The 72089-nt window shown below is 43.5% G+C and overlaps 3 protein-coding genes and 1 long non-coding RNA gene across 5 annotated transcripts; 2 read left to right on the top strand and 2 right to left on the bottom strand.

Annotated features, from left to right (window-relative positions):
* The first annotated feature begins 37501 nt into the window (after positions 1–37501).
* Positions 37502–42101, top strand: LOC123138272 (alpha-mannosidase I MNS5). The gene is made up of 15 exons (XM_044558212.1): positions 37502–37782; positions 38349–38391; positions 38485–38550; positions 38646–38707; positions 38858–38957; positions 39079–39261; positions 39621–39669; positions 39743–39922; positions 40091–40211; positions 40320–40401; positions 40491–40576; positions 40756–40856; positions 40973–41114; positions 41226–41376; positions 41503–42101. The coding sequence occupies exons 1-15, from the start codon at positions 37634–37636 to the stop codon at positions 41728–41730; spliced, it is 1743 nt and encodes a 580-aa protein (XP_044414147.1). The 5' UTR covers positions 37502–37633; the 3' UTR covers positions 41731–42101.
* A 1710-nt stretch (positions 42102–43811) lies between these two features.
* On the top strand, positions 43812–44605 carry LOC123138270 (putative cell wall protein). Its single transcript, XM_044558211.1, has one exon. It carries the CDS (start codon positions 43932–43934, stop codon positions 44262–44264), a length of 333 nt encoding a protein of 110 aa, XP_044414146.1. The 5' UTR covers positions 43812–43931; the 3' UTR covers positions 44265–44605.
* Positions 44606–45160: 555 nt separating this feature from the next.
* Positions 45161–66884, bottom strand: LOC123138268 (nuclear-pore anchor). Of its 2 annotated transcripts, none has more exons than XM_044558209.1 (48): positions 66401–66884; positions 66169–66315; positions 64695–64793; positions 64337–64465; positions 64169–64261; positions 64005–64070; positions 62630–62719; positions 62457–62534; positions 62215–62357; positions 61695–61803; positions 61503–61595; positions 60640–60688; positions 60417–60520; positions 60283–60351; positions 59037–59171; positions 58837–58941; positions 58598–58711; positions 58400–58478; positions 58215–58258; positions 58052–58125; positions 57497–57599; positions 57218–57352; positions 57046–57144; positions 56522–56563; positions 56396–56449; positions 56032–56211; positions 55918–55959; positions 54917–54961; positions 54587–54670; positions 54405–54479; positions 54132–54316; positions 53939–54041; positions 53138–53254; positions 51901–51993; positions 51461–51613; positions 51330–51383; positions 50074–50187; positions 49891–49968; positions 49648–49797; positions 49006–49077; positions 48378–48524; positions 48243–48296; positions 48066–48153; positions 47923–47990; positions 47748–47855; positions 47368–47430; positions 47036–47207; positions 45161–46669 (listed from the first exon to the last, which is right to left on the bottom strand). In XM_044558209.1, exons 1-48 carry the CDS (start codon positions 66704–66706, stop codon positions 45381–45383), a joined length of 6093 nt encoding a protein of 2030 aa, XP_044414144.1. In that variant the 5' UTR covers positions 66707–66884; the 3' UTR covers positions 45161–45380. The 2 variants fall into 2 exon arrangements, with proteins under 2 accessions (XP_044414144.1, XP_044414145.1); XM_044558210.1 differs by having other exon boundaries at positions 47923–47987.
* Positions 50517–51321, bottom strand: LOC123138271 (uncharacterized). Its single transcript, XR_006468959.1, has 2 exons — positions 50851–51321; positions 50517–50757 (listed from the first exon to the last, which is right to left on the bottom strand). It is a non-coding gene; the product is annotated as an uncharacterized lncRNA (long non-coding RNA).
* Positions 66885–72089: the final 5205 nt, after the last annotated feature.

The following is a 72089-nucleotide window of genomic DNA, read 5'->3' as shown; positions in this document are numbered from 1 at the left end:
ACCGGTCGTCCGACAAAGATGAAGATCACATACTGACTTTCAAGAAGTTGTTTGAGCAAGACTTTAGCAATAACCGATGTCCCCCTCTTAATAGTGTGGGATCCTATAGTCAAGAATAAACATAAGATAGTCTTGTTTCTTCGTTCTTGATGAGGTTAAACATTTCCGAAGTCATAATCCACACAAATAATTGATTCCGAGGGGACAAAAAACCTAAGATATACTTGACAAACTTTGTTAGTCCCCTATGAGTATATTGTCATCAACATCAAAATAATATTTAGGGCATGATTGCACTTTCAATATCCCCTTTTTTGGTAGTTGATGACAATAAACTCATAGCACAACAGAAATCAAGTTGCTCTATGCTTTAAGACACATTTATTTTAAGAGCTCCCCCTCTCAACCATAATTATTGCAACATTATGTGGAGATCTCTCCCTCACAGAGAAAACCAATCTAGAGTATATAAGCAAAATATCACAAGAACCATCATCATATAAGCACAGCCACATAATATCATAATATCTCAACATTCATAGAGCATAGAGGTTCAATAAGTTCAACATCACATCATAAGACATAGATATAAGGTTTTTGTACATATGTGCCACTGGTTCCTTAGCTCTACTCATTCATCCCCGCGCTCTTAACTTTTGCTCAATTTTCCCCACTCCCTTGCCAGAAACCCTCATAACTGGGCACAACGGACGTTGCCATCGGGTCAAAGGCTTGACTGTTAACTCTGACTAGTGGGGCCACGCTGGATTGTGTCGTCCGTTCGACCTGACAAGTGGGGCCATGTTGGGTGGTGTCACTGTTCGACCGTCGGGTCGTGGTTTCGTTGGGCCGTCCCTTGCATTAAACGTCTGCGCGCGCCGCTAGGACAGAAGCCTGCTATGCATGCACACAACAAAGCCTGCCTGCATGCATCGATCGAGCCTGCATGCGTCGATGCCACGATCCCACGATGTGCCGACCGAGCCTGCATGCATCGATGCATCCACCATGGTGCACTGACCGAGCAGCTTTCTTGCATGCCAGCCGCCACGGATGCGGCGACGGTCACTACCGCCGGTTCCTCTCTTCTAGATAGATGGCTACATATTTGTGGCTTGTGTAAAAAAAGAGCCACTCCCTTGCTTAGTTGTACTCATTCACCCCTACTAACAAAGCTTGCTTGCATGCACTAGGTGGTTACTAACAAGGGAACCCTACTAACAAGCCGAGCTCTCTAAGAAAATAATCAACAAATATGTAGTCCCAATATAGGGCCAACAAGCCCATAGCTCGATCACTGCTCCTCCGGGGCATTGTCGCTGGGGTACGGAAGAGTGTGCATGCGCGTCACTGTGGGGAAGATGTTGTTGTACTCCGTGAACCTGTTGTGGGTGGTGAAAGCGATGAACTCGGAGCCACACCAAAACACCCTGCCGAGGAGGTAGAAGGCATCGAATGTGTTGGTGAAGTGGGCAAGGAGAGCAACCACCACCCGGTTTTGGATGACCTCCTCAACGCGGAACATCGTTGGAGATCCCCTCGGGAGGTGGTGGTAGCCGGACGCGAGGAAGAACCCGGTGAAGTTCCTTGCGGTCCTCAGCCTTGATATTGCCCACACACGTAGTGTGCGATCAACGTACACTCCAGTAGAGTAGAGCCTCTTCGGACGGTTGGTGGGAAGCGGTAGGTTGGTCCAGTGTACTGCATGGCTGAGGGATGTGCAGAAGACGGAGAAGGGGTCGAAGAGCAAGAAGGGAGATGGGTGAGGGATGGCAGAGGCAGAGGGTGGCTTAAATAGCCATAGTGCTACATGTTATTTGGCTGTGTGAATAGTTTGTGGCCATTTTGCATGGTAAAAATAAATTGCACGCGTGGCCATTTGGCTGAGGCAGAAGAAAAAGAAGCTAATTGCACGTGTGGGAATCCATGGTCATATATATTATATGAACAAAAAGAGATAATTTTTGAATAGTTTATGGCCATTTTGCATGATAAAAATAAATTTGGCCCTTAAAAATGGTTCATTTGCTACGCAATGTCAATTGGTTTCAAATGATGCAAAAATACAGAGCCATCACGTTCATAGAAAACAGAGAAAACGATGCAAAAAATGATGCAAAAATACAAAGCCAACATGTTCACAAAAAACAGAGCAAACGATGCAAAAAAAATGACGCAATTCGATGGCCCAACCAGAGCTTTGTTTCCTTTTGGGCCCAATAACAATGTTTTTTTTCACGGAGTCAGTGGTGGGCGAGCAGCCGAGCACAACCAATAGGATCGCCTTTCGTGGATCGCCCCACGATCCAACGATGCGGAACCGTCCTTGTGATCCAACGGCGCGGAGCCTGCACACAGCCATCCCACCTAGTTCCTTCTAGAAGGCCAGATCTGAGGGTTGTCGCTTGGCGCAAGGGTATGATCGAACGGCTGACGTTGGGATCTAGGGTTAGGCAAAACCCCGCGGGGTTTAGAGGGGTTTTGAGTTGGTCAACGGGGTTTCGATGGCTTTGACTGAGCATAACTAATTTTAAAAAATTGAAAACAATATGAAACCTTCGTCGTTCGTCATTTTATAAGACAAACTAATGAGGAAAAATACTAAACTTGGTCTATGGTCATTTTCATGAAAAAACCCTAGCTGGCACGATTGAGGTCAAATGAGCAACATTAATTGTAAAAAAATCAAAAAATATAAAACCTGCGCACAATGTTGTCTTATGTGACATGTTACCAACTAACAATCATAAACTTGGTCTATGGTCATTTTCATGAGAAAACCTTCACATATATGAGCTATCATGCACATGATTTCATAGAGTTCAAGGAGAGGAGGTGGTGTTACCTTCTGTTTTTGAAATATTAAAAAAAAACAAAAAAATCACTAAAGCTTTATTTTAAAGTGAATAAGGAGGATCTGAAGTTAGTTTTCCATTTTCATATTTCAAAACGTGTTTTTAATAGTTTTTATATTAAAGCATATGTTTTCAAAAGAAAATGTAAAAATATGAAGATTAATTCAAAAAATAGTGAGACTTCGAATCTACACTATGGAAAGTGAATATGTGTTAATAAAAAACATTTGGCTCATTTAGAGTAGGTTCAGAAAAACTTGATTACAAATGGGTTGTTTACCCTAGCCTAGGAGCTCATTTGGAGCACATTTTCTCAAATTCAAATTTATTTGGCCTCCTCTAAATCACTTCAAATTTTGCGCACATGATCTCCTACACAAACATAGATAGTTACCCTAGATAGTTTGCCAAGGTTTTACTTGTTTTTGCATTTTCTTGAATTTGTACTGTCCAGGTTTGCCAAGGTTTACATGATCTCATTTGGAGCATGCATTTGATTTCCTACACAACATGTGTGATCATTGCAGCACCTAAGATCATAGTTCACAACATCTAAACATAACTAACCATAGATTCAGGACAGACAAATATACCACTTGCAAATTTAAGGACAGACAAATATAGATAGCAACCAGATTACTAGCATAACCAACGATAGATTCAGTTCAACAAACCATAACCAACGACATTCAATTCAACAAACCAAAAGTAACCCAACAGTTCAACAAACCAAACCAAAAGTAACACATCATCACTGTTGGAAATATGCCCTAGAGGCAATAATAAAATGGTTATTATTATATTTCCTTGTTCATGATAATTGTCTATTGTTCATGCTATAATTGTATTGTCCGGATACCGTAATACATGTGTGAATACATAGACCACAACATGTCCCTAGTGAGCCTCTAGTTGACTAGCTCGTTGATCAATAGATGGTCATGGTTTCCTAACCATGGGTATTGGATGTCATTGATAACAGAATCACATCATTAGGAGAATGATGTGATGGACAAGATCCAATCCCAAGCATAGCACAAGATCGTGTAGTTCGTTTGCTAAGAGCTTTTCTAATGTCAAGTATCATTTCCTTAGACCATGAGATTGTGCAACTCCCGGATACCGTAGGAATGCTTTGGGTGTACCAAACGTCACAACGTAACTGGGTGGCTATAAAGGTTCACTACAGGTATCTTCAAAAGTGTCTGTTGGGTTGGCACGAATCAAGACTGGGATTTGTCACTCCATATGACAAAGAGGTATCTCTGGGCCCACTCGGTAATGCATCATCATGATGAGCTCAATGTGACTAAAAAGTTAGTCACGGGATCATGCATTATGGAACAAGTAAAGTGACTTGCCACTAATGAGATTGAACGAGGTATTGGGATACCGACGATCGAATCTCGGGCAAGTAACGTACCGATTGACAAAGGGAATTGTATACGAGATTGATTGAATCCCCGACATCATGGTTCATCTGATGAGATCATCGTGGAACATGTGGAAGCCAACATGGGTATCCAGATCCCGCTTTTGGTTATTGGCCGGAGAGCTGTGTCGGTCATGTCTGCATGATTCCCGAACCCGTAGGCTCTACACACTTAAGATTCAGTGGTGCTAGAGTTGTTATGGGAATTAGTATGCGGTTACTGAATGTTGTTTAGAGTCCCGGATGAGATCCCGGACATCACGAGGAGTTTCGGAATGGTCCGGAGACAAAGATTTATATATGGGAAGTCTTTATTCGGTCACCGGAAGTGTTCGGGGGTATATCAGTATTGTACCGGGACCACCAAAAGGGTTCCGGGGGTCCACCGGGAGGGTCCACCTGCCCCGAAGGGCCCTATGGGCTGAATATGGAGGGAAACCAGCCCCTAGGTGGGCTGGGCGCCACCCCCCTAGGGCCCATGCGTCTAGGGTTGGGGGGAACCCTAAAGGGGGGCGTCCCCTTGGCTTGGGGGGCAAGCCTTCCCCCCTTGGCCGCCGCCCCCCTCTAGATCCATCTGGAGGGGGCCGGCCCCCTTCTTCCTTGCCCCTATAAATAGAGGGGAGGTGGGAGGGCTGCCGCACCTTTCTCCTGGCGCAACCCTTCCCCTCTCCAACACCACCTTCTCCTCCGTAGTGGTTGGCGAAGCCCTGCCGGAGAACTGCAAGCTCCACCACCACGCCGTCGTGCTGCCGGAGCTCTACCTCAACTTCTCCTCTCCCCTTGGTGGATCAACAAGGAGGAGACGTCACTGGGCTGTACGTGTGTTGAACGCGGAGGCGCCATCCGTTCGGCATTAGATCGGATCTTCCGCGATTTGAATCGCCGCGAGTACGACTCCCTCATCCGCATTCTAGTGACGCTTCCGCTTAGCGATCTTCAAAGGTACGAAGATGCTCATCCTCTCTCTCTCTTGTTGCTAGAATATCCATAGATTGATCTTGGTGATGCATAGAAAATTTTGAATTATTGCTACATTCCCCAACAATCACATCATCGATCACATCACGTCGGAGTCAGGGCCTTCGCGAGGGCAGCATGCTTCCCCCTTATCATGTAGTCCTCCCCGTGAATTGCCACATCCTCAGCATGAGACAGAAGGTGATCGAAGCGGACATCCCTTGGCTTTGGCTTGGTGGTGCAGTAGGGGCAGTGCCACTTCTTGAACTTGCGGTTGTAGAAGGAAGCAACTCCCTTGGCCTTGATCTTCTCCACCTCCTTGGCTGTGAAGGACGTGACGTTGCCCTTGTGCACATCATCTCCAGAATCATACTGCACACATGAATGAATTACATTAGATTCATATACACCATGTCAAAGGAACTAAATGAACACGGGATATGCTTACGTCATATTGAGAATCATCACTAAACTCCCTCTCGTACAGGTCGTAGTCGGCCAGCTTCCTCTCCCACCCCCCCAACCATCATCCTCCTGAATATACAATTACATCCATCACTAGTAGCCAATTGAAAATTTAGATATACACACACGACACATTGATCATAGGGCTAATATACTCCCAATATCAGAAATGTTTTAAAAGTGGGGTTTTTTATTTCTGTGCCCCTTAGCTCTATGCATTCAAAAACCACATCCATCACTAGTATATCAATGTATTAGATTTGTACACACATTGATCAAAAACCCCAATATGACATTCAAATAACACATAGATCATTGGTCATGCACACACATTGAAGAACAGAGCTAATATATCAAATTTATATACTAATGAATCAAAAACCCCAATATGACAAATTTACACACATTGAATCAAATTTATAATTTCTTAATCAATGGATTCCATTTGGGCATATGACATTCAAAACCCCAATCTGAGTAGCATTCAAAAACATTTAGCATTAAAAAACCCAATCTATGAGCACTAAAAACAAATCAAATAAGCATCATAGCATTAAAAACCCCAATCTGTCACAACATATAGCATTTTTGCAACGAATTTATCCAAATCTAAAAACCCCAATGATTGCAACACCTAAAACATAGTTCACAACATACCATTTTTGCAACGAATTTATCCAGCAAACCCTAGTCCAAAAAACCCCGTCCCCCCAACCCATACCCTACAGAAAACCCCAGCCCATCCGTCAAACCAACTACTCTAACTATCTGAACTACCGTATGAATCACAATCTAACCAATGCAACTAGGGAGCAATTAACTCTACAAGCTAAGCAAGTGCAAATACCTACTCCTCCATGGCAGGCGGCGCAATGGGGGCATCTGGATTGACTGCGCCGCACGATGCTTTCACCTTCTGCAACAATGAGGCGGAGCCCGCCACATCCGCAGCGGTTGCGAGTTTCCCCGCACCACTGTGGATGCCGCCGACATCCGCGGTCGCCGCGCTTGGACCCTGCAGCTCCACCACATCTCCGGCCGCTGCGCTGGTGTCGCCATGAGCGTCGGCCATCTTAAAGATGGAGGCGATGAATGTGAGGAAGAGGATGCAGTGGGGGAGAATGAGATGGTGCGGTGGAGGCAGTGGAGGAGAGCGAGACGACGCCGGTGGGGGAGAGGAAGACGATGCGGCAGGGAGGGGATTTGGGGGTAAATGGTAGGGGCGATGGAGGTGGTTGCCCTCTTTATATGATGGGATACTTCGGGCATGTCCATGGACACGTGGTACCCCACGACCGCGGTCTCGCATGCGCCCATGTATACATGGCCCCACTCATCAGCTAACGGTCAAAGGCATTGACCCGACGGCAACGTCCGTTATAACTTGTTCTGAGGGTTTCGGGCAAGGGAGTGGGGAAAAGTGAGCAAAAGTTAACAGAGTGGGGATGAATTAGTAGAGCTAAGGAACCAGGGGCATAGAAATAAAATCCCTAGATATAAAGTCATACACCCACTCACAGTAAATGGTTCAACATAAGAGCAACATGAATAGAAAGAGCTAGAACTAGTTCTCCTCCTTGGCAACAACTACCTAAAAGGGGGCATAGAGAACCCTCAGACAATCACAGGTCATCATCATCATCATCTGGAGCTCCACTCCCGCCAACTTCGTCGAGGAAATTAGCCCACTCAGGCCCCGAATGAAAACCAAAGTCAGAAGGAGGAGGAGCTGGGAGGCGCTCATCCTCACTCACATCAGTAGCCCCAGAGTCATGGAGACGAGACTTCAAGGCATTCTTAGAGGTGATCAAGCGAGTGAGAACATCATGGTTTTGTGTGCATTTGAAGGAGAAGGCCTTCATCATGGCAGATTGAGCCTTGCCGATAAAACGAGCAAAACGCCCAAAGGGCGCCGAGCTGGCATGAGCAGGATGGGAACTAGCGGCAGACCTAAGAGCAGGAGCAGACTTGGAGGGACCTTTGGGAGAAAAATCATTGGCCATGTGAGGAGGAATAATCCACTTCTCATGCACATGGGTGTGGACAAGGGCGAAGGGAGACACACTCTCAATAAGAGCCTGAATGAATGGAGCATGAGGAAAGGCACACTTATACTGAAAGCTAGCAAGTCAGATTTCATACCAAAGGAAATGAGGAACATTAATCTTGACCTTGGGAGACTCATAGAGACGAGACATGAGATTAATGCAATAGCTGTTGCAAGAACCTTTGTCCCCATCTTAGGATAGATGGTGTGAATGATGCATTGATAGATGATGTAGTATGGAGATCTCCAAATGGACACTTGATTCAGATCCTTCAGCTTTTCCTCCTCGGTTAGTTCATCAATTCCCTTTAGGAGATAGCCACACGCCTCAACCCCTTTGGGTTTGTGCTTTGGATCCTCTTGATGGATCTTGAATCCAGTGTCCAGAAACCCAAGGGCAGCGACAAATTGAGCATAAGAGGTAGTGAGCTCGGTGTCATAGGTCATCCAGGTGACGGTCTTGTTAGGAGCAAAGAAGCAGGTGGCATAAAACTGATGGATTGGAGCCTGATTAAAATCATGTTGAAAGGAAAATGGAGCAGCAAGACCAGATGACTAAATGAGCTCAATGGCACATGGATACTTCACGGGATGTTTCCGAATATACTCTAAGTCAATGAAGTGGTGCAGAGGCAGACCCTTACGGAGGACAACAGAGGTGTGGATGTCAGCCTGAACATTGATGCGAAACCATTTACCCAGAGAATCTTGAACCACTTCAAATTGATCAACATCATGCCAAAACTTAAGATATGCTGGCTTGGGCACTTTGGTGGAGTACTTGAGAATACGCCCATGAATTTGAGGAGCTTCAAGAGGTATGTGGCGACCATCGTCATGCGGCTGATCAGGAGGAGGAGCAGGCATGTGAGATGTTGGAGATCGTTGCAGAAAATAAAACATTTCTACGCATCACCAAGATCAATCTATGGAGTAGCTAGCAACGAGAGAGAGAGAGAGAGGGGTGCATCTTCATACCCTTGAAGACCGTGAGACGGAAGCGTTACAAGAACGAGGATGAGGGGGTCGTACTCGAAGCGATTCAGATCGCGGTGGATTCCAATCTTAACGCCGAACAACGGCACCTCCACGTTCAACACACGTGTAGCCCGGTGACGTCTCCCGCACCTTGATCCAGCAAGTAGGAGGGAGAGGTTGAGGAAGAGGGCTCCAACAGCAGCACGACGGCGTGGTGGTAATGGAGTGGCAGTACTCCGGCAGGGCTTCGCCAAGCTCTTACAGAGGAGGAGAGGTGTTGGGGAGGGGAGGGGCTGCGCCTTGGATGTGTTGCTGCAGCCCTCCCCTCGCCCCTCTATTTATAGGAGAAGGGGGAAGGGGGCCGGCCCCCTCTAGATGAGATCTAGAGGGGGGCGGCCAAGGGGAGGGGGCTTGCTCCCCCAAGCAAGGGGGGCGCCCCCATTAGGGTCCCCCCCCAACCCTAGGTGCATGGGACCAAGGGGGATGCGCCCAGCCCTCCAAATGCTGGTTCCCTTCCCACTAAGGCCCATGAGGCCCTCCGAGAGAGGTGGCCCCTCCCGGTGGACCCCCGGAACCCCTCCGGTGGCCCCGGTACAATACCGGTATGCCCCCGAACTTTTCCGATGACCGTATGACAGCTTCCCATATATAAATCTTCACCTCCAGACCATTCCGGAACTCCTCGTGACGTCCAGGATCTCATCCGGGACTCTGAACAACATTCAGTAATCACATACAAGTCTTCCTAATAACCCTAGCATCATCAAACCTTAAGTGTGTAGACCCTATGGGTTCGGGAATCACGCAGACATGACCGAGACAGCTCTCCGGCCAATAACCAACAGCGGGATTTGGATACCCATGTTGGCTCCCACATGTTCCACGATGATCTCATCGGATGAACCACGGTGTCGAGGATTCAAGTAATCTCGTATACAATTCCCTTTGTCAATCGGTACGTTACTTGCCCGAGATTCGATCGTCAGTATCCCAATACCTCATTCAATCTCGTTACCCGCAAGTCACTTTACTCGTTACATAATGCATGATCCCGTGACTAACCACTTAGTCACACTGAGCTCATTATGATGATGCATTACCGAGTGGGCCCAGAGATACCTCTCCGTCATACGGAGTGACTGTTGGGTAACGTAGCAGAAATTCAAAATTTTCCTATGTATCACCAAGATCTATCTATGGAGAAACCAGCAACGAGGGGAAGGAGAGTGCATCTACATACCCTTCTAGATCGCTAAGCGGAAGCGTTCAAGTGAACAGGGTTGATGAAGTCGTACTCGTCGTGATTCAAATCACCGATGATCAAGTGCTGAACGCACGGCACCTCCGCGTTCAACACACGTACAGCCCGGTGACGTCTCCCATGCCTTGATCCAGCAAGGAGAGAGGGAGAGGTTGATGGAGATCCAGCAGCACGACGGCGTGGTGGAAGTAGCGGGATTCCAACAGGGCTTCGCTAAGCGCTGCGGGAGGAGGTAGATGTGTCACGGGAGGGAGAGGGAGGCGCCAGGCCTTAGGTTTGATTGCTCCTCCTTTTCCCCACTATATATAGGGCCAAGGGAGAGGGGAATGGCGCAGCCTTGCCCCTTCCTCCAAGGAAGGGTGCGGCCAAGGGTGGGGGGGAGTCCATCCTCCCCAAGGCACCTCGGAGGTGCCTTCCCCCTTTAGGACTCTCCCCTTTTTCTCTTCTCTTGGCGCATGGGCCTCTTGGGGCTGGTGCCCTTGGCCCATGTAGGCCAAGGCGCACCCCCTACAGCCCATGTGGCCCCCCGGGGCAGGTGGCCCCACCCGGTGGACCCCCGGGACCCTTCCGGTGGTCCCGGTACAATACCGATGACCCCGAAACTTGTCCCGATGGCCGAAATAGCACTTCCTATATATAATTCTTTACCTCCGGACCATTCCGGAACTCCTCGTGACGTCCGGGATCTCATCCGGGACGCCGAACAACTTTCGGGTTACCGCATACTAATATCTCTATAACCCTAGCGTCACCGAACCTTAAGTGTGTAGACCCTACGGGTTCGGGAGACATGCAGACATGACCGAGATGACTCTCCGGTCAATAACCAACAGCGGGATCTGGATACCCATGATGGCTCCCACATGTTCCACGATGATCTCATCAGATGAACCACGATGTCAAGGACTTAATCAATCCCGTATTCAATTCCCTTTGTCTATCGGTATGTTACTTGCCCGAGATTTGATCGTCGGTATCCAATACCTTGTTCAATCTCGTTACCGGCAAGTCTCTTTACTCGTTCCGTAACACATCATCCCGTGATCAACTCTTTGGTCACATTGCGCATATGATGATGTCCTACCGAGTGGGCCCAGAGATACCTCTCCGTTTACACGGAGTGACAAATCCCAGTCTCGATCCGCATAAAACAATAGATACTTTCGGAGATACCTGTAGTGCACCTTTATAGTCACCCAGTTACGTTGTGACGTTTGATACGCCCAAAGCACTCCTACGGTATCCAGGAGTTACACGCTCTCATGGTCGAAGGAAGAGATACTTGACATTGGCAAAGCTCTAGCATACGAACTATACGATCTTTGTGCTAGGCTTAGGATTAGGTCTTGTCCATCACATCATTCTTCTAATGATGTGATCCCGTTATCAATGATATCCAATGTCCATGGTCAGGAAACCGTAACCATTTATTGATCAACGAGCTAGTCAACTAGAGGCTTACTAGGGACATGGTTGTGGTCTATGTATTCACACGTGTATTACGATTTCCGGTTAATACAGTTATAGCATGAATAAAAGACAATTATCATGAACAAGGAAATATAATAATAACTAATTTATTATTGCCTCTAGGGCATATTTCCAACAGTCTCCCACTTGCACTAGAGTCAATAATCTAGTTCACATCGCCATGTGATTAACACTCACAGGTCACATCGCCATGTGACTAATACCCAAGAGTTTACTAGAGTCAGTAGTCTAGTTCACATCACTATGTGATTAACACTCAATGAGTTTTATGTTTGATCATGTTGCTTGTGAGAGAGGTTTTAGTCAATGGGTCCGAACCTTTCAGATCCGTGTGTGCTTTACAAATCTCTATGTCATTTCCTAGATGTAGCTACCACGCTCTATTTGGAGCTATTCCAAATAACTGTTCTACTTGGAGCTATTCTAAATTGTTGCTCCATTATACGTATCCGGTATCTCTACTCAGAGCTACCCGGATAGGTGTTAAGCTTGCATCGACGTAACCCTTTACGACGAACTCTTTTTACCACCTCCATAACCGAGAAAATTCCTTAGTCCACTAGTTACTAAGGATAACTTTGACCGATGTCCCGTGATCCATTCTTGGATCACTCTGGTACCCCTTGACTGACTCATGGCAAGGCACACTTCAGGTGCGGTACACAGCATAGCATACTGTAGAGCCTATGTCCTAAGCATAGGGGACGACCTTCGTCCTTTCTCTCTATTCTGCCGTGGTTGAGCTTTAAGTCTTAACTTCATACCTTATAACTCAGGCAAGAACTCCTTCTTTGACCGATCCATCTTTAACACCTTCAAGATCATGTCAAGGTATGTGCTCATTTGAAAGGTACCATTAAGCGTTTTGATCTATCCTTATAGATCTTGATGCTCAATGTTCAAGTAGCTTAATCCAGGCTTTCCATTGAAAAACACTTTCAAATAACCCTATATGCTTTCCAGAAATTCTACATCATTTCTGATCCATAATATGTCAACAACATATACTTATCAGAAATTCTATAGTGCTCCCACTCACTTCTTTGGAAATACAAGTTTCTCAAAAACTTTGTATACACCCAAAATCTTTGATCATCTCATCAAAGCATACATTCCAACTCCGAGATGCTTACTCCAGTCCTCAGAAGGATAGCTGGAGCTTTGCATACTTATTAGCATCTTTCAGGATTGACGAAACCTTCCGGTTGTATCACATACAACCTTTCCTCAAGAAAATAGTCGAGGAAACTATGTTTTGACATCCTATCTGCAAGATTTCATAAATAATGCAGTAATCGCTAATATAATTCCAACAGACTCTTAGCATCGCTACGAGTGAGAAAGTCTCACCGTAGTCAACTCCTTGAACTTGTCGGAAAACATCTTAACAACAAGTCGAGCTTTCTTAACGGTGATACTTACCATCATTGTCCGTCTTCCTTTTAAAATCCATATGTACCTAACAGCCTTACGACCATCAAGTAGTTCTTCCAAAGTCTACACTTTGTTTTCATACATGGATCCTCTCTCGGATTTTATGGCCTCGAGCCATTTATCGGAATCTGGGCCCACCATCGCTTCTCCATAGCTCGTAGGTTCATTGTTGTCTAGCAACATGACCTTCAAGATAGGATTACCGTACCACTCTAAAGTAGTACATATCCTTGTCACCCTACGAGGTACGGTAGTGACTTGATCCGAAACTTCATGATCACTATCATAAGCTTCCACTTCAATTGGTGTAGGTGCCACAGGAACAACTTCCTGTGCCCTGCTACACACTAGTTGAAGTGATGGTTCAATAACCTCATCAAGTCTCCACCATCCTCCCACTCAACTTTTCGAGAGAAACTTTTCCTCGAGAAAGGACCCGATTCTAGAAACAATCCTTTATTGCTTTCGGATCTGAGACAGGAGGTATACCCAACTGTTTTGGGTGTCCCATGAAGATGCATTTATCCGCTTTGGGTTCGAGCTTATCAACCTGAAACTTTTCCACATAAGCGTCGCAGTCCCAAACTTTTAAGAAATAACAGCTTAGGTTTCTCTAAACCATAATTCATACGGTGTCATCTCAACAGAATTACGTGGTGCCCTAATTAAAGTGAATGTGGTTGTCTCTAATGCCTAACCCATAAATTATCGTGGTAATTCGATAAGAGACATCATGGTATGCATCATATCCAATAGGGTGCAGTTATGATGTACGGACACACCATCGCACCATGGTGTTCCTGGCTGCATTGGTTGTGAAACAACTTCCACAATGTCTTAATTCTGTGCCAAACTCGTAATTCAGATATTCATCTCTATGATCATATCATAGATCTTTTATCCTCTTGTCACGACGATCTTTCAACTTCACCCTGAAATTACTTGAACCTTTCAATAATTCAGACTCGTGATTCATCAAGTAAATGTACTCAACATCTACTCAAACCATCTGTGAAGTAAGAACATAACGATATCCACTACATGCCTCAGCACTCATTGGACTGCACACATCAAAATGTATTACTTCCAACAAGTTTCTTTCTAGTTCCATTCCACTGAAAAACGAGGCTTTCAGTCATCTTGCCCATGTGGTATGATTTGCATGTCTCAAGTGATTCAAAATCAAGCGAGTACAAAATGGTCCATTTGCATGGAGTTTCTTCATGCATATATACCAATAGACATGGTTCGCATGCCTCAAACTTTTCAAAAACGAGTGAGTCCAAAGATCCATCAACATGGAGCTTCTTCATGCGTTTTATACCGATATGACTTACGTGGCAGTGCCACAAGTAGGTGGTACTATCATTACTATCTTTTGGCATGAAAATGTGTATCACTACGATCGAGATTCAATAAACCATTCCTTTAGGTGCAAGACCATTGAAGGTATTATTCAAATAAACGGAGTAACCATTATTCTCCTTAAATGAATAACCGTATTGCGATAGTCATAATCCAATCATGTCTATGCTCAACGCAAACACCAAATAACAATTATTCAGGTTTTAACACCAATCTCGATGGTAGAGGGAGCGTGCGATGCTTGATCATATCAACATTGGAAACACTTCCAACACATATCGTCACCTCACCTTTAGCTAGTCTCCGTTTATTCTGTAGCTTTTACTTCGAGTTACTAACACTTAGCAACCGAACCGGTATCTAATACCCTGGTGCTACTAGGAGTACTAGTAAAGTACACATCAACACAATGTATATCCAATATACTTCTATCGACCTTGCCAGCCTTCTCATCTACCAAGTATCTAGGGTAATTCTGCTCCAGTGGTTGTTCCCTTTATTACAGAAGCACTTAGTCTCGGGTTTGGGTTCAACCTTGGGTTTCTTCACTGGAGCAGCAGCTGATTTGCCGTTTCATGAAGTATCCCTTCTTGCCCTTGCCCTTCTTGAAACTAGTGGTTTCACCAACCATCAACAATTGATGCTCCTTCTTGATTTCTACTTTCGCGGTGTCAAACATCGTGAATACCTCAAGGATCATCATATCTATCCCTGATATGTTATAGTTCATCACGAAGCTCTAGCAGCTTGGTGGTAATGACTTTGGAGAACCATCACTATTTCATCTGGAAGATCAACTCCCATTCGATTCAAGCGATTGTTGTACTCAGACAATCTGAGCACAAGCACAACAATTGAGCTTTTTTCCTTAGTTTGTAGGCTAAGAAAATCGTCGGAGGTCTTATACCTCTTGACGTGGGCACGAGCCTGAAATCCCAATTTCAGCCCTCAAAACATCTCATATGTTTCGCGATGTTTCAAAAACGTCTTCGGTGCCTCAATTCTAAACCGTTTAACTGAACTATCACGTAGTTATCAAAATGTGTATGTCAGATGTTCGCAACATCCACAGACAACGTTCGAGGTTCAACACACCGAGCGGTGCATTAAGGACATAAGCCTTCTAAGAAGCAATGAGGACGATCCTCAGTTTACGGACCTAGTCCGCATAATTGCTACTATCAACTTTCAACTAATTTTTCTCTAGGAACATATCTAAACAGTAGAACTATAGCGTGAGCTACGACATAATTTGCAAAAGACCTTTTGACTATGTTCAGGATAATTAAGTTCATCTTATGAACTCCCACTTAGATAGACATCCCTCTAGTCATCTAAGTGATCACATGATCCGAGTCAAACTAGGCCGTGTCCGATCATCACGTGAGACGGACTAGTCATCATCGGTGAACATGTTCATGTTGATCGTATCTTCTATACGACTCATGCTCGACCTTTCGGTCTCCGTGTTTCGAGGCCATGTCTGTACATGCTAGGCTCGTCAAGTTAACCCTAAGTGTTTTCGCTGTGTAAAACTGTCTTACACCCGTTGTATGTGAACGTAAGGATCTATCACACCCGATCATCACGTGGTGCTTCGAAACGATGAATTGTAGCAACGGTGCACAGTTAGGGGAGAACACTTCTTGAAATTGTAATGAGGGATCATCTTATTTACTACCGTCGTTCTAAGCAAATAAGATGCATAAACATGATAAACATCATATGCAATCAAATAGTAGTGACATGATATGGCCAATATCATGTAGCTCCTTTGATCTCCATCTTGGGGCTCCATGATCATCTATTACAAGAACATGATCAATCTCATACATTACATATATCATTCATCACATCCTTTTGGCCATATCACATCACATAGCATACCCTGCAAAAACAAGTTAGACGTCCTCTAATTGTTGTTTGCATGTTTTACGTGGCTGCTATGGGTTTCTAGCAAGAACGTTTCTTACCTACGCAAAACCACAACGTGATATACCAATTGCTATTTACCCTTCATAAGGACCATTTTCATCGAATCTGATCCGACTAAAGTAGGAGAGACAGACACCCGCTAGCCACCTTATGCAACTAGTGCATGTTTGTCAGTGGAACCGGTCTCACGTAAGAATACGTGTAAGGTTGGTCCGGGCCGCTTCATCCCACGATGCCGCCGAATCAAGATAAGACTAGTAACGGCAAGCATATTGAACAAAATCAACGCCCACAACTACTTTGTGTTCTACTCGTGCATAGAAACTACGCATAGACCTAGCTCATGATGCCACTGTTGGGTAACGTAGCAGAAATTCAAAATTTTCCTATGTATCACCAAGATCTATCTATGGAGAAACCAGCAACGAGGGGAAGGAGAGTGCATCTACATACCCTTGTAGATCGCTAAGCGGAAGCGTTCAAGTGAACGGGGTTGATGAAGTCGTACTCGTCGTGATTCAAATCACCGATGATCAAGTGCCGAACGCACGGCACCTCCGCGTTCAACACACGTACAGCCCGGTGACGTCTCCCATGCCTTGATCTAGCAAGGAGAGAGGGAGAGGTTGATGGAGATCCAGCAGCACGACAGCGTGGTGGAAGTAGCGGGATTCCAACAGGGCTTCGCTAAGCGCTGCGGGAGGAGGTAGATGTGTCACGGGAGGGAGAGGGAGGCGCCAGGCCTTAGGTTTGATTGCTCATCCTTTTCCCCACTATATATAGGGCCAAGGGAGAGGGGAATGGCGCAGCCTTGCCCCTTCCTCCAAGGAAGGGTGCGGCCAAGGGTGGGGAGGAGTCCATCCTCCCCAAGGCACCTCGGAGGTGCCTTCCCCCTTTAGGACTCTCCCCTTTTTCTCTTCTCTTGGCGCATGGGCCTCTTGGGGCTGGTGCCCTTGGCCCATGTAGGCCAAGGCGCACCCCCTACAGCCCATGTGGCCCCTCGGGGCAGGTGGCCCCACCCGGTGGACCCCCGGGACCCTTCCGGTGGTCCCGGCACAATACCGATGACCCCGAAACTTGTCCCGATGGCCGAAATAGCACTTCCTATATATAATTCTTTACCTCCGGACCATTCCGGAACTCCTCATGACGTCCGGGATCTCATCCGGGACTCCGAACAACTTTCGGGTTACCGCATACTAATATCTCTATAACCCTAGCGTCACCGAACCTTAAGTGTGTAGACCCTACGGGTTCGGGAGACATGCAGACATGACCGAGATGACTCTCCGGTCAATAACCAACAGCGGGATCTGGATACCCATGATGGCTCCCACATGTTCCACGATGATCTCATCGGATGAACCACGATGTCAAGGACTTAATCAATCCCGTATTCAATTCCCTTTGTCTATCGGTATGTTACTTGCCCGAGATTTGATCGTCGGTATCCAATACCTTGTTCAATCTCGTTACCGGCAAGTCTCTTTACTCGTTCCGTAACACATCATCCCGTGATCAACTCTTTGGTCACATTACGCATATGATGATGTCCTACCGAGTGGGCCCAGAGATACCTCTCCGTTTACACGGAGTGACAAATCCCAGTCTCGATCCGCATAAAACAATAGATACTTTTGGAGATACCTATAGTGCACCTTTATAGTCACCCAGTTACGTTGTGACGTTTGATACACCCAAAGCACTCCTACGGTATCCAGGAGTTACACGCTCTCCTGGTCGAAGGAAGACATACTTGACATTGGCAAAGCTCTAGCATACGAACTATACGATCTTTGTGCTAGGCTTAGGATTAGGTCTTGTCCATCACATCATTCTTCTAATGATGTGATCCCGTTATCAATGACATCCAATGTCCATGGTCAGGAAACCATAACCATCTATTGATCAACGAGCTAGTCAACTAGAGGCTTACTAGGGACATGGTTGTGGTCTATGTATTCACACGTGTATTACGATTTCCGGTTAATACAGTTATAGCATGAACAAAAGACAATTATCATGAACAAGGAAATATAATAATAACTAATTTATTATTGCCTCTAGGGCATATTTCCAACAGTGACAAATTCCAGTCTCGATTCGTGCCAACCCAACAGACACTTTCGGAGATACCTGTAGTACACCTTTATAGTCACCCAGTTACATTGTGACGTTTGGTACACACAAAGCACTCCTACGGTATCCGGAAGTTACACAATCTCATGGTCTAAGGAACTGATACTTGACATTAGAAAAGCTTTAGCAAACGAACTACACGATCTTGTGCTGTGCTTAGGATTGGGTCTTGTCCATCACATCATTCTCCTAATGATGTGATCCTGATCAATGACATCCAATGTCCATAGTCAGAAAACCATGACCATCTGTTGATCAACGAGCTAGTCAACTAGAGGTTTGCTAGGGACATGTTGTGGTCTATGTATTCACACATGTATCACGGTTTTCATCAATACAATTTTAGCATGAATAATAGACAATTATCATGAATAAGGAAATATAATAATAATCATTTTATTATTGCCTCTAGGGCATATTTCCAACAGTCTCCCACTTGCACTAGAGTCAATAATCTAGTTACACTGTGATGAATCGAACACCCATAGAGTTCTGGTGTTGATCATGTTTTGCTCGCGAAAGAGGTTTAGTCAACGGATCTGCGACATTCAGATCCGTATGCGCTTTGCAAATATCTATGTCTCCATCTCGAACATTTTCACGAATGGAGTTGAAGTGACGCTTGATGTGCCTGGTCTTCTTGTGAAACCTGGGCTCCTTGGCAAGGGAAATAGCTCCAGTGTTGTCACAGAAGAGAGTGATCGGCCCCGACGCATTGGGAATAACTCCTAGGTCGGTGATGAACTCCTTCATCCAGATTGCTTCATGTGCTGCCTCCGAGGCTGCCATGTACTCCGCTTCACATGTAGATCCCGCCACAACACTTTGCTTGCTGCTGCACCAGCTTACTGCCCCACCATTCGAAATATACACGTATCCGGTTTGTGACTTGGAGTCATCTAGATCTGTGTCGGAGCTAGCATTGACGTAACCCTTTACGACGAGCTCTTCGTCACCTCCATAAATGAGAAACATGTCCTTAGTCCTTTTCAGGTACTTCGGGATATTCTTGACCGCTGTCCAGTGTTCCATGTCGGGATTACTTTGGTGCCTTGCTACCAAACTTATGGCAAGGTTTACATCAGGTCTGGTACATAGCATGGCATACATAATAGACCATATGGCCGAGGCATAGGGGATGACACTCATCTTTTCTCTATCTTCTGCCGTGGTCGGGGATTGAGACGAGCTCAATTTCACACCTTGCAACACAGGCAAGAACCCCTTCTTGGACTGATCCATATTGAACTTCTTCAATATCTTATCAAGGTATGTGCTTTGTGAAAGACCTATGAGGCGTCTCGATCTATCTCTATAGATCTTGATGCCTAATATATAAGCAGCTTCTCCAAGGTCCTTCATTGAAAAACACTTATTCAAGTAGGCCTTTATGTTTTCCAAAAGTTCTATATCATTTCCCATCAAAAGTATGTCATCCACATATAATATGAGAAATGCTACACAGCTCCCACTCACTTCCTTGTAAACGCAGGCTTCTCCATAAGTCTGCATAAACCCAAACGCTTTGATCATTTCATTAAAGCGAATGTTCCAACTCCGAGATGCTTGCACCAGCCCATAAATGGATCACTGGAGCTTGCATACCTTGTTAGCATTCTTAGGATCGACAAAACCTTCCAGCTGCATCATATACAATTCTTCCTAAAGATGGTCGTTAAGGAATGCCGTTTTGACGTCCATTTGCCATATCTCATAATCATAGTATGCGGCAATTGCTAACATGATTCGGACAGACTTTAGCTTTGCTACGGGAGAGAAAGTCTCATCGTAGTCAACCCCTTGAACTTGTCGATAACCCTTAGCAACAAGTCAAGCCTTATAGATGGTAACATTACCATCCGCGTCCGTCTTCTTCTTAAAGATCCATTTATTTTCTATCGCTCGCCGATCATCGGGCAAGTCTTTCAAAGTCCATACTTCGTTTTCATACATGGATCCTATCTCGGATTGCATGGCTTCAAGCCATTTGTTGGAATCTGGGCCCGCCATCGCTTCTTCATAGTTCGAAGGTTCACCGTTGTCTAACAACATGATTTCCAGGACAGGGTTGTCATACCATTCTAGTGTGGAACGTGTCCTTGTGGACCTACGAAGTTCAGTAGTAACTTGATCTGAAGTACCTTGATCATCATCATTAACTTCCTCTCTAGTCGGTGCAGGCACCACACGCACATCTTCCTGAGCTGCACTACTTACCGGTTCAAGAGATAGTACTTCATCAAGTTCCACTTTCCTCCCACTTACTTCTTTCGAGAGAAACTCTTTCTCCAGAAAGGACCCGTTCTTGGCAAAGAAAATCTTTCCTTCGGATCTGAGGTAGAAGGTATACCCAATGGTTTCCTTAGGGTATCCTATGAAGACGCATTTTTCCGACTTGGGTTCAAGCTTTTCAGGTTGAAGTTTCTTGACATAAGCATCGCATCCCCAAACTTTTAGAAACGACAACTTAGGTTTCTTTCCAAACCATAATTCATACGGTGTCGTCTCAACGGATTTAGACGGTGCCCTATTTAAAGTGAATGTAGCTGTCTCTAAAGCGTATCCCCAAAATGATAGCAGTAAATCAGTAAGAGACATCATAGATCGCACCATATCCAATAGAGTGTGATTACGACGTTCGGACACACCATTACGCTGAGGTGTTCCAGGCGGCGTGAGTTGTGAAACAATTCCACATTTCCTTAAGTGTGTACCAAACTCGTGACTTAAATATTCTCCCCCATGATCTGATCGTAAGAACTTTATTTTTCTATCACGTTTATTCTCTACCTCATTCTGAAATTCCTTGAACTTTTCAAAGGTCTCAGACTTGTGTTTCATTAAGTAGACATACCCATATCTACTTAAGTCATCAGTGAGGGTGAGAACATAGCGATAGCCACCGCGAGCCTCAACGCTCATTGGACCGCACACATCAGTATGTATAATTTCCAATAAGTTGGTTGCTCGCTCCATTGTTCCGGAGAACGGAGTCATGGTCATTTTGCCCATGAGGCATGGTTCGCATGTGTCAAATGATTCGAAATCAAGAGACTCCAAAAGTCCATCTGCATGGAGCTTCTTCATGCGTTTGACACCAATGTGACCAAGGCGCCAGTGCCACAGATATGTGGGACTATCATTATCAATCTTACATCTTTTGGCATTCACACTATGAATATGTGTAACATCACGTTCGAGATTCATTAAGAATAAACCACTAACCAGCGGGGCATGACCATAAAACATATCTCTCATATAAATAGAACAACCATTATTCTCGGATTTAAATGAGTAGCCATCTCATATTAAACGAGATCCAGATACAATGTTCATGCTCAAAGCTGGCACTAAATAACAATTATTGAGGTTTAAAACTAATCTCGTAGGTAAATGTAGAGGTAGTGTGCCGACGGCGATCACATCGACCTTGGAACCATTCCCGACGCGCATCGCCACCTCGTCCTTCGCCAGTCTCCGCTTATTCCGCAGCTCCTGTTTTGAGTTACAAATATGAGCAACCGCACCGGTATCAAATACCCAAGAGCTACTACGAGTACTGGTAAGGTACACATCAATAACATGTATATCACATATACCTTTGGTGTTGCCGGCCTTCTTATCCGCTAAGTACTTGGGGCAGTTCCACTTCGAGTGACCGTTCCCCTTGCAATAAAAGCACCCAGTCTCAGGTTTGGGTCCGTGCTTTGGCTTCTTCCCGACAACTAGCTTACCGGGCGCGGCAACTCCCTTGCCATCCTTCTTGAAGTTCTTCTTACCCTTGCCTTTCTTGAAACTAGTGGTTTTATTGACCATCAACACTTGATGTTCCTTTTTGATTTCTACCTCTGCTGATTTCAGCATTGAAAATACCTCAAGAATAGTTTTCACCATCCCCTGCATATTGTAGTTCATCAGAAAGCTCTTGTAGCTAGGTGGGAGCGACTAAAGGATTCTGTCAATGACCGCCTCATCCGGGAGGTTAATGTCCAGCTGGGACAAGCGGTTGTGCAACCCAGACATTTTGAGTATGTGCTCGCTGACAGAACTATTTCCCTCCATCTTACAACTGTAGAACTTGTCGGAGACTTCATATCTCTAGACCCAGGCATGAGCTTGGAAAACCATTTTCAGCTCTTGGAACATCTCATATGCTCCGTGCTGCTCAAAACGCTTTTGGAGCCCCGGTTCTAAGCTATAAAGCATGCTGCACTGAACGAGGGAGTAATCATCAACACGCGACTGCCAAGCGTTCATAACGTCTTGGTTCGCTGGGACGGGTGCTTCACCTAGCGGTGCTTATAGGACATATGCTTTCTTGGCAGCTATGAGGATGATCCTCAGGTTCCGGACCCAGTCCGTATAGTTGCTACCATCGTCTTTCAGCTTGGTTTTCTCTAGGAACGTGTTGAAGTTGAGGTTGACATGAGCGTGGGCCATTTGATCTACAAGACGTTTTGCAAAAGTTTTAGACTAAGTTCATTAAGTTCATCTAATCAAATTATTTAATGAACTCCCACTCAGATAGACATCGCTCTAGTCATCTAAGTGATACATGATCCGAGTCAACTAGGCCGCGTCCGATCATCACGTGAGACGGACTAGTCATCATCGGTGAAACATCTCCATGTTGATCGTATCTTCTATACGACTCATGTTCGACCTTTCGATCTCTTGTGTTCCGAGGCCATGTCTGTACATGCTAGGCTCGTCAAGTCAACCTAAGTGTTTTGCATGTGTAAATCTGGCTTACACCCGTTGTATGTGAACGTTAGAATCTATCACACCCGATCATCACGTGGTGCTTCGAAACAACGAACTTTCGCAACGGCGCACAGTTAGGGGAAACACTTTCTTGAAATTATTATGAGGGATCATCTTATTTACTACCGTCGTTCTAAGCAAATAAGATGCAAAAACATGATAAACATCACATGCAATCAAATAGTGACATGATATGGCCAATATCATTTTGCTCCTTTGATCTCCATCTTCGGGGCGCCATGATCATCATCGTCACCGGCATGACACCATGATCTCCATCATCATGATCTCCATCATCGTGTCTCCATGAAGTTGTCTCGCCAACTATTACTTCTACTACTATGGCTAACGGTTTAGCAAAGAAGTAAAGTAATTACATGGCGTTATTCAGTGACACGCAGGTCATACAATAAATAAAGACAACTCCTATGGCTCCTGCCGGTTGTCATACTCATCGACATGCAAGTCGTGATTCCTATTACAAGAACATGATCAATCTCATACATCACATATATTTCATTCATCACATCCTTTTTGGCCATATCACATCACAAGGCATATGCTGCAAAAACAAGTTAGACGTCCTCTAATTGTTGTTGCATGTTTTTACGTGGCTGCTATAGGGTTCTAGCAAGAACGTTTCTTACCTACGCCAAAACCACAACGTGATATGCCAATTTCTATTTACCCTTCATAAGGACCCTTTTCATCGAATCCGATCCGACTAAGGTGGGAGAGACAGACACCCGCTAGCCACCTTATGCAACTAGTGCATGTCAGTCGGTGGAACCTGTCTCACATAAGTGTACGTGTAAGGTCGGTCCGGGCTGCTTCATCCCACAATGCTGCCGAAACAAGATAAGACTAGTAGTGGCAAGTAAATTGACAAAATCTACGCCCACAACAAAATTGTGTTCTACTCGTGCATAGAAACTACGCATAGACCTAGCTCATGATGCCACTGTTGGAGATCGTTGCAGAAAATAAAAAATTTCTACGCATCACCAAGATCAATCTATGGAGCAACTAGCAACGAGAGAGAGAGGAGTGCATCTTCATACCCTTGAAGACCGCGAGACGGAAGCATTCCAAGAACACGAATGAGGGAGTCGTACTCGAAGCGATTCAGATCGCGTTGCCGAACAACGGCACCTCCGCGTTCAACACACGTGCAGCCCGGTGACGTCTCCCGCGCCTTGATCCAGCAAGGAGGAGGGAGAGGTTGATGAAGAGGGCTCCAACAGCAGCACGATGGCGTGGTGGTGATGGAGTGGCAGTACTCCGACAGGGCTTCGCCAAGCTCTTACGAAGGAGGAGACGTGTTGGGGAGGGGAGGAGTTGCGCCTTGGATGTGTTGCCGCAGCCCTCCCCTCGCCCCTCTATTTATAGGAGAAGGGGGAAGGGGGCTGGCCCCTCTAGATGAGATCTAGAGGGGGGGCGGCAGCCAAGGGGAGGGGGCTTGCCCCCCCCCCCCAAAGAAAGGGGGGCGCCCCCTTTAGGGTTTCCCCCTCCCCCCAACCCTAGGTGCATGGGCCCAAGGGGGGATGCGCCCAGCCCTCCAAGGGCTGGTTCCCTTTCCACTATGGCCCATGAGGCCCTCCGAGAGAGGTGGTCCCTCCCGGAACCCCTCTGGTGGTCCCGGTACAATACCGGTATGCCCCCAAACTTTTCCGGTGACCGTATGACATCTTCCCATATATAAATCTTCACCTCCGGACCATTCTGGAACTCCTCGTGACATCCGGGATCTCATCTGGGACTCCGAACAACATTCGGTAATCACATACAAGTCTTCCTAATAACCCTAGCGCCATTGAACCTTAAGTGTGTAGACCCTACGGGTTCGGGAATCATGCAGACATGACCGAGACAACTCTCCGGCCAATAACCAACATCGGGATCTGAATACCCATGTTGTCTCCCACATGTTCCACGATGATCTCATCAGATGAACCACGATGTCGAGGATTCAAGTAATCCCGTATACAATTCCCTTTGTTAATCGGTACGTTACTTGCCCGAGATTCGATCGTCGGTATCCCAATACCTCGTTCAATCTCGTTAGCGGCAAGTCACTTTACTCGTTACATAATGCATGATCCCATGACTAACCACTTAGTCACATTGAGCTCATCATGATGATGCATTACCGAGTGGGCCCAGAGATACCTCTCCGTCATACGGAGTGACAAATTCCAGTCTCGATTCGTGCCAACCCAACAGACACTTTCGGAGATACCTGTAGTGCACCTTTATAGTCACCCAGTTACGTTGTGACGTTTGGTACACCCAAAGCACTCCTACGGTATCCGGGAGTTACACAATCTCATGGTCTAAGGAACTGATACTTGACATTAGAAAAGCTTTAGCAAACGAACTACACGATCTTGTGCTATGCTTAGGATTGGGTCTTGTCCATCACATCATTCTCCTAATGATGTGATCTCGTTATCAATGACATCCAATGTCCATAGTCAGAAAACCATGACCATTTGTTGATCAACGAGCTAGTCAACTAGAGGCTTACTAGGGACATGTTGTGGTCTATGTATTCACACATGTATCACGGTTTTTGATCAATACAATTTTAGCATGAATAATAGACAATTATCATGAACAAGGAAATATAATAATAATCATTTTATTATTGCCTCTAGGGCATATTTCCAACATGAGAGGCCCGGCGAGAACCGCGGGGGCGGGACAAAAACGTCACACGCGCACCACGCTCCTCCTCCTCCTAAATCTCTTCTTCATAGTTGGAACCTTCGGAAGAGGAGGACTCCGAGATCATGGCACCTTTGCTAGCATGCTTGTGGGGACGCAACTCCTCCTGAGAGTCATCAGACCACCACAATGGGAGGCTGAAATCAAGAGGAGAGAAACATGTACAGCCATAGTGAGCCCTAGATCCGAATGAAGACGGAGATGAGGAAATTTTGAAACTAAGAAGGGCATCATTACCGCGAGCAGAGGTACCCCAGGCATCCTTGTGGGTGGTATGCTTGATTTTCACCATAGTGGGACGAACCACACCTGAGAGATCGTCCAAGAGAGCAAGGGGATCACAACTGTTTGCACGAAAGGGCGACGAAATCGAGAGAGAGAACTGAGAATCAGAACAAGAAGGAGTACCAGATTGGGAGGAGGGGCAACGACGAGGAGGAGAGGGCGCGGCGAGGCAGCACCCTGCAGGTGACGGCGAGGCCCTCCAGGCGGCGCGGCGGCGGACTCAAATGAGCGAGTGGGGAAAAGAGGGGATAGGGCAACCATTCGGCCTGACCCCAGAATTTATATGTGACCCACACAATCATCGGACGACGGACCGTGGTCGGACGTTCGTGCACTGATGGGCGTGCCAGGCATCGGATGACCGGTGAACCACGGACGTCTGAGACCTGGGGGAGGGGTTGATTTTTGGGATTTGAGCAAGATTTGCTGCACAGCAACCGGACCGCCGAGAGATGTCGGTCGACTGGAAAACTGTGAGTCGTCGGACGTCCGATAACCGTCGGACTACCGATGGCAAAGGGTTTGGCAGATGACACATGTCATATCTAGAGGAACCAAAAACCAGGAATAGGTATATGACAAAATGTGATGAACAAACAAATATGTAAAAATACCTCATGGTGAGCCACTAGACATGCAAGTTAAGTACCCAGAACATGATTGGACAACCTCTCATTTTGAGGAGAGTCGGTGGCCAATAGGCCACCATGTGTGAGTATAAGTGTAATGATGCCACAAAAATAGTGTCCTTGGGCTCAATAACATGACTCCATCATTTTAAAGTACCATAGTTCAAAGAACATGGTAACTTTGAGAGCGTTTGTTTTATTTATGCATTATATAGGGTGAGAGTACTCATGAGTTGAGAGTCTCCCCCTAAATATATGCCTACATCTAAGCAAGACATGATGAAAATGCATGAATGGGTACTAGATTTCACATAATGTTGTCAAGCTCCAAGATACCAAGTTCACGCCTAAGTTGACAAAACCTTGCTTCATCCAGTGGCTTGGTGAATATGTCTGCAAGTTGAACATCTGTACCGACATGATCAATATGAATGTCCCCCTTTTCCACATGATCTCTCAAGAAATGATACATAATATCAATGTTCTTGGTGCGAGTATGATTTTGGGATTCTCAGCAATATTGATGACACTTTCATTATCACACAGAAGAGGCACATGTCAATAAGTGATACCGTAATCCTTCAAAGTTTGCCTCATCCATAATAACTGATTTCCACAACTAGCGGTTGCGATGTATTCAACTTCGGCGGTGGAGAGAGCAACACAATTTTGTTTCTTCGAGGACCAACTTACCAAGGAGCGTCCAAGAAACTGACATGCACGAAAGGTGGACTTTCGTCCAACTTTGTCTCCAACCCAATCCTCGCATCTGTGTACCCAATGAGATCAAACTTAGCATCCTTGGGGTACCATAGACCCAACTTTGGGGTGTGAACAAGGTATCTAAGAATATGCTTAATTGCCTTATGGTGAATTTCCCTAGGGAAGCTTGAAATCTAGCACACATGCATACACTGAACATGATGTCTGGTATAGATGCACAAAGATAAAGCAATGAACCAATCATGGAACGGTAAGTAGATGGGTCGAAAGGAATACCATATGTGTCTTCAGTGAGTACAATTTTGGTTGGCATGGGAGTCTTGCACGGACTGGCATCAGACATGCCAAACTTCTCTAGAATATCCTTAAGATACTTTGCTTGAGATAACAATATTCCTTCTTGAAATTGTTGAATTTGGAATCTGAGAAAGAACTTCAAATCCGCATTGAGTGACATCTCAAAGTTCTTTGTCATGGAAGCCACGAACTTCTTGCACAAATGAATGTTAGGAGAACCAAAAATTGATATCATCTACATAGATTTGGCATAAGATCAAACCACACCTGTCCCTCTTAGTAAAAAGAGTGGGATCGATCACCCCTCTCACAAAACCATCATCGAGTAAAAACTTCTTAAGATGATCATACCAAGCACGAGGTGCTTGTTTGAGGCCATACAGAGCCTTATGAAGTTTATACACATAGTCTTTGTGATCGGGATCAACGAACCCAGGTGGTTGTGATACATATACTTCTTCTTGTAGAGGACCGTTAAGGAAAGCACTCTTCACATCCATTTGATATAATGTAAAACCATTGAAAGCAGCATAAGCAAGTAAGATGCAAATAGATTCAAGACGGACAATGGGAGCAAAGGTCTCACCAAAGTCCAAACCTTCAACTTGTGAGCACCCTTGTGCCACTAACCTTGCCTTGTTGCGGATGATTATACCATTCTCATCTTTCTTGTTCTTGAAAATCCATTTTGTTACAATGACATTGTGTTCCATAGTTGGCCTCTTGACTAATGACCACACTTGGTTACGTTCAAAACTGTTCAACTCTTCTTGCATAGCAATGAGCCAATCGTTGTCCATCAATGCTTCTTGTACCTCGAGAGGCTCAATACTAGACACAAACGAAAAGTGAGCACAAAAGTTTGTCAATTTTTTACGAGTGACTCTACCATCCGATATGTCGGTGATAATTTTATCAACATCAACACGACCGACCACCCGAGGCATGATGGATGTTAGGGTTTTGCGAGGTTCAACTTCATGTCCATCATCCACGTCCTTAACATATGGAGCATTAATGCGTGGTGGAAGATCTTCTTCTTCATATTGCATTTGTTGAGGTTCATTATCAATGATTGCACCTTCTTGTTCTTGCCCTTGATGATGAACTTGTTCTTGAATATTATCATGAAGAGAGACTTGAACATCTTCTTGTACTTGGACTATGGGCATTGGTTGAGTAGTAGGAGCTTGAGGAGGTATGGGTGTTGGAGTGGTTTGATGATGTGTGAAGCTTCCATCTTCTTCCTCATCATCATGAGGTTCTTGTTCCATTGGAATAAGTGCACCAACACCCATGGTCAAAATATCTTGAGAAGAATCTTCTTCACCTACATCACTTGGATCAACTTTCTCTCACGTCACAAGTTTCTACAACACATCCAGTGGATTTGTTGTAGACTCTATAGGCGTGAGAGTTTGATCCATAACCAACAAATATGCCCTCAATTATTTTGGATTGAAATTTTCCTAACCATTCTCTTTTGTTGAGGATGAAACATTTGCACCCAAATACACGAAAGTACTTGACATTCGGCTTGTTCCCAGTTAGGAGCTCATATGGAGTCTTTTCCAATATAGTGCGGAGGAAGAGTCGGTTTGATGCATGACATGCAGTGTTGACAGCCTCGGCCCAAAAACTATGTGTCGACTTGTATTCATCCAACATGGACCTTGCCATCTCCACAAGTGTACGGTTCTTCCTTTTGGCTACACCATTTTGTTGAGGAGTGTATGGAGCAGAATATTGATGCTCAATCCCTTCATTACTAAGAAATTCTTCCAAGGTGTAGTTCTTGAACTCTGAGCCATTATCACTCCTTATTGCCAAGATGTCTTTATCAAACTTGCGTTGTGCTTGCTTGGCAAAATCAATGAAGGTGATCTTCATCTCGTCCTTGGATTTGAGGAAGAAAACCCATATATATCTTGAGTAATCATCAACAATGACAAGCCCATACTTTTTCCCACCAAGACTATCCCATGAAGGAGGACCAAAAAGATCCACATGAAGGAGCTCCAAAGGCCTTGAAGTAGACACGATATTCTTGGGTGGGTGCTTTGATTGATGTTGCTTCCCGGCTATGCATGCACTACACACACGATCTTTCTCAAAAGAGACATTGGTTAGTCCAAGGATGTGATTACCCTTTAAGAGCTCTTGAAGATTTCTCATGCCGACATGGCTAGCCGGCGATGCCATAGCCACCCCTTGTCGGCTTTGGCCATTAGACAAGTTACATGGAGTGTTCTCTCTTTCAAGAAATCAACTGTGTAAAGGTTGCCATCCAACTCTCCAACAAAGGCCACTTCGAGAGTACCTCTCTTAAAGACTTTCGCATTCGTTAGTCCAAACAGTGTATCATAACCAACAGAAGCCAATTGGTGAACAGAAAGCAAATGATATTTAAGGGATTGAACAAGCATGACATTTTCTAGAGACATGTCATTTGTGATAGCCACCTTTCCCAACCCGAGTACCTGTCCTTTTGAACCTCCACCAAACATAATGCTCATAAATGGTTGAATAGCTTCCATGAAATCGTAGAGCAATTTGCTATCTACGGTCATATGATTGGTACATCCACTATCAATCACCCATTTTACTCCACCGTAGAAGGCAACCTACACACAATTATGACTTGGTTAGAGGCACCCATTTTGCAATGGGACCTCTCAAGTTAGTCACAAGGGTCTTAGGGACCCAAATAGCATAGAATCGGAATGCATTTCGAGGACCAACAAATTTTGCATAAACTTCTCCATCCTTAGTCTTATGAAGTACTTAGGATGGAGGCATAAACTCTTTTGGCTTGTTGAGAGTGGGCATGCCCCTTGTGGCCTTCCCACTAACAACCTTACCTTTCTCCTTGTGCACTTCTCGTACAAATGTTTCTTTTAGAGGGGTGGTGCACTTTTCAGAGGACGACTTCTTCTTGCTTGTGCTTGGGTCAAACCCGAGCCCCTCTTTGGCAAACACTTCATTGTGTTGGCTCAACACCTCATTAAGGTTCTTTTGTCCTTGAGCACATGTCATGAGACCTTTCTTGATTTGAGCTTTGAGAAAGCGATTCTCCTCAAGAATAGATGCTAGATCACTACTAGAGTTAGTAGTACAAGCATCAATATTGATAATAGGAGAAGAGTAGGCCTTGGCTAGAGTTTCAAGATAAGTAAGCTTGAGCGTCTCAAAACTCTTTGTAAGAAGGGTGAGCTCTTCTTCCTTAGTCTTGAGGGACACGGATAGGAGCTCACAATCCTTAGAGAGAGAAGCATGATACTTCACAAGCTTACTTTTATCATTCATCAACTCTTCACAAGAGTCCTTAGCCTTGTTCAAGGAGGCAAGATCTTTAGCATGAATATCAATGTTTGCACCAATTTTCAAGCATATTTCATCATTTTGTGCTTCCTCATATTGGACTTTCCGCTCAAGGATTTCATATTTTTCCTTTTCCTCGGTGACAAGGGTTTCGAGTTCCTTAATGGTGATGGTGTGCTTACCCACCATCTCCATAAGCATACGAAACATAGTGAGATTCTTTCCTTTGAGGGAGCACATGAACTTATTAAGTTTAGCAAGCATAGGATCATCTATATCATCATCCTCATAACTATCCTCCACATCAAGATACTCATCACTAGGAGTAGAAGGAGTGAAAAGAGGAGGATTTGATCGTGGGGTTACCTTGACCTTGTCCGGAGAGCTTTGGTCCTCTCCATTTTCTACCATGGCCTTTTCCATTAGGCACTTGTGAGCATTGCCCTTGTAGTCTTTCATGTAGTTTTAGGTGACCACATCACCACTCTTGTTCACTAGCCTCAAAGTGTTTTCAGAATCTTGAGCAACTCCGGCAACACCACTAACATTATCCGGATCGGATTCTTCATGAGCAACCGTTGCTTTCCCATCTTTCTTCTTGAGCTTGGAGTTCAAAGGATTGGGCAACTTCTTCTTGGGAAATGTCTTGGGAAACCTTGGTTTATCTTCTCTCTTCTCATAAGGGCACTCGTTGTAGAATTGGTTGGTTTCTTCACAGTTGTAGCATTTCCTCACTTTCTTCTTCTGGAACCTTCCCTTGAATTTTCCCACACTAAACTTCTTGACAAAGAGAGAAATGTCTTCATATGACGGGCTCTCATCTGAGTCAATCTCATCACCATCCTCATCATCATCATCTTCTTATTATTCTTCACTTTTCTCTTCTTCACATACATGCTTGGCCTTCAATGCAAGATTGATCTTTGATGTTGAGGTACCATGCATGGCAAGATGTTTTGTGGCATTTGCCTTTGACTCTTCAAATGGTTGAAAAGTGGATATGATGTCATCTGGAGTCATTTCCTTGAATCCATGGTGTTGTCTTATGTCCCACGCCATTTGATGATGATATAGAGCAAGAGCATGAAGCAACTTATCCATGAGAAATCGCTTGGTCAAGTTGAATCAATCTTGAGTCTTGTCACATTCACATGACTCAATGTTGGCGGTGAGAGTCATGAGACGCTCAAGTAGTTGCTTGGGAGATTCACCTTTCTCCATACAAAAGTTTTGCAATTGACCCTTGGCAATTTCATATTGAGCAAGCCGGAGAGTGGAAGTACCAGTCTTGGTCCTCATAATGTTATCCCATAATTCCTCGGCACTTGTGATATGTATGTATGGTCTCCTTTGCTTGTTAGTCATACCTCTTCTTATGCACATGGTTGCTATGTCATTGAGATTCTTTTCATAAACCTCTCTTGGAGTAAGATTCTTCGGGTCAACGGCTTGGTAGCCATACTCCAAGATCTCCAACATCTCATCATTTCCATAATGAAGATGATCATGCATAGCAACTCTCCACAAAGCAAAATCGGTAGTGTCGTCAAGTAAAGGAGGTTTGCCTTGAGGGTATACTTAGGTTTCTAGCCAAGGAACACTGGAGTGTTCATTACTAGGAGGCCAAGTGGTGGAGTAGGCACAGCTGGCCTCGAAGCCGCACCACCAGAAAGTGGTGCAAGCATCGTGGTTAGTGTGGCTATCCTAATTTGGACCAAGGCCTCAAGAGAGGCATCATGCTCCTCCTTTTGCTTAGAAAGAGCTCGTTCCAGATCCTCTGAAGTGAAGGACTTGTCTTCTGTGGAAGCCGCGCCCGTACTCTTCGGATCTGCAACAAGGGGAGTCCCATCGGGGTTCATCTCGCTCTAGGGCGGTTAAGCCACAAGAATAGAGCACGAGGCTCTAATACCAATTGAAAGGATCGAGATGGACCTAGAGGGGGTGAATAGGTACAATCACAAATTTTAATTGTTACTTAGCAATTTTAGGCACTAATGCGGAATATGAAGTTGAGCCTAACAATTGCAAGTGTGAAGCTATGAGCTAAGCAAGGTAAACAAGTAACACAAGTAGGAGAGTATGTAAACACAATATGATATAAGTAAAGACTAAGAGACAAGTAACCACAAGTAGGGAGTTAGGGTTAGGGATAACCACAACTCTGGGGGATGAGGATGTATGCCGATGTTCACTTCCTTGGAGGGAAGCTACATCACTGTTATCTAGAGAGGTGGGTGCTACCACGAAGGCACACCAACGCCACGAAGGCTCGCCCTATTCTCCCTTTGAGAAAACACCATGAAGGCGTTTCTCAACCACTAGTGGTAGACCTTGAGGTGGTCTCCAAACCCTCACAAACTTTCGGGGGGGGGGGGGTAATCACAAAGAACGATTCCTCTCCGAATGACTCCTACCGCCTAGGAGTCTCCAACCTCCAAGAGTAACAAGAACAATGGGGAAAAGCTCAAGACTTGATCAAATCACGAATTCCTTTGGTGCAAAGAAGGGGAAGGAGTGGATCTATCACTTGGGTGGACAACTTCTCTCAAATGCTCTCAAATCCCTTAGGGGTCTAAGATTTGGTGTTGGAGTGAGAGAGAGAGAGAGTGAAAGTGTGTTCTTGAGGATGCTTGAAGTGAATGGTCAACCCTCTCACGGGATAGGAGAGGGATATTTATAGTATGCTTCAATAAGTGGCCGTTGGAGCCCAAAACAGCATAGAAACATCGGACGTTCGATGCACAATGGACGACCGACAGTATGACAGACATCGGACGTCCGACAGGGACCAGACGTCCGATGTTTTGCCACGGTCTAGTGGGTATCAGACGACCGGAGGATCCGGACGACCGATGTTTCGGTTCTGTGGAGAAGGTACCGGACGTCCGAGGAATATTGGACGACCGAGGGATCAGCAGACAACGGATGTCCGACAAGGACCGGGCGGCCGATGTTTTGGTTCTGGATCGGATTTGTCGGACGTCCGGTGCACACCGGACGACCGATGTTTTGGCTCTGTATGGAAATGGTCGGACGTCCGGTGAGTACCGGTCGTCCGACAAAGATGAAGATCAGATACTGACTTTGAAGAAGTTGTTTGAGCAAGACTTTAGCAATAACCCATGTCCCCCTCTTAATAGTGTGGGATCCTATACTCAAGAATAAACATACGATAGTCTTGTTTCTTCGTTCTTGATGAGGTTAAACATTTCCGAAGTCATAATCCACACATATAACTGATTCCGAGGGGACAAAAACCTGAGATATACTTGACAAACTTTGTTAGTCCCCTATGAGTATATTGTCATCAACATCAAAATAATATTTAGGGCATGATTGCACTTTCAACCACAAACCTCTATCTTCTCATTAACTATTTTCCGCATAAACAAATTTTTCTTGGGATGCATTATGTTACTAGCTAAGTTACTCCCACTATGGCTAATGGGTATAACATAGATGTGGTATCATACAAGCCTTCATTCATTTAGGTGTAGACTCATTTTGCATCAGGATGTGCTATGCTATGGTAACATATTATTTTACCAGAACCATATCTCTGCTCATTAACTACTTGTCTACTTATGACATAAGGCTGACCATAATAGAAGTATGATTTGGATTAGTTCCATAAGATAGAATGTGTAACTTATGCAGTTCATAGTCGGTGCCCATTTCCATCATGTTTAGCCAGGCGGCTTTGTGGCACACAGGACAGCTCGTGCCACTTGCACCCTTAATTTTGAGTCTACGAAGCGCGCGGTGTCTTGTCATCGGCCACGGCAGCGTGCTTCTCAAACAAAACGGAAAACAGCCACGACAGCACCTGCTTCTGGTTGGTTGGTTTCCATGAGTTTGCGTTATTGATGATGCCATATTGCGAAGTGCAAACGGTGGTGTTACCACGGGGATTGCTAATACGGTCATCCCAACTAGGTTCAGTGTACTCATTTTATGGTGCACAGATGCACCTGATGTCATAACATATTTTAACATGTTTGAAAAATCTGGAAAAAAAATCTAACACATTAACACAACATCAATGTTGTTACAAAATTTCATATGAAAATTTGAAACATTATTCGAGATATAGAAATGGTAAATTTGACATCAATGCGATAATGGGCCAAACCTAAAGCCCGACTTGTGTTATGTACAACTAAGTGTCGTATTTGCCATTTCTTTTGTTTTTGGATTTTGATTTAAAATTTTGTGACAACATAAATTGATGTTGTGTGAATGTGCTAATTTTTTCAAAATTTCTCAAACATTTTAAAATGTGCTACGAGAGTTTGGTGCACGGATGCATCAAATATTCTCCCCTTCCTAACCTACTGCCCCACAAGATATCTATACTCAAATGCCAACATGGAACTCAGGTTGTCGCCTCGGAAGGTGTCAGGGTAGACTGCAAAGGTGGTGGCTTCGCAAGTTCCCGACGACCAAACTCCATGGCTAGCCATTGCTTCAAGTCGGGGGGGAGCTTCTCAGTAACTTGATTTGGGAATCCACGCCTCTGTGCTGTATTTTAGAGGGAGGATGAGGTCAAAGTTGTAATTTGGGACATATTTTTCTACCGAGAATGAAACAATAGGGAGGGATGGAGAGAGAGAGAGAGAGAGAGAGAGAGAGAGAGAGAGATGGGGGGGGATCAGAAACAATAGAAAAGATGTGAGAAAGGAGATGATGATAGCGGGCTCCATGAAGCCGCTACTTAATGTCTTGAATTTGGTAAGGTGAAATGAAACTGATGGCCTCATTTTTTTATGTCGAGCAAGATATGTGGTGTTGCTTACTTCAGTCTTGCTCCAGCGAGAGTGAATTTATCCAAAAGTATAATAGCATAACTGTAAAGGTGAATTTTATGATCGGTGTTATTTTCTTTTAAGGAACCAATATTAAGCATCTTTTAAGGAACAAAAAATAATTAATCGCTCACACTAGCTTTTGATTCAAATCCTTTAAGCATAGGATTCGTCCTTCTTATAGCCTTGCATGAACTTACTCCCTTCGTTTGAAATACACTAAAGTTTTAGCTTTGTACTAGATCAAAGTTTTAAAGTTTGACCAAGTCTGCCTAGTTCCACAATGTCAAATTGTTTCATTAGACATCACAAAATATACTATAGTATTATAGATATTAAGTCGTCCTATTACTTTTCTCCGTTTTACCTTTGCACCATTTAGCCAGATTTTCCTTATAAACTAGACCAATTCGCTTTGAGCTGATACATGGGAGGTTCAGTACTAGTCCTAGATGCATAATCTTTTTTAGCTGATACATCATTGATGTATATGTTGTAGCATAAACGAGACATTGATGTATTTTTGTATAATTAAAATTATTTTTATGCATTCTTGTGGAAGAAATGCATGAAAGATGATTGTTGTATGAAGATGTTTATACCCAATGATGTGAGTTCCCGTCAAATAAAACCAAAGAAAATCGAGGGTAGACAAGTCAACACTCCTCCCATCAGCGTCGTCGCCGATCCGCCCCATTTCCGATGGCCACTGGGCCATGGAGGTGCGGAGGATCTCGGCCCCCCGCCGGCGGGAGGGACCCAATTCTTGTTCTTGTTAGTTTCGGCGTCTTGGTTGGGGTTGTGTGACAGCGGCGATGTCCCTTACTAGGAATAATGTCTCCCATGTTCTATTCCTGTTTCGGTGGTACGTCTAGCATCATCGGAGTGTGTGTAGAGGTGTGTTTCCGCCGGATCTCGTGGGATTCGGTCGGTGCTGGTCTTCGCTGGATCTGTTTGGATCCGGTCTTCGTTTCGTCTTCGGTTGAGTGTTTATAGGTTTGATTAGTCTGATCTACGACTTTCTTCATCGACGATGGTTGCTCCTCGATGCACTGATCCTATGGAGCCTTAGCACGACTTCCTGATTGTCCTCTACAACAAGGTTTGTCTGGTTGCAGTGAGGGAGGGGCAATGACATCAGCGCGCCTTCGGCTCACTCCAGTGCTTGTAGTCGTTGCTAGATGGTTCCACGGACATGGTTGTAATTTTTATTACCTCTGTTGTTCTTTGTACCGCCATGATTGAAAATGAATAGATAGAAAGTTTCTCCAAAAAAAAGGTTTTTATCCAATGCCGTCCTCTTTAGCAGAACATGAACGATGGTTCCCTAAGAAAAAACATGAATGATGGATCGATGTTCCACACACAAAGTGTGCAAATATGACGTTTGTAGACCGGAGATAAATACGAAGTTCGCATTGAAGCGCGCGCGTGCACAAACACACGCAAAGTGCGCAAATTATTAGGCCCCTGGTATTATATTTGTATATCCCCCATTTCAGGTTAATATGCAGAAAGAAAAATGAATCCTACGTGGCAGACAACGTGTCGTGCCATTACGTACACGCAGGCATAAAACACGTCAGGTACGAGATCTGAATACGTGTACCAAATCCACGGGAGGAAGGAGGGAAACCATCCGCTCTCGGTCGTGTCGTGCGGGGTCCTGATCCCCATCGGACACCGTCGTCATCGGCCGGCTCCCAGTCCCACCTCCGTCTCCATGCGATCTCCTCGGCCGGCGCGGCTCGCTGCCGTCGCGCTTCTCCTCGCGGCGCTCGCCGCGGCCGCGGGCGCCCCCGCCGCCGCGGCCAGCAGAGACGGGTACGGGCGCGCGAGGAGGCTGCGCATGAGGGGCAAGGTCGTCGAGATGTGAGCGCTCCCCTGCCTTGAGCTACCCTCTGTTCGATTTCTGTCGGGTTTAATCCGAGCTTTGGGATTGGGAAGGTTCCATTTCGTCGCGGGGATTTCTGTGTCGTACGGGGAAGAAGATTGTACTAGCTGCCCTGTAAGCTCCGTCTTCAGACAGAAGCCCCTGTAATTCGGGCCGCAGATAAAAATGCGAACTTTGTTCATCTTGTTCAGACGATAACGACACCTCGTGTTCACGCCTATAACCAACGTTTCAGCCCATGTGGTCAATCAATCACTCCATGATCTCTGTATTTCAGTTCTGCAATAATTTTGCACCCCCCAGTCCCCCGAGCATCAACAATATGATGTCACTGTAAGCTGTGAGATTCTGGCCTCTTCAGTTTCTAGATCAAGGCCTCCAGACTAGAGCCTCGTCTGCACATGACAAAGCATTCAACATACAGAGTTAGCCAAGTAGCTCTGTACTGAAGGCTGTTAACCTGTGTATTGGCACGCTAACAAATCTGTGTAATGCAATGTTCAATCCTTGGATTCTAGTACTGATTCATTTTCATTCATTTCAGGTTTTATCATGCTTATGACAACTACATGGCGTATGCATTTCCTGTATGTTCATCAGCTATCTTAGGAATACTTGAACAAAATTCAGTTTATTTGTTCATGGCCAATCTAATGTTTTCTGTATTGATACCTTTTCAGCATGACGAATTGAAGCCTCTTACTAAAGGCTTCACTGACTCCCTCAGTGAGCTTGGCAACCTAAATGTATTAATGTATCGACAAATTTACAGTTTGCAATTGACATCACGAAAGCTTAAAGATACCCCGGCGTAATATCACCTCTTTGTTTCTTCTTGTAGCTTGAGCACTTGCCACAGGATTATAATGGATCAGCATTGTCACTAGTTGAGTCATTATCAAGGTACACTTTATGAAGTTGTGATGTTTCTGGATACTTTGAGATTTGTGCTGTCTTTTGATGATAAGAATATGAATTACCATGTGTTTCTTCAAAAGGAAAATTGTATCCGTAAGATCGATAGGTAATGCCTCTCTGTTTTGGCTCATGCAGTCTTGTTGTCTTAGGTAACCTAACAGAATTTGACAGAGGAGTTAGTTGGCTTTCAGAGAACCTAACTTTTGATGTTGATGCTCGAGTTAATCTTTTTGAGGTAATGCCATCTGATTTTTATCACCGCTAGAACAAAACAATGACATGTTGCCAGGATTTAAGCAACAATCATTTTCTCACAGTTTTCCCTTTTTCATGGCTTTTTTCCCCTTCTTATCCAGTGTAACATAAGACTTCTTGGGGGGCTTATTTCTGCTCATATTCTCGCAAAGGACTACAGCAGTCAGAATAAAGATGGAGTATATCAGAACCAATTGCTACATCTTGCTGAAAATTTAGGCAGCCGGTTTCTGCCAGCATTTGAGACCCCTACTGGATTGCCGTATGCATGGATCAATCTTAAGGTTCATTTACAAACCCTTGGCCTTTCTTCTGATTTAGAAAGTAGTACACCGCTACAATCACGTTCCCGGATAAAATAAATAGTAAAAGACATGTATTGATAAATTCCATTTATTCAGCACGCCCCTTCCTTCTATGGCACAGAACAGAAGTGTCAAGCCTCCTGCGGAAACTAGATAATCGTTCGACAATTATTTTGTTTCCTTTCTGGATACCCTTGTGTGATGTTACTTGTAACACTCAAGTCATACATATTACATAGCTCACATATATTACAATTCTTTTAATCATGATCTGACATGGCTGTTGAGCTTGTATTTTATTCATACATCATCTCTGATGCTATGACTACTTTTTCCAGTATGGAGTGATGGAGAATGAGACAACTGAAACGAGCACATCAGGATGTGGTGAGTGGCGGAATAGTCTTTATTCTGTTGGGTATCTTGGTAGTGGTAGCTAAGATACATAAATTTTTTGCAGGCTCCCTTATTCTGGAAATGGGTGCATTGTCACGTTTGACTGGTGATCCTATATATGAAGCTGCAGCTCTTCGTGCTCTTCGCAAGTTATGGAGCATGAGAAGCTCACTGAATCTTGTAGGCTCAACACTAGATGTTTTGTCTGGCAACTGGATTGAATATTCGTCAGGCATTGGTGCTGGTACTACTTCTTATGCTAGCCCACTTGGTGCATCGCTTATACCAACGTCAAATTTGTAGCATAATTATTTTTTGCCAAGTGTTTCTTTGTATATGTCGTTTAATTCTGTCTAATTAGAAGATATATGTGCTTGAGACATATTGATGATCTTTCGTAACATATTTGCAGGAGTTGATTCATTTTACGAGTATTTGATTAAGGCATATATCCTTTTTGGAAGTGATGAGTACTGGGATATGTTTCACTCTGCTTACCTAGCAGTGCAGAAGTATTTCCGACATGGGCCATGGTACACCCTTTCTTCGTGCCATATTCATTCAAAAATTTCCATTCCATGCTAGTTACTTGTCGCCGCAATATGCTTGTACCGGACAGTAATAATCATCCGTCTTCTCAGGTACCATGAGGCCGATATCAGGACTGGAGAAGCAACACACTGGCAACTAACTAGCCTCCAGGCCTTCTGGCCTGGTGTTCAGGTCTACTGACTCTGTACATGGTTGATATATCACCTTATTGTGGAATTTTTTATCTTGTATTGTTTGCTTACTGCTATCATCATCACCAGACACTACTAGGAGATGTTGCTGCTGCAAATCTGTCACATCGTGAATTTTACAATGTATGGCAAAGGTTCGGCGTCCTTCCTGAAAGGTATTAATAACTAAGAACTAAGTACCTCTTGACCATCAGTTTGTAAAGGAAAATGGAAGTATTGAGTGACTGTTTCAAATCAATTCAGAGTATGATGCACAAGACTGACAAGAGTATGACCAAAACTTGCTTTCAGGTTTTACACTGTATTTTGTTGATGCATGCTTTGTACTTTGCAGATATCTGTTAGACTACGGAATTTTGCATCCTACAGAGAAGTACTATCCTTTACGTCCAGAGTTTGCTGAGTCTACATTTTATCTTTATCAAGCAACTAAAGGTGTGATCATGAATAACAGACAAATAATATTGTTGGCGATTTTTTTTCTTAAAATTTTAATCAAGCAGATAAAGATAATATGATGTCCAGATCACTAACACCACTGATCTCTATAGATCCTTGGTACCTAGAAGTGGGTGAAGCTATAATTGGATCACTTAATTACTACACCAAAGTGGAAGGAGGTTTTGCTAGTATCAGAGATGTTTCAACAATGAACCTTGAAGATCATCAACACAGCTTCTTTCTTTCAGAAACGTGAGCTGTTAATCTTCCTATTGTTTCTAATATGCAGTTGGAGCAAAACTGTCTCATTCGCGCTGATAGATCCCGTCACTGTTGAGATGACGGTTGATAACTCTTCTGCAGGTGCAAATATCTTTTTCTCCTTTACGACGATTCATTCTTGAGGAACAAAAATTACATCTTTACAACAGAGGGCCATCCCCTTCCAGTAATGAGCACGTGGCACGAGAAAATTCCTCGACTGGATGTTCCCACCAATTGGACAGTTCTTAAGGTGATTCCATACCACCTTACATCCGAACGCAAGTTAGGAAACCATATGATGCCCTAGCTCCTATTTGTAGGAGCATTAATCTTACTTTGTACTGTCATCGTAATGATATCGAGAACCTCTCTGCAGGACGACAACCAACCGATTCGTGTGAGCGCATTGTCATCCAAAGTCTGTCCGGAGACAATTTCCGGGCAGAACGTTGGCTCCCCATGGGAGAGTGCGTGCCACGTACCAGATGTGTTCCCTAGCCACAGATGCAGGGCCGACGACGACTGTGGGATAGAGTCTGTAACATGCAAGAGGAGAACCTGCAGCATGGCTGGCTACTGCGGCTTGTGGCTGGCGGTTTATTAGCCAATGTTGTTGGAGAAATTATACTTTTGCCATTCGTTCACAGAATGATCAAGATAAGGTAAACACCATCATGAAAATAGAATGCTACCCGCCTGCTTCGGCCTGACTTTGTACATTAGAATAGCATCGACAGCAGATTCATGACGTCTGAATTGGCCAAATTAACCTGCGTGTCAAATACTGGTTTGAACTTTCATGCTGATGTATCTGCCATCCAATATATGGGTGTACTTTATTGTGCGATATATGTTATTACTATCTGATCTGATTATTTTAGCACATGTGTGCATGCAAAAAAAAAGAACATACTAAAGACATTGTGTATTCTGGTTAATTTGTGTGGACTTAACAATAAAGTTCAGTCTTTGGTTTGTTGTGAGTTGCAAATCGTTCGTGATTGCACTGCTGTATCTGCCGTCAGATTTGTAATGGAGATTCACACCAATAATGTTAGTTGGGCCACCTTCCCCTAATCCTGACAATGTAGCTGCAAAGTCAAATGTCCGATGCAGGGCAGGAATAATAAAAATTCCTTACTTTGATCTATACAAGATCACTTGGTCTCGTATTAAGTTAAACAGCTTTAAGTCTGATGAACTATTTAGAAAAGATCAACATATGCAGTATGCAATAAATACATATGCAGTGATATTGATTTGGTAATGTAGATGTTCATAAATTTCTACTTGATCAAGCTTGAAACGGACATGCTTTGAAGAGAAGGGGTGATGGTTTCTCAAAGAACAGACAAATAGAATGTGCTAATTTTGTTTATGCAGGGAAGAATCTTTGCACATTATGTATGTAGGGTCGTAAAAAAATCATGTGTAATTTTTCGGTGCCGTGCATCTCTGACACTGAAGTTGCATTGTTTCGCCAAAAAGGATCAAGGTGGAGAATGCCGACTTATGAATTAGTAGTATGTCAGAGTTACAGGAATAGACGAATACACTTCTTAATTTCCTATCGAACAAAAGCTGCTGCCACATTTTGACGTGTATGTTTTTCATATCCCAAATGATAAGTGCCACACGTGTGGCACGAAGTAACACCGTCATGACGTTATAAAAGGGTTTCTCCCAGCTTCATTGATGAAACTCACAGGACATGACACTGCCACATCGACCAGAAGTTTGAGCAGTTTCTCATCCTGATCAGGACCGAAACATTTAGCCGATCAAAGGCTCCACACGGGGTCATTGGTAATAACAGAGACTGTCCACCTGCTACTCTTCGACAATGTTTTTTTTTCCTTGGGCAATGTTGGTGCCCAACCATGCGATCGGCGGAAGACCTCCTGCGCGTCTTCCTTCACAAGTTCATCCACTCGCCGCATCACCTTTTGCACCCTTGGTTTCCTAAACGAAAGTAGAGAATCGCTCCAGCAGCCAGTGGTGAGCCAAACGACAAACATGGTAAATAATCCCACAGGGATCGGATCAGCAGGAAGTTTGTTCTAAAAACGAGCCGCATTTTCGAGTCTTCCATCAAGTCCGGCACAAAGCAATCAAAAAGATTTTGGCTGTCCCTTTTTGCCCACCATGAAAGTGATTACTCTCCAACCAGACCAGTTGTTTCAGGTGGAGTACATTGGAAAATCCCCCACACAAATGTGGCAAAAGGGAGAGAAAGGAAATAAGTAGCCTCCCCGTGGTCGATCGCGGCGGCGCTATAAAGAGCAGGCCAGGGGAGCTGGAGCTTCCGGACCTGGCATGGCTTCTAGACCAACAACCGCGCGGCGCAGGGTCCCTCTTCCTTGCGCGCGCGCCCAATCGAACGATACGTACGACGCAAGCAACCAACACCAACTCAACCGCGCGCGCCCTGCCAGTCGTCCACGTACGGCCCTTTCCCGCGTCCGATCGATCGTCGACGTCATTCACACCCTAGGAGAAGCCCTTTTTTGCTCACTCGCGCGCGCACAATAACGCACGGCCCGGCGTTGGTTACAGCGTGCGCCGTGCATGCGAATTGAACGCACCGCCTTTTCCTAGCTCCCATCCCATCCCGCCTCGCGGCGCGCCAGCGGGCCAACTCCCCGTGGCCTTTACGCCACGCCTCTATATAAGCCCGGTGCGGTGGTCGATCAACATCATCCACCACAACGAAAGCAACAGCCGGCGATCGAGACAGCAGCCAGAGGCTCACTTGGCTACTGCCGCTAGTCGCGATCACAGCTCAGGCTTAGCCACTCGGTCGACATGGCCTGCAAGTCGGCGTCCCTGCTGATCCTCGCGGCGCTGGTGGCCGCCGCGGCGTGCTCGGGCTTGGCAACGGCGCGCGACGTCCCGACAGTGAAGGAGGATGCGGTGAAGCGGCCAGAGACGTTCCAGGAGGGGACGGTGCTGATCCCGGGGATCGGGCGGTACGAGCTGGGCAGCCACTACAGGCCGGACATCGGCGGGCTGGACCACAGCATTCCGGCCGCCGCCAACGGGCAGTTCATCCCCGGCGCCGACGACACCTGGGTGCCCAACCCCGGCTTCGAGGTGCCCAACCCCTTCCGCCCCGCAGCCACCACGGAGTCCCCCTGATGGATCGAGCCGGCCGGCCGGGCAGCACGTCGTCCACGTTACGCCCATCGATCCATGGGTAGCTACTAGCCTGCTCTAAATCAGTTTCCGCTAGCTTTTGGTTGCTATAATAAAAATAGCTACTAGCATGCGTATGCACGTATTAGCGACTGCGTGCGAGCGCGCTGTCGACGTTTTGTGTGTGATCGGAGAGTGTGCCTGTATGGGTATGCATGGATGCGTAGGAAGGAAGCATCCATCGCATACCTCGCTTTTCTTTGTTGTTGCCAATAATGTGTTTTCAGTTCAATGTATTCCTTTTTAGTTCGATAAATTAATGATGAAGTATTATGCATGATGAAGCCTTGCTATGTTAGCCACACACACAAAAAAACAAGCTTGTATAGATGAAAGAAGATCCATTGCTCGGTCCAATCATAGTGAAAACCTGAATTTGATCCTCGTTTAGAAGGGACGCTATTTTCAGGGAGCAGCCACCTATTTAGTAGGAAGGAGGGGTGAGACTTTCTAGGGACTAGCGACTTTTTAATTGGGAATAAAAAAATTCTAAGACTTGTGAACCAAACATCGCCCTGATAACAGCTTTTCTGGGAGTGTAATGTTTTAGATGGATAATCTAGTTGACACTCATTTTTTAGATAGTAGATTTCTATTGCTCAGTGCTTCATATGGCAAATGTAAGCTCCATGTTAATATTTCGAACCATGCACACGGAAGTACAACACAGTCCTAAGACAGAAAAGGAAAACGATAGTTTAAGCATGCCTCTTGTGTACATGCGTTCAAGACGATAACCCACACGCGTCCTTGAGAAAGCCACCGCCTACCCCAGCAACTGGCACGCAACGCCAACAGACCAGAGCTGAATTTAACGCATAAGGTTAACTTAGACAAGATTGATGACCAAGTTTCACGTACAGTAGCAATTAGTGATGTAACCTCACAGAGCAATTCAAGCGCATCATCAATAGGCGCGCCATAACACAGCCGCTTAGTAGCATACCATTTGTAAACGAGTCCGGCAGCACAGCTAGTTCAGTAGTTCATAGCCTACGTAGTTGGGCAAAAGATGCAACTACAAGTTTCCAGCGACGACACCAATTTTTTTCTACCTCGCTATGGCTGACCACCTCGCCGGGCACGTCCACGTCCGCGCCCAGCTTCTCGAGAACGGCCCCTGGAAGAGGAAGGCTGTGAAGTGCTTGTCCGTACAAGTCTATTTTGTCTGTTTGTTCTGTTTTGTATTGCTCTCTCCGTCAAGTTGATTGTTCTCCCCACAGTCTCTGCTGCAGTACCGGGATTCTGTTGGTCAGAAGATGCGCCAGCAATGGCTGGGTTTGAAGGGGAAGGTTCACGTACAGGGGATCCATCAGTGGTTCTGCTTGGTGATGCATCCGCTCCGCCTGACTGTGCTAGAGGGCTTTGGTCTGGCTCCACCTCGGCAAGTTCAGCAGTACCATCACCTTCTACAATCTCCTCTGACATGTCTGCATCGCTCTTTGCTGCTGCCCCACTTGGAGATGCTGCCCTGAAAGCATCACTTGCTTGCTCACCAATATCCAAGGGACTGCTATCTGATTGTTGTTCGGGTTCATCCGGCAACTCCCCCTCCTCCCTCTCATCCTCAGCATCGGTGGCTGTAGTAATCTGGCCCTCTTCCTTCGCATCTTCGAGTTTCTGGTCTTCATCAAACGATTCCACTACTGCCTCTGACTTAAGCGGCACATCTTCCACAGCAACTGCATCACTGTCCATATTAACTTCAGCATCCTGGCCTTCGATGTCCATTGATGCACCTGTATATTCTTCCATGTCATCATTGTTACCCGCTTCATCATCCTTGATGTCCTCAACCTCTTCAATTGGCATGGAAGCCTGATCCGTGTTCATCTCTTCTCCAGCCTGTTGCTGCACATCTTGGTTGTTCATCGAAATAACCACAGGAGCCTCAGTGGTTACATCTTCAGGGGCCGATTGATCAGTTTTTAACTCACTGGAACTCTGTGCAGAATCCTCTTTAGGTTTCTTTGATGGAGGATTGGCATCATTAGCCTCTCCATGTGATGCATCATCTCTCATCTGCGATGATGGCATGAGACGTTTGCGACCAGAAGGCAATACAGACACACTGCCAGAAGTTTCACGCTCCAGTGATGGGCCACCTTTTTCCTGAACTACTGTGGAACCTCGTTCTGTCGACGTGCCACCTTTCTCCTGTACTGCAGAACCATCGACAGCTGGTGTAGCCGCATCAGCCTGGGGCTCTTCAATTCGTTCAAGACTAGGCCGAACGAGCACCCTTCTTGATCTGCGTTGTTCAGTACTTGGCTTGGGCAAAGAAGAAACTGCTTTCTCCTCCAACACTTTAACTTGAGCAGGCCTTGGCGGAGTAGCTACCTGCCGTCCTGAGGAAAAAGAAGATGGATTATTAACTCCCATACTTTAGGATGGGTAACAAAGTAGAAACAACCCCATTGTCAACTACCATTAAGTTGCGACCCTATGCCACCAAGCAACATGCCTGGTAAGTTCAGTATAATGCATTTCAAAACAATGTCTAATACTAACCCTATGCCACCAAGCAACATGCCTGGTAAGTTCAGTATAATATTGCAATTTCAAAACAATGTCTAATACTACCTTTTGCGATAAATAACCGTCATTTTCAGGACCAAATGCATGCGCCTAATCAATTATATGATCTTGCTGCATTTGTTTTAACTACTTAATTCCCATCCTCAGAAGAATAGAAAGAATGAAGAGGGGAGCACCTGTCGCAGCTGCGTCAACAGTGGGAGTTTCAATAGGTGGTGTCTGGCTAGTTGAACCATCTTGGAACGGGCTAGGAGACTCCTCCATTTTTTTAGCCGCGAGGAAATATGAACGGAACTGCTCCTCTACTGCTGATCCAGACGGGATTTGAGATGATTGTCCAGAATAATGCTGCAGAAAATGCACATCGACTTTCAATTATGATCAGAAAGATAATTAAGGATAAATGTGTTAGGTCCCTAAAATGAGCAGAGCTCTGTAATTAAAAGTATATATGCTGTGACTTCCATAACCAACAGAAAAATAAATGGATATTTAAGATAAACTATACCTCAATCACCTCCTTCACAGCCTGCCGGTGCTTCTCAATCGATCCCTCTATTTGTTTTTTCTCCTGTAAACGATATTTGAAAAAATCAATTGGATGACACTTAAAAAACACCCTTTTGGTAAGAACTTACGAAGGCAAAACATATCAAGCCTTAAAAAAATGTCCACTGATTTATAAACATTGAAGATTCTTTAGACTTTTCTTAATATATTCCTTTACAACATTTTAGATAAATCCCAAATTAAAAGCATAAAAAATAGTTATAACAATGCTACATGACATGACTGGCTGACGTTTGTTTATCATGTGTAAACTGACAATGTGGCAAAGCACTACGAATGGGAAAATCCATCGAGAATGAGCACGAGGAAGATATGTACCTTTGATAGATTTTGAACAGCAACGTAGAAAATATTCTCAGCCTTTTTGCGGTTTGCCTTTTCTTTCTTGAGATCATCTCTCTCCTTCTCCAAGATTTTTTCCAGTGTCTGTTAATACATTCAAGTTAGAAGCAGGAAGAAATGTTTTAATGCCATTTAAGCTCAACATGCTAACCTGTATCCTGATGTCCTTCTCTTTTACGGCCTGAACATTTGATGTTTCCATCGGCATTTTCTGACCTGCTATAGTACATCAGATTTAGAACTAGAGAAATTGCAGATATCAATTGACATGAAAGAGAAAGAACGTCAAATTACTTGATTTAAGATCTTCAATCTGCTTCAAAAGGCTTTTATTTTCTTTTATAAGATCCGCCTTCTCCCGCATTAACAATTCAACCTTTTTCTGCATCATTAAATAGGGTCACATAATAACACATGAAAATGGCACTCAACTCTTGACCTCGCAACAGAAAAAAAGGAGGAGATCCTAACCTTGTAGGTGAAGGTAATCTTCTTCTGTTTATCAATTTCAGATTTCAGGCTAGCCTATGGAACAGAAAGGTATATTAATACAGCTGAGAATATGAAGTCATAATATTGGTATCACAAGGATTAATAAATTCAAACCTCAACATCATTCAGCTTCTTTTCCCTAGCTCCCAATTCAGACTGACAGCCAGCAAGCTTCTCATCTAAATTTCTTATGGCAACGTCCCTCTCGGAAAGAAGATTCTTTGCACGCTCAAGCTCAACTGAATTCTCTCTCAAGGTTGACTGTTAGGCACAAGAAATAAACAATAGAAGTTAGTTGACACTACACTTAGATAGCATGTTAATCAATATAAGTCTGTGGTCTGAAATTGTCTCCTTGACACTACACTTAAATGGCATGGCTCGGGATTACATGGCTAATGTGTGTACTCGTACTCTAGAAAGAAGACACTGCACATGGATGGCAAAACACTTATATCCACAAGAAAATAAAAGATTTTTAAAATTTATGCCAGTAGTCCAAAAGAGTATCACTACTACTTTCTGAACTGAAATGGGGTTTTGCAGCATATGATACAACACTAACAATTGTGTGCAGCTTAAGGCAAAATGGGCGGGCTGCTATGCTCTCCCAAAATAGAAAAATAGTATCATTTCAAGTACTTGTGAAGGGAATGTCAAGGGACACATTTGTTTTTTAAAAGAAAGATTTAAAAGTGATATCTCAGAATTATGGCACTACAGAGAAAATAAAACCACTGACTTTGACATTTTGAAGTTCACCCTTCATGGTCTCATATGTGTTCAAATCGACGCCTCTACTGTTTTCAACCAACTGCAGAAGACAGTAAAAGTTCAGAACATAACTGCAACTTCAGAAGAGTCGAACTATAAATATCTGATATACTGGTGTCAATGATGTTAGGGCATGAAGAAAACATTAACTTAGACCATCTGAATGAAGAAATACAATACAGCACAAATTGAGCACCTCATCACTGTTTCCCTTTTTTCCAATACCTACCCTTTTTCTGTGCCACACAGCAAGCCACTAAATCAATCAACTTCCACCGCTTATAACACCACCTGACAGCTAAATTGAAAGCACACATTTTTCACTGCTGAATACGCTCCCATTATTCCCTTGTTAAGACTGCCCCCAGATTTTAAGGGAGGTTGAATCGGGGTGACATGACTGACTAGACTATCATCACCAAGTCCACAACTTGGTATCCATGCACTTGGACGGATAAAATTTATTATATCATGACAGTAAGCATGCACATTCACTTGGACGGATATATTCAGAATGATTCGAGAAACAATATAGTGGTACTTAATACAAAAAATTATATCTGAGGATGTGTCAGACTATACAATGGTAGCAAAATGACCAATAACATACCTCAGAAATCCTTTGGTTGAGATTTGCTATTTCAGTCTTCTTCATGTCTAGATCTTTTGTACATACTTCAGCATATACCTGTTTCTCCAGTAGAATTTTATTCAACCTTTCAGCCTCTATTTTAGCTTTGTTAACTTCCTCACGGAATTTCTGTAGAGAGAAAATCAAGAAACGAATGACTATAGCACATACAGCTATTGGCCATACCAAAACAAAATAGACAATACACCATCATTAGCTGACCTGGCATTCTTCAAAATTGTGTCGGTTCTCCTCTCTAAGCTGTATGTTGCTTTCACGAAGCAAATTAATTTCTCTAACCTGAGCAAAATCCATTTCAAAAACAACAGGGAAAATGAGATACATATATAAGGCACCAAGAGGAAATGTGCAAATGTGTTGAAAATTCACAAGGTAGAATGGCACCTGGAGTTGCAGCGACTTGAATTCTTCATCCTTGAACATTGATGATCTTGCACTATCAGCTTGACTGCGGAGCAAGTCATGTGCCTCCTTGCTGGACTTCAATGCACTTTCCAGCTATACAAGCAACAGAATGAAGTGCATCTGATTACAAATAACAATGACCTTATATACTTCAGCTTTAAGGGCAGAAGGGATTTGCCAGGCTTCATCCACATCACACATAATTTGCCAATCATATAGCAGAAATCAAGTATAGAAGGGACAGTTCTCTCTCAAAATAGACAAACAAATGGCATCACGTAAAATGTGTCAACCGGTAATCATATAGCTGAAATCATGTTTAAATATTGGTCCCCACTTCACACAAACAAACTGATTAAACCCTATGTTTTTAAGGCGGTAAGGCGAGGCGAGGCGAGGCGCTGGGGGGGCGCCTCACTGCCTAAGCGCTAAGGCATAAGGCGAGGCGACGCCTTAGAGACTTGTAAGCAACAGAATTAAGTAGAATTTGGTAGGCATTAGGCAACTAGGCATACAGCCATACACACCTTGCAACTGATGGTTGTAGAGCCCATATGGTTCTGGAGAGGATGGAGAATCTGCAGGAGAGGATGGAGAATCTGCAGGAGAGGAGGAGGAGGAACTGTAGGAGGGGAGGGGGATCTGCCGGGGAGGAGGGGGAAGCTGCCAGAGAGGAGGGGGAGAAGCTCAGATCCAGCCTGGGGGTGGGGGGAAACTGAAAATGGTTACAGGTCTCTCTCTCTCTCCCTCTAGTACCTGTTGGCGCCAAAACAAAGTTTCCCGCCCTTTCCTTCCCTCCCAGTTATCTGTTTCCCGCCTAAACCACCCAGCTCTGTCTAAGGCGTCCTTATTTGCCTAAGGCAGGCAGAGTGGCGCCTAGGCGGACGCCTTAGACACACATGTAAGGCAAGGCCGACGCCTTGCCTCCTGGGGGCGCCCTGACGCCTAGGCGTCGCCTAAGCGACGCCTTAGGGACGCCTTAAAAACAGAGATTAAACCATGCCACTTAGTACAAAAAAACGTACAAGCACAGTGAAAGAACAGGAGCACATGCAATCGGTAGTCATATAACTGAAATCATGTTTAATATTGTTCCCACTTCACACAAACTGATTAAACCATGCAACTTAGCTTGCGCAGAAAACGTATATGACCACATGCAATGATCATGCATCCTGCAGTGCAGTACTCATAGTTGGCAAGTATTTTAAGCAAGAGGGGCAAACTTAACACACCTCTATCTGAAGCCGTGATTTCTCCTGCTTAAGCAACGATATTTCTGTTTCTGCCTGAAATAGTTAACTGAATAAATACCACCCACAAGAAATAACATAATGTAGTAATAAAGGCGGAATCTTGCACTCACTATTTCCTTTGATCTGCGCAAGTAGCTGACAACGCCATGCAAATCATCCTCTCCATGTGAGTCGGTTCGTTGCGATGAAAGCCCAGCAATACCCCGTTCTTGCTCAGCTAATCGAATGTGCAAAGCTTCTAGTCGGTTGTGTAGAATCTTATTCTGCACGTGAAATAAAATGTTACCCAAGATAGTCATAATGAATAACAAGCAGATAACTAAACCATATGGTCACGAACTGATCAACACTGAAATGGGCAACCAAGGAACTGCCAGAAACACACTGTTCCAAGAATTACCAGAACCAATCAGATATATTTTTATTTTGAGAACCCAATACCTAGACTTAAGATAAGCAGCAGGATTTTAACAAAAATAAGCATTACTAAAGAAAAACTTCTTACATAGTACAAGAACAATCATATAGTAACAATGGCAAGCTAAAAAACCTGATCATTTAGCTCGCTATACTTCCGAAGGGCCTCATCCTTTTCTTTCACCAACTCTATCTTTTCTTGCTCACCAGACGTTCTTAGAGCATCCTGAAAATATTACATGTTATTTTTTTACAGAACTAGCTAAGATGGTGCAACTAAGCAAATCACTGTTTTTATGCATCTAACTGCGTGTAATCTACAAATGCAACAGAATTTTCCCAAGAAGAAACCGTGCAGCCAAATTCATACTATGATGTAGAGATTGTAAACATAGATAAAGGGAACAGAATCGATTATTATTCAAAATTGCATAAGTTAAGTTAACCAGCCAAACGTATATGAAATCAAAACATGCCCCCACTAACCAAGAAAATGAGCGATATTGCTCGATCAGGTAAACCTGGAGTACAAAATTTTAGAAGTATCTGCCAGGTAGGACAATATTAACAAAACCAGAGCAGCAAGGGCTTAGAAGTTATTCTTCAGGATTTTTAGGAGAAATGTAGTCTACGAGCACAGCGGTAATATTTTCCAAACAAAATCTGCAGAGTAGGGCAATATTCTGAAGAATGGCACCTGCTGTCAAGATATGTAGCTCACTAATATCACCAGCAACTGAAGAATTAATCAAGAATTAAGTACACTAACTACTTAAACTTGAATGGAGTGTTTCAACATAGCAGCAAGGTCTTTCAAATGAACCAGCTAGATATGGAAATAAGGATTAGAAGCCTCAACCAAATTCCTTCTAAAAGAACAATTACCTACTACCAAAAGAATAGATCAATGTTAAGTCAATCTTGAGAAACTCTGAAGTCCATATGTTTCACCGCAAATTGCCACTTGTGACAAAAGAGTGCTTGGCAAGCCAGATTCCTATGGCAACCCCATACTCCTCTCAAGGAAAAAGGTAACAGCATTACAGGTATACGTTATGGGCTTTTGGCTAAAACACATGTATAAATAGTACAATCGAGGCTACAAAAGTGGGTGATGCCACAACTTATACCTGTAATGATGTAACCTTCTTGACATGCCACAACTTATACTTGGCCACAAGCTAAACTTTAACCCAAAAAGGTAAAATTCACCAAAAGCCAAAAGGCACAAACTAATCAACCGTTTTGGCCTAACAAAGCATGAATAGTATGTACTCTAGCCTGACAAAATATGAATAGCATGTACTCCACAAAGCCAAAGCGCGAAACAAAATAACAGAGTCCAAAGAATTTTGAGTGTCATAATTTACATTTTCAGCCTTGTGTGCATCTGCTGTTTGACGAAGCTTTGCCATTTCTTGCTGCAATGAAGACAGTTGCTTAGAAGTATTTGTCAGCTCCTGTATTGTTTCAGATTGCAGGATAACCTACAAGGAAGACATAAATATATGTTATACCAGAAGCAAAATTTTAATTCAGGTTCGTCGTAGGCATTAAAGAAAAGGTATGAAAGGTGAATCAATCCTGCCAACATAGTTTATTTCTGCAAACTTAATTTTGTTCCTATACTTACCATAGGTTCAATTCTGGTAGCAAGTAAGTGAGCAATTATATGGTTTAGATTAACTATTGCCATTAATGTGAAGGTAAGGATCTTAATACACAATACTCGATGAAATCATGGTTAAAATAGTCTGAAACTTAGATAACCAACATACAAACAGATTTACAAACATCATGCATAGTTGTTTTATGACACCAAATCAACAAATGTCACCACATTTTAGTCAGTTGGAGAGACGCATAGAACTTTTCGGAGTTTATTATAACAACATTAATTAATCCAAATAACTATAACACCAGAACCTAAAAGAGTACCCACATGATACAATGATTGTTACTTAATGAAGAGTAGACAAGTCTCCACTGAGAAAATGGTTTAGACCAAAGACGATAAGGGGCCAAGAGGCTCCAGCCATAAAACTGCCCTTCATGGCACACGCGACAACACAAAATGACACTTGGTATTCTAAGTATACTCATGGCAAATATTCATTTAGATTCTCAAATTAAGCTTACTAAGAAATGAAAACAGGAAAATAGGGTAATACCTGCCGCTCGTAGTTGTCTTGCGCGCTACGCCAACGCTTACACTGCTCATCAAGAGCACTCTTTGAGGAAGCCAATTCAACTTCCAAGTTCTCAATCCGCAATCTGTCAGAGAATTAAAACATTGGATCAACCAAATCTGCAAAAAAAAGAACACTGCATCCATGCCTATTTATTGAGAGTCCAACTGCTTACACTTTCTGGGAAACTTCATTCCTCAGGATCGTAATGTCATTCATAAGAGCAGTGATATCCTTCTCTTTAACTTCAATTGCACTGGCAGCTTCTTCACACTTCATCACATAGCTTTTCTCAAATTCAGACAACTTACTTCTCAACTTAGTGATCTCATCTTCCAGGCTTCTTTTGGCCATTTCGGACTACCAAAAGTAAAAGAATTTTAAACACACACAAAGTAAAGTACATGAGACTTCAATAGAAAGAAAAAAATAAGACAGTTTTTAATACCTCAGTTTTGTAATCCTGGTATGCCGATTCCATTTGCTTCAATGCAACTTCATTTGAGTTTGCAATTTCTTTGTACTGTACAGGAACATATTTATGACTCAAATAGGTCAGCGAATAAATGTATTTATAAGGTTAATTTCATAGGAAAGAAATATTAGCAAAATCGCAGGAGATGGTAGAACCTGAAGCATATAGTTTTTATTTGCTTGTGCTTCCTCCTTGCATTTTTCCAACTCCTCTTTCAACCGGAAAAGCTCATCATTCACCTACAGGAATGAACATTAAAACACCAAACACGTGAATAATCCAAAAATGGCCCAGTAAAAGCTGCATGAAGGTGGTAGAATATAGACTATAGAGGGCCTAAAATATTCCAGATGCCAAGATTCAGTGCTGAACTCAAAGAGATACCAGTGGCATGGATCCATTTTTGAAGAAAAACAAGCATATCACATTGACCCTTTACCATAGTATATAAACAATAGGTCAATAGCAGATGAAAGCTAACTCACCTCATTTACTGCTGAGTTATCATGACCACCGTCCCTAAATATGATCTATAACAAGATAAAAGCAGGATGAGATTTTTTTTTTCTTGGAAAGAAAAAATAAATCAGGTGAGGCCTTATAACCTAAATAACTTTAAAAAGTAATCAGCATCTTGAAGAAGATAACATAAGTAAAAATGTCCAGAATACTGCATGTTTTCTAAGTACACTTGATAAGACATGCAATAATATGGAGACTGATTCCAGGAGAGTTCTTTAGCAGGCAGGCTGTTTTGTCATAGTTCTCACAGACCTTTTCGGGCATTCCACCAGCAACAACATGCAACCTAAACTAAGGATAATGTTTGCTCATGTATAAAACAACTGTCATAAGAAGCTCAAACTCACAAGGGCAATGTGTCCATCAAAGCATCACATAACAACTACTACAGTGTTAGGGACAATTGCAATTTGGTCACTATTACAGAATGGACTAATAGTCAAATTGAGATGATTTACTAAAGACACATTCCAGAAACCAACAGAATTAGACGAACCACAACATATAATCAAATTTTGGCACTTGAAGTTTTTTTAGCAAGTCTTTTTAGGGGAGAGGCCTAATTGAAATACATTGCCAAAAACGGTTCTTCACAAAAATTTAAATGAACCTGGGCACCCACACAAACTATAAATAGGAGACAGATCTAATCAACTAGTTCACTTGACAAGCCATCAGTTACTCCTTGGGAGACACTGGCTTTTAACCATTATAACTATATAGATGTGCAAATAACAGTCTACACTCTGTTTTCATTAGGCAGACATCAAATATGCACACACTAAACGTTCCAACAACCCAAAGTAAACAGCTCATTAATTAGGCAGACCATCAAATATGCACACCAAATGTTGCAACAACCCAAAGTAAACAGCGCCTTATATACAACATTTTCTTATTGCCAACATGCGATTTTGGGTGGGTGGAAGTTCTTAAAATCAGTTTTGGACTGGCTAGTATTTACCCTTTTTGATTTGAGTTTCGCCTCCAGATCAGTACACTTTGCCTACAAAACATACAAGTCAAAACAGTCAGGTGATGCGCTCAAAACCTTGGTAAACAATTTATTTGAACGAACCTCTGCAACAGCAGCCCTCGCCTCAGCATCACTAGAAGCTTTCCATGAGCTCTGTAACTCTTGTCTCATATCCTCTACCTGCTTCATGCAGCCCTCAAAGGCATTTTTCTTGTCAAGTGCCAGGACGCGAACATGATCTCGTTGCTCTTGAACCTCCTTCTTTAGTTCAGCCCAGTCTCTCTACAAAACCGTTTAGATTTAAAATAACCACGTACATGTAGAGTTGAATGAACAAAATCAAGCAATATATTCCTAGGCTCTGCTGATATCTTGCAATCATAGTGTTGACAAAACAAATCCAAGGTAGTTATGAAGCCTAAAACAGAAGTGGCAATGCACCATAGCTGCTGAGATAAACTATTACCTCTAGTCGCTTGATGTACTCCTGTTGATTTCTCCTTTCCATTGACCTTGCATTCTAAATTATCGACAGGTTAACGAAGAGGCACACAAAATTCAAACGTTTTAATACATCTTAAACACAACATACCTCTTGAACCTCGTCAGTAGTATGTATTGTGTCAATGGTGGCCTGCGATGCAATGTATCTCAGAAGAAGAAGAAAAGGTGAAAGGAAATTTTAAGAAAACGCACTAAAGATCCCTGATTACAAACAATATAAACTTACTTCAATGTTACAAAGAACATGGAACTTAATTAGATTTGCTGAGATTACAAATCAATACAAAAGCTAAAATAACTTGCTATTTCATGCAAAATAAACTATATACATTTATAACATAACACAACAGAAAATGCTAATATCAAGTTGCCTGCCCATAGGCAGGTATAATAGAAAATTGCATCGCTAACACAAGGATAAAGGATGGTTGTACAAAAGAACAGAACTTGCATGGTTATAACACAAGGACAAAGGATGGTGTACACACAAAAAATATCATATTTTCAGCAACACCATCATATCAGCAGCTAAATGGTAAAATATGCAAAAAAAAACATAAGAAAGAAGCCATGAGATAAAATTTTAAAGTAATGATCATTGAGAAAAAAAACCTGCAGACGGTGCACTCTCTCAGACAAACTGTTGACTTCATCCAAAGATCTTCTCTCTGACTTCACTAAAATCTCTTTTTCATGCTTTAAAATAGACACCTAAAAATTGAAAACTTGTGTCAGGGTTCAGCATTTTATAACTGTTCAAGGGATGCGATAAAATCTAACATACCTCCATTGACAGTTTCCTTGAGCTCTCCTCTAAAGCTTGCATAGAATCTGAACTTTCACGGAGTCTTTTTTCGTAATCAACTACTAAATGCATCAACTCCGCATTTCTGAGTGAAACAGAATTAGCTTCCTTTCTCTGTATGTACGAATACTAGATTAGGATGAGTGTACACTTATCTTCTACTCCCTCTGTAAACTAATATATTTACGGAGGGAGTACTAAGTAACTGGAAATTCAAGGTGACACACCAATGTGAGGAAGGAGTTATGAAGAAAGAACCTGGTGATCAATCTCTGCCATGAACCCATTAAGCCGGTCTCGAGCAAAACTAGCTTCCAGCACTGCCTTGTCACGCTCAGATCGCAAAGACATAAGCTCAGTCCTAAAAAAATGATAGCCAGTATTGGTCAGATATTCAATTTCAAGTAAAGCCAGAAAGAGCATCACATAATGGGCCTGTATAAGTAGCCATCTACAACTGTAGTAAAAAGTTGTGAGAAATGTAGTCATGTGTCTGCAAATCTGCAGACCCAACTTCAACACAGTTGGCAAGTAAATATCATGACAAGCAGATTTCGCATAGTTTTTTCGTAACAATGTTTGGACCATTTAAATATGTTTTTGTCTAGAAAAATACAAAGGTAAGTTATGCATCACAAGTAAATCAGAATGCCCCAAGAAAGATGTCGAAAGAGCTTATTATGATGTTATGTTGCTTCCTAACCATCAATCTTGTTGTCAACTGAGAGAAAAGATAAAAATACTAGATGTTACCTACATCTAAGTATCTAACATTTTTCTACAGCTAACAAGGTAAGAAAGCAGAGGGATAACCTCAACTTGGTCAACTCTTCATCAAGTTTTCTGGCCCGCTCAGAGACTTGTTCATGTGTTTTCTTCGAGATCTCCTGGTCAAGATCAAATGGAATTCACAGTGAGAACAATCATTAGAACTGCATGGTAGTACATATGATTGGTCACTTGTTGAGAAGATCACCTGTGATCCTTCAAACAGCACCATCAGGTCCTTTCTGCCATCATCTAGAAAATAAAAAACAAAACCATGACTTCTATTTAATACTACGTTACTATAGCAGTAAGATGTACTAACTGCGTACACCACTTCCATCACCACAGCATGCCAGTCTAAACTGAAATCAACATACGGTTAACAGATCGAACCTTGCAGATTACTGGATATGTTTTCGATACTGAAACGAGTCTTCTGCTGTTCTTCACACAATTTCCTGTACATCGCAACCTAAAAAAGTCAACTATATTAGGGCCGATGTCACATGCAGCTTGTGGATGACATTTTGAAGAACAGGGAGTTTAACGTCAAAAGATATTCCGGGTCTTGACAAGATATGTAAGACGCACAGATCTATGAAGAGATTCAATCATTATTGCTTGTTCTTCAGATTTCTTCATAACTTTTTCAACTCTTGATGCAGCGTCATCTGTGATTCTCTTCAGCTCGATTTGGAAGCTCTCCTAAGAAGGAAAAAAGGGAAGATGCTTGACATTTTCCCATGGAAATAACAGAATGGACTGGTACTCACAAATGGAATATAAATATAAATTCAGATATACGGAGCGAAGTTAAACATCATGCATACCCTGAGTTCCACGCCCTTATTTTCAAGATCGGTAGAGAGCATGTGAACTTTATTTCGAAGTTGAACATTTTGCTGAACGAGCCCATTAATATCATTAAATGTCATCTGCCCCAGATTATCAGATGGTTACATTACAGATAGAACAAGCGTGTGAAATGATGGTAAAATATAGTATTTGTAAGGATCAAAATGAGGCTTACATGTGCATGGTTATTATTTTCAGCATTAGACATGCCATTGCTTATGCTGGCAGAAGCAGCACCATGACCTACAACGGGAACACTAGAACCACAACGAAGCTGTACGTCTTGACATTCCTTTAAAAGAACAGCGACCTACAAATAATCAGAAGGTACAACATACAATTAACGAATCAAGTCCTCAAATATATAAATGATGTATCATCGATGCAATATACTATCTCACTTTGACCAACAATTAGTCCAATAGTATGTAGTTTAAGTTACACTAAATAGACGCCATTAGATTCATATCCAAACGCACTTCCGTATGATTATGATTGCCTGAGCATTGACTAAATAGTGCATGAGAGATATATGTAAAGCATGAATTAAGACAATCAAAATACGTCTTATATTTTGGAATGGATGGACTTTATATATATTATATAACATACTCAATGATAAAGTAGTATATATACTGTCGTAGGCTCGTATCATATCAGACGTGTGTGTAACTACACCCAGTAGTAGCATGCAATTTCCCCATATAAACTGCAGTTGTTTCACAATAGACAAGTTTGGATGACATCCACACTTTAAGTGGTGGGACGGCCATAACTAGGGCAATGCTTTGAAACAAAAATGTTCCACCAAAAATGTAGAAACAGTTAGTCAAACCAAAAATGTGCTAACTTAAACACTTGAGACATGTCTGCCTAATTTTCGGCATAACCACCAGGTGTGGCAACAACCCAAACATCCCTAAGGTAGTATTTGATAGTTTTGGAGTATCAAACCATGCGTGTCCCTTTTAAACGAACATTCTGCTACTCTATCTAACGGAAGCAAGTTCGATCGAATTCCATATAGTATTTCTTTTCGGTCAGGAGATACTCCAGAGTGGAGGTACTACACAGAAAATTCACTGTTAAGCACCTTCTCAGTGATAACTTATGGAACTATTCATGTGTCATTTGATTAGATTTGAATGGATCAGATTTAGAACAACTGGAGGACGAATGGACATTTCATGAGAGCCTCATAAATAGAGATATCAGTTATCAGGACTGCCATCACTTCAAGATTCTCTAAATCTTACCCACCAACAATGCACCCAATAATTAATGGGATAGTTGACAATGAGATGATAGCACTAATAATTGAGGTTAGCGCTAGAGATTTCACATATACATATTTTAATACAGTTTCGCAATTCCAATGAATGGAAGGAATATAACTAAAGGAATGTAGGGCTATGACTCACTTGTTTTTGCAGGTCATCTATCTCCTTGTTAGCAATAAAATGATCGCGTTCCCACCTTTTCAACTCCGACTGGAAGACACAATAATGTTAAAACCTCATTATAAGAAACTTAACAAGTTATAATACATGCATACCTTTAGATTCCTTATGGTATTCTCAAAATTATCATGCTCCAACAATGCCTGCTGCAATTTGTGATCCATTAGAGCATAAGCTTCAACCATCCTCTCATGCTCGGCTGACGTGAGAAAAAGGTTAAGCTTTAAATAGTGTGTCCAAATGGTTGAGCTTGTATAACAAAACAAACATCGTTGCAATGCTATCATATCATAAATGGTACTTATACTAAAAATTTACCTCGCTCATCTAAGATGAGTTCAGCCTTCTCCTCAATTTCATGTAAGACCTGTTATACAAAAGATAATTCAGTCTCTAATAGTAGACAGAATAAAGAAAAAGGATGCAGTACAAAAGAAATAGATTAAAAAAAGGCTAACGGTTGCTTCCTTCCTGAACAGGAATGATGATGCATTACAAGTACGAGTACATGATTATTGAATATTAACTACATGCAGTGTGTGTGTTATGCATTTCACAGATAAACTTCCTGCTATCCACTACTAATCCTAAAATAAGAAGTGTGAAGGAAAACAAAAATGTTGGACGAGGCAGCATTGAGAAACTTCTTGTATTTTTCCATTTCTTACTTGATAGATGCTGTTTCAGAATGTATGCAGTAGAAATTTTAAAACATTGACCACTACATACAAATATAATATACCTTTTTTACAGCACCATTGTTTCAAATTGACCGATAACATAAATAAGAAAATAGTTTCTTTACAGCACAATTGCTTCAAATTACCACCCTTTCTAGAAACCATATGTACAAAATACTAGCAAAAACAAAAGAAAGTAAACATAAAACGTCCAGGTTTGGTTATGCTTCTCAAACATATACAGTTATCCAACTGGTTTTAGTTATACTTCTCAAACATAACAGTTATCCAACTGGTTTTAAAACAAAGATGTACTCCCTCCGTAAAGAAATATTTGAGTGTCTATATCACTAAAGTAGTGATCTAGACGCTCATATATTTCTTTACAGAGGGAGTAATTGCATATAGATGAAGTGTCAGTCAACACAGTTTGGTCAAATCATGTTGAACCATGTACGAGCTTAAATTCGGTCAAAGATATTGACAAGCAAAATTATGTACCCTTTCCAGAACCGCTTCAGCATGTCTCCTCCCAAACCTCTCATGGCGTAAAGCATCAGTGGCTTCTTGATATTTCTCATATATCTTAGCAAGCTGATCATGTAAAACAGGTTATCAAGCAACATTTGATTTGAGATATTAAAAGTGTGCAATGTTGGGCAAAATATAATGAGTACAAGATATAAAACATACACTCCAGCCATCACGAAGAAGAGAAGCAGCTAATGCAGTTCCAGAAACACCACTAGGTACTCTTGGAACTATCATTAGGTCATTCCGATTTACATCATCAGAAAGTGACCTGCAAAACAGAGAACAAAGCGAAATTCAGATAATGGCAAAAACCAAAAGCTTTATCAATTATTTGGATTCCCTGCAAAATGTTCTCTCTTAGGACCGAGTTTTGATCTATACAGTATACTTATAAACACAACATTTATTTTTAATTTTTTAAGATAATTTTAATGTATGAACATTGGTAAAGATTAACATAGTAGGATGGTTTACACTGGATGTGACACACAGCAGATACCCCATTTAGAAAGATCTAGCTCAAATACTACGAAAATCCACCTAACAGAATGCACGTTAATGATGGCAAGCATGAGTGTAAAATAGAAGAAAATACACTCTTGGTGCCTATACAGTGATAGATCCTAGTATTTCAGAGATCTTACTAGACTACAGGGTCAGTGAGTTTTAGAAACCATACATTTCTTTCATGGGTGTATCACTTAAATCAGCGGGTTCTGCTGCAATGTTGGTGAATGGTACAAGGCTCATTTCACCAGACTTTCTTGAATTTTCCAAATCGAGTTCACACTTCTGTATCTTCTGCTTTAAGTTGGCAACTTCCTGCAAGGAAAGAAGAAAACAGAATAAGGTCCAAATCTCCACTACGATCCACTCACAGAATCCACTGAATTGGGTACAGAAAATAATCCCCAGATATACCATTTCAAGATCACTCTTGGCCAAGGTCTCCTTCCCAAGCTTTTCCTTGTAATCATCTTCAACTTGGGTCAAATGTGTCTGGTTTGCACAAAGAATGACAATTGAGCATAAGAGTTTCTATCCATAAAATGGGACAGAGAATTACATCCAAAGAAGATACACAAAGGCGTCACCTCCAAAGCTTTAATAACACCTTCAAGTTCCCCAGCCTTCTTTGACCATTCGCTAGAACTTTCTTTGTGAAGTTCAGCAAGTTTCATGACCTTGTTTTAGAGGGTTCAAATCAAAAGCTACTATTAGAGATGAACAGCACTACTGTAAATAACATCATCGCTTCATAACTGCAAATTGCCAACGGCAAGGGGCTAGACCATACACATACAAGGTAATGGGATCATTGCAAGGTTTCTACTCCCTCCGTTCCAAAATAGATGACTCAACTTTGTACTAACTTTAGTACAAAATTGGGTCATCTATTTTGGAACGGAGGGAGTAACTGTAAAGAATGAGTCTTAATCAGGTAGAGAACTTCTATATCAAGTACAAGAATTTACAATCAAGCTGTGACAGTAGTCATATCAAAACACTTAAGCAGGCATACCAAATAAATTTGGCCGTCTACTTGGCTAGACAGGCACGCCAAGGTGGGCAAGATAATAATGGGTATTAGATAAGCCAGCCATGAGTTGAACTTGTTTCTCAAAAGAAATGCACAACTTTCATTGGTCAAACTTCAAATCCAAGGGCGACGACCGACTCTCGTGCAAACCAAATATGTATGACGGCATAACAGATACTCCTCTGTAAACTTCTATAAGACGTTTTAGGTCACTACTTTAGGGGTAATAGACAATCTAGCATTAACAAGCACACAGCCCATGCCCCCTGATATGCAATTCACAACACCAGAGGTTGGCCAATTCTTTGCCAAGAAAGATAACTCTAGCATCCCATCTGGCTACGCTACGTGTACGATTGAGCTCCATGATCATGCTCAATGCATGGTGGGACTGCAAGCAGAGGGACTCCTGCGTATTTCGTGAGGAGCCCCAGCGGTGCCAGGCCAGCTGGGCACAATCAACTATGAGACTCCTGATTAGGTCAAGGCCGGGGATAAGAAGCTGCAAATGCTTCTGCTCTCTGACTTAGCTTAGAAATTTGTTCAGGCAAATATTTTTCCCCTATATATCAATATAACAAGGTGCAATGCTTGTTGCTTTTTCTCAAGAAGAAGATAAACATACTTGGGGTTCAATTGGCTTAGACAATTTCTGTGAAGCTGAATTCCTTATACTAGAGCACATAATGAACATAGATCTACAATGCCTTCTAAGACTAGTACTATGTGTCGTGTGCCAAAGCGAAATTACTCAAGGAGCTCGACAATTTCCAAATCGTCAAAATATAAAGTGAGCAAAGCAAATTGGAAGAGCATCTAGGATATCTGATACTACTAAGAAGGCAATTGCACATCTAGATACAAGTAATAAGATGAGATAAACTTAATAGACAGCGGAGGTTGGGGGGGGGGGGGGGGGGGGGGCATACAGTTGAAAGCTCAGCGCCAAGGCGTTGCTCATTAGCAGCTGCAGCATCCTTTGCTGAGAGTAGCTCCTACAGTCAACAAAAGATGAAATAGTAAAAGTTAGCTGGGTTTTTAGGGAATAGCAAAAGTTAGATGATAGAAATAGCATAATCATCAGAAGTTATACCTTCTCCATATAAGACACTCTTTGCTCAAGCTCAGAAATCCGTTCTTTGCTTCGCCTCAAGGAACTTGTAGATTCAGAAATCTCTCTTTCAAGCTGATAACCAGAAATCAGGTTCATGTTTTCTTTCCTGTATCTGTCACATGAAGTATTAAATAAGAAGAAAGTAACCTCTACAATCTTTGCTGACATCCGAGACTCCTCATCCATGTTTGCCTTTCTTAGATCAGATAGATTCTTTACTTTTGCTTTCAGTTCCTCATCAAGCCAGAGATTATGCTTTTCAAGAAGCTCCTTCTCCTAATAAGGGAAGTAATAAAAATAAGTAAGAAACACCAATTGGTCCATGAAAAACAATTGCTCAGGAACTTCCTTGAATCTTAGTATAACAATGAATAACCAAAGAGCAAACGAAGGCGATGCGGTGTACAAGAGATTTATAGAGAACTGAAATAAGGCTTGGTAGAACATTATACTAAAACTTGCTTCTAAAGTTCTAAGCATTCCCTAAGCCTTTTTATATGTATACCTGTTCAATGCGGTTGCATGTCGCCTGGCAGTGAGTTAACTTAGCTTCAACCTCGTGTATCCTAGCCTCTTTACCAGCAGAAGAGTCAGCCTGATTTACCTGAAAAGACGATAAAAACGGTATGCCCACTTAATTTTATGCTATAAAACACAAAACAGCAAAGGTCTTTCCACGACAAAGGAGCATGAAATCTCAATTGAGTTTATAAAAGGCTTAGCTTGCTAGAGTGCAAAGATAAAATAACGCTCATGATAGGGGCAAAAATGATATAACCCATATATCCACACCGCCAGCAAGAAAAAAACGCAATAGATACTAATACATAGCATATCACATTTTTAAAATTTTCAAGATTGTCTGATGGAAAAACTACAGATAAGTTATTCAAGAAAAAGAGTGAGAGGTCTGACGATATGGCAGAACTCTTAAATAGCTCCACTTCAGTTAAACTGACAAGAGATCGAACATTCAGCTTTTCAAATGGGCAGATAGTTCATGTAATAATGCTATAAAAGAAAAGCAGATGTAGCTATGTTATATAGACAGTGGAAAACTAACATTTTAAGTCTGTTCATGAAACAACATCAAATCTACATGTCATTATTTATTACAAATTATAATATATTTGAATGTAAGAGCAGCTCTTCATGAAACAACATAATATCTACCAAGCTAACGTCAAATCTACATAGCATATAATAGCCGCCGACTATGGAGGTACTGTATCAGCTCAACCGAGATAATATGTAGAAAACACAAACCACTAAGATGTAAGAGAAGTTTTGTAAGATGTCTCACATAAGTAATCAGGTGTGTCATAAAAACTTAACAAAGACGTGAAATAACGTATGGTAGAGACAGATATAGATGTATACCTACAAGCAAATCAAGTTAAGATCAAATATATTGCTCAGAATGCAAATTTGACTTTTGGACATCCATGCCTTCCAAAGGGATGGCCCCATGGGTAACTGATCGATAAAGTCATAACCAACTAACGAAAATGATTCATCCAGTCAGTCAAAGAAGTTATTCCAATAAATTTACTGGTGAAAACCAGCAAGAACGTCCATAATATGCAGTTGCTTGCGCATTTTTTTGCATGTACATTGCACCATATGGTGCTAAGCAAACCAAATCAAATCAAATCCTCTCTCTCCCTCTCTCTTGAGGTACGCAAAAATCTGTTCTAAAGCAGGACAAGTTACAGAAACAAGCTGCACTAATTAGCATTTAGGCAGAAACAAACCTATAGTTAAACTCAATAACAAAATCCTCAAGCGGCAACCAGTAACCAGTAGTCGGTACTACCAATGTATGATCCTAGAAACTACATTGTCCTGCACACCACCATATCAGATTGCACCAAGCGACAATTTGTTCAGGTGATCATGTACTCTCAACTCGCTCTACAACCAGTTTGATGACTGCTGCATATTACTAGTAGAAGTGTGAGGGCGTTAGGGTAGCTCACCATCTTATCATGGTAACTCTGAATGACGTCATCCTTCTCCCGTATCTCTGCGTCCCTCTGCTCGATCAATTCCAGCGACTGGCACTTGGACTTGTGCAGCTCCGAGATTTCCACTTTGAGACGCTCAACCTCGCCATCCTTTGCAATCTGCGACATCAGCAACACAAGTGGTCAGTGCAGGAAGCTTCACCAAACAAAATGATCAGTCGCCCAAAAAATCTAGGGTTCGTACTGCTTGGATGCGGAGCTGGTGTATCTCGGCCTGGGAGGAGGCGAGGTCAGCGGCGCGGCGCTCGGAGGCGGCGGTGAGCTCGGCCGCCTCGGCCTGGTACCGATCGACCTCCGCGGAGAGGGTGGTGAAGCGCTGCTCGAGGAGGGCGCAGGTCTGCTCGGCCGCGATGGCCGCAGCGTCAGCCTCGGCGCGCACGGTGTCGACCTGGTTCCGGAGCTCGCGGATGGCGGCGTCGGCCCGCTCGGCGACCGCGGCCACGTCCCCGCCGAGGAGCCGGAGCTCCTCGTCGGACATGAAGAGCGGCATCGCCGCGGGCGGGGTGGAGCGAGCGGGAGCCCTAGCCCCGCCGAGATTTCGGGGTGGCCTCCAGAAGGTTCTAGGGTTTCCCCGCGGGGAGGGGGCGAAGGGTGGTGGCGGTGCCGCAAGCGGAGGGGGTGAGCCGAGTTGAACTGGAGAATGGAGACGGGCGAGACGCCAAACGGCGAAAGCGGAGGCAGCGATATATCGGGAGGACGGCGTGCTGGGAGCCCGGCCTGGTTACCGACCTCAGGTGTCCGGCCTGTATTTGCGACGTGGGCTGGAAACGAGATGGCGGCTGCCGGGCTCCGTGTAACTTTTTGTCTTGTTTTTTCTTTTACTTTTTTTGTCTTGTTTGTTAATGTGAGCCATTTTTTAAAATGCGGGGCGTCAAATAGGTAGACGGAGCCCGGCACTGTAGCAAACCGGTCTACTATAGTGAACCGACTCATTGTAGCAAACGGCATACTATAGCAAACTATTTTGAAAAAAGTGAACACATTTTGAAATCTCAAAAAAAATCAAATTTATGAATTTATAATTAAAAGAATATTTTAAAAATTGTGACCTTTTCGAGGAAAAAATGAGAAGAGAAGAAGAGAACAGAAAAAGAACAAACCAAAACCAAAAAAACAGTAAAAGCAGAAAATGGAAAATCGGTAAAAATATTGGACTGGAACCCTTCAGAAGTTCCCAAAAACGGAACCAATGTCGAATCTACAAAGCATTTGAATGGGCCGACCAGCTCGGTTCCTCTTGTGCAATACGCTAGCAATTTGATGTGTCACATAGGATTTACCACGCGTACACTCGTTGACTTCGTTATGTGACTAGTGGACAAGTTCATATCACTTGTCTTTCTGGTTTTTCAGGAAAACCTATTCCGCCTGGGTAGCCAAATAGCGCCCACGCGCATACCACCCGCCCATTTGAAGCTTCTTTTTGTTTTTTCTTTCTGTTTTCTTAAGGGTTATTTTTTGTTTTTGTTTTCTTTTCCCCTTTTTCTTATTCATTTTCTTATTTTAAAATTTGTGAAGCATTTTTAATTCGTGATTATTTTAAAAAACTTGAGTTTTTCAAATGCATACACATTTCTTAAGAATTTTCATATACTTTATGAACTTAGAATATTTTTGCAAATGCATGAACAGTTTTTGTTTATGAATGTTTTTTTTTATTTTCATGAATATTCAACCATGAAGATTTTTTGAATTCACATAAATTTTTAATTCATGGATATTATTAAAATTCATGAACATTTTTTGAATTCATGAAAATAAATTCCAATTCACGAACATTTTTTGAATTTATGGATATTTTTTAGAACCACATTTTTAAATTTGTGATCATTTCTTAAAATTAATGTATAATTCTTTTATCCATGAATATTGTTTTAGTTTCTCTATATTTTTCAATTTGGGAACAAATTTTAAACAATATTATGATTTAAATCTATCAAAATTTGAGCCATTTTTCCTTTAGCCTTAGTGTCAGGGGAAAACGAGACCAGAGAAACCATACAGTGAGCGAGGCGAATCGATGGGCCCAACCCATGGCGCCTCATAGCGACGCAGAGTGGTGCATGCCCGACCACGTCCTGCTCTACCACTTTTGCAGAGCCAGCGAGGATTACGTCAGGCTACCCAAGTTGCTCATGAACCGGCGGTATACCTTCACAACGGTAGACACCTCCGATGACTCCTAGGTACTCATGAACTCCAACATGTTTGTGTTCACAAGCGAAGCTCTCGGTAGGGCGAGGTGTGGCGCTCGCCCTACCTTGATTTGGAGCGATTTTTTTATATAGGTGCACGTATAAGCCAGATCTGATCGATAAATAATCATGAGAAGAAAATTCGTCGTCGTCCCTGTTATTGGGCCTTATTGGGCCGGATGCAATACGTGCACCAAGCAAATAGCGAACGAGAGAGCAGGCTTCTCGACCTCCGATACGCACGGTCAATGCTTTGTTCCTCTCGCTTCAGAGTCCAGAGAGTCCAGACAAGAGAGGAGGAACCCTAGCCGCCTAGCCGGAGCAGCCACGGAGCGAGTGTCGTGCATTTCCGACGTCCAGCAGCAGCAGCTCTCATTTCCGGCGGCCAGCAGCAACGGCTCCCGATCCCGGCGGCCATCAGGGGCGCGCATGCGGGCGGGGCCGGCGCCCAGGGCTGCAGTCCGCGTGTGGACGACATCGATGTCGGTTCAATATCAGGTGTATCTCATAGTAGGGGTCCTAAGCTAGGCGTCTTGGAACGATGGTAACATGGACACGGGGTTTTACCCAGCTTCGGGCTCTCTTGATGAGATAATACCCTACATGCTGCTTTTGATTGTATTCATATGGGTGTAGTACAGAGTACACGTATCTACCACGAAATTGTAGTAATGAATATGAGATTGTCTATTGACTAGCCTGGCATCGGTTTATATAAGACACCGGAGGCTTAGGGTTTAGGAGAGTCCTTGTTTTGGGCGCCAAGTCTTGTGGAGTCTTCCTTGTATGCGGCAGGGGTTGTCCGAACTGGCCCATGAGTATACGGCCATGGGGGTCCTCGGCCCAATCCAACTGATCGGGAGACGACGTGGTGAGTACCCCCTAGTCCAGGACACCGTCAGTAGCCCCCTGAACCGGTCTTCAAGTTGGGGACGCTCCTCGATTCTTCCGAACTGTTCTTCATCTTCGGTCATCGGTCTTGAAAGCTGGTTTAACAAATCTTCTCATCTTTGATCTTGAGGATCGCCGAAATGCATCCGAAGAGTTTACACATCGGGTATCCGAGGAGCCCCTTTAAGCTTTCGGCCTTTATCAATGCCTTGTTATTTTTATGCCACACCTCAGGTTTGGAGTTGTTCCCGGGCGGCAGTGTCCTCTTGCGTCCGAGCTCCAACGCCGGACTGCATTCGAGGTATCTTTTGCAGCCAAGCACCAACGCCGGACCGCTTCCGAGCTCTAACGCTGGAATGTATTCGAGCTCCACCGCCGGAATGTATCCGAGCTCCACCGCCGGACTGTATCTGAGGAGTATTGTTACAGCCGAGCTCCAACGCCGAACTGCATCCGAGCTCCAACGCCGGACTATGTCCAAGGTGTCATAGATCACCTTGGTTCAAAAAGGTTGAAGGAGCTTAGCCGAGCTTAATGCTAGAAATGCCCTCTATGGAGCCAGCCACCAGCGTCCGAGCTTTATGCCGGACTACTTCCGGGGTGTCTATTGTAGTCGAGCACCAACGTTGGACTGTATCCGAGGTGGTGCACCACCTCGGCCATGGGCTGATTTTTATGAATTTAATTCCGAATTGTGCAATGTAATCTCTATCGAGATGTATAGCCAGTAGCCCTCAAGGTGCGTGTTGGCCTAATATCCGGGATGCACCCGAAGGAAAAAAACAAACCGTTGACCCTAGTAGCCCCTGAGACTCAAGTCGATTCATAAAATCAGTATGAGGATCAATTCCCAGCTCAGCAGCATACTTAGGAATAGAAACGCGGTGTGCAAAGTCCTCGAGACTCAGGTTGGGTGCGGCCGACCAACCTGAGGATAATAATCTCCTCGAAAACTATATTGCACTTTAAATTTTCTGCATTGGATTGTCAATGAAGTAGCCCCCGAGACATTGGTCGGGTGGCAACACTAGATCAGGGGATCGATGTACCCCTTTAATATTTGTAAATGATAAGCACGAAGCCCAGTAGCCCCCCAGCCTTAATGTGGGCATGGGTGTTGGGGATCGTAGCAGAAAATAAAAAATTTCTACGCATCACCAAGATCAATCTATGGAGTCATCTAGCAACGAGAGAGATAGGAGTGCATCTACATACCCTTGTAGATCGCGAGCGGAAGCGTTCAAGAGAACGGGGTTGATGGAGTCGTACTCGTCGTGATCCAAATCACCGAAGATCCTAGCGCCGAACGGACGGCACCTCCGCGTTCAACACACGTATGGAGCGGAGACGTCTCCTGTGCCTTGATCCAGTAAGGAGGAGGGAGAGGTTGAGGAAGATATCTCCAGCAGCAGCACGGCGGCGTGCTGGTGATGGAGAGGCAGTACTCCGGCAGGGCTTCGCCAAGCTTCTGCGGAGGAGGAGAGGTGTTGGGGAGGGGAGGGGCTGCGCCTTGGAGGTGTGTGTGCAGCCCTTCCCTTGCCCCTCTATTTATAGGGGGAGGAGGAAGGGGGCCGGCCCCCTTTAGATGAGATCTAGAGGGGGGCGGCCAAGAGGGGGAACTTGCCCCTCAAGCAAGAGGGGGGGCCTTTAGGCCCCCCCAACCCTAGGCGCATGGGCCCAAGGGGGGGATGCACCCAGCCCTCTAAGGGCTGGTTCCCTTCCCTACACGGCCCATGAGGCCCTCCGGGAGAGGTGGCCCCTCCCGGTGGACCCCCGGAACCCTTCCGGTGGCCCCGGTACAATACCGGTATGCCCCCGAACTTTTCCGGTGACCGTATTACAACTTCCCATATATAAATTTTCACCTCTGGACCATTCCGGAACTCCTCATGACGTTCGGGATCTCATCCGGGGCTCAGAACAACATTCAGTAATCACATACAAGTCTTCCTAATAATCCTAGCATCACCGAACCTTAAGTGTGTAGACCCTACGAGTTCGGGAATCACGCAGACATGACCGAGACAGCTCTCCGGCCAATAACCAATAGCGGGATCTGTATACCCATGTTGGCTCCCACATGTTCCACGATGATCTCATTGGATGAACCACGATGTCGAGGATTCAAGTAATCCCGTATACAATTCCCTTTGTCAATCGGTATGTTACTTGCCCGAGATTCGATCGTCGGTATCCCAATACCTCGTTCAATCTCGTTACTGGCAAGTCACTTTACTCGTTACGTAATGCATGATCCCGTGACCGACCACTTGGTCACATTGAGCTCATTATGATGATGCATTACCGAGTGGGCCCATAGATACCTCTCCGTCATATGGAGCGACAAATCCCAGTCTCGATTCGTGCCAACCCAAGTCATCAGTGAGGGTGAGAACATAACGATAGCCACCGCGAGCCTCCACGCTCATTGGACCGCACACATCAGTATGTATAATTTCCAATAAGTTGGTTGCTCGCTCCATTGTTTCGGAGAACGGAGTCTTGGTCACTTTACCATGAGGCATGGTTCGCACGTGTCAAATGATTCGAAATCAAGAGACTCTAAAAGTCCATCTGTATGGAGCTTCTTCATGCGTTTGACACCAATGTGACCAAGGCGGTAGTGCCACAGATATGTGGGACTATCATTATCAATCTTACATCTTTTGGTATTCACACTATGAATATGTGTAACATCACGTTCGAGATTCATTAAGAATAAACCATTGACCAGCGGGGCATGACCATAAAACATATCTCTCATATAAATAGAACAACCATTATTCT

The sequence above is a fragment of the Triticum aestivum genome, chromosome 6B, assembly GCF_018294505.1.
Source record: "Triticum aestivum cultivar Chinese Spring chromosome 6B, IWGSC CS RefSeq v2.1, whole genome shotgun sequence".
Lineage (NCBI taxonomy): Eukaryota > Viridiplantae > Streptophyta > Magnoliopsida > Poales > Poaceae > Triticum > Triticum aestivum.
Note: the sequence above shows the minus strand (reverse complement) of the source record. Positions and strands in the feature narration are given on the sequence as shown.

Bases quoted from the DNA above. Each gene is read 5' to 3' on its own strand.
- LOC123138272 (XM_044558212.1), top strand. From the start codon at position 37,634: ATGCGATCTCCTCGGCCGGCGCGGCTCGCTGCCGTCGCGCTTCTCCTC. The intron at 38,708-38,857 runs GTACACTTTATG...TGGCTCATGCAG, and splicing joins CTAGTTGAGTCATTATCAAG to TCTTGTTGTCTTAGGTAACC. The intron at 41,377-41,502 runs GTGATTCCATAC...ACCTCTCTGCAG, and splicing joins CCAATTGGACAGTTCTTAAG to GACGACAACCAACCGATTCG.
- LOC123138270 (XM_044558211.1), top strand. From the start codon at position 43,932: ATGGCCTGCAAGTCGGCGTCCCTGCTGATCCTCGCGGCGCTGGTGGCC.
- LOC123138268 (XM_044558209.1), bottom strand. From the start codon at position 66,706: ATGCCGCTCTTCATGTCCGACGAGGAGCTCCGGCTCCTCGGCGGGGAC. The intron at 61,804-62,214 runs GTATGGTTTCTA...TCTGTTTTGCAG, and splicing joins GATACACCCATGAAAGAAAT to GTCACTTTCTGATGATGTAA. The intron at 54,480-54,586 runs GTTCTACCATCT...GTTCCTGTACAG, and splicing joins ATAAAAACTATATGCTTCAG to TACAAAGAAATTGCAAACTC.